Consider the following 72,089-nt stretch of genomic DNA (forward strand, 5'->3'; position numbering starts at 1 on the left):
TCTGTACATACTTTAACCACTTAGTTACTCAAGCCAGAAACACAGTAGTCTTTTCTTTTTTTGTACCAGGGATTAAACCCACGGGCATTTTACCACTGAGCCACATACCCACCCCTTTTTATTTTTTATTTTGAGACAGGTCTTATTAAATTGCTGAGTCTGGCTTCAAACTTGCAATCTTCCTGCCTCAGCCTCCCGAGTTGCTGAGATTGCGGGCATGTGCACTGCACCCGGCCTCAGGAGTCATCCTTTTATTCTTTTTTTTTTGGTATTGGGGATTGAACACAGGTGGGGGTGGTTAACCACTGAGGCACACTCCAGCCCTCTCTTTAATGTATTTTATTTAGATACAGGGACTTGCTGAGTTGCTAGGTAGGAGTCATTTTTAATGGCTCACTATTCTTCATCACCACCCCAAACCCACATCTAGTCTGTCACTTAGTTCTTTCAATTCTACCATGAGCACTTTTCTTTATTTTGCCTTCCTGTCCATCTCTACTGTCACAAGCTGATGCAAAGCAAGTGGTCATTCTCTTGACTGGACAAATGCAATAGCCTCCTGACTAGTCACCACCTTCCATTCTCACCCTTTGCAGTGCATTCTCTGCCAGCAGATGCATGAGCAGAGCCTGCCCCATGTCACTGTACCTTGGATGATTTTCTCCTGTGCACAGGAGAAAACACAAGATTTCCCCCAGGACCTCTAAGACAGGAAGGATCTATCCCTTGTTCCTTGTCCAACCTCATCTCTCTCTGCACTCTCCTTTGCTCATCCTTACTTTTCAGCCACTTTGGTCTTCTTTGATTTCTTCATACTCTTAATTTTTTCCCTTCCCCCAACCTCCCTATCTGCTGTACCCTTTTCCTGGAATCCCTTCCCCTCCTTTCTTGGCCTGGCAAACTTCCACTGTAGCTTTGATGTCATCTCAAATGTGACATCATTAGAGAAGATAGATCTTTTTCTTAAGGTTTAAGTTCTTGGAAGACAGACATATGTTAAGTTTGCTATGAAATACACGGTTCCTGTCACATAGTAGTCCCTCTTTCATATTTCTGTTGGCTAATGAATGAATAAATAAGTAGTTTCCAGTCACCTCCATTCATTTATATATTTAACATATATTTTCTTGAGTAACTACTGGGATCAGTCCCCATCCAGCTTCCAGGGATACACTGGTATACATCGACAGGCATGTCCGACTTTGTGGTGCTTACAGCTGAGTGAAAAAACACCTCTTGATCGAATAATTACCATCCTTAGTTTATAATAGCAAAGGGAAATACATGCTCTGAAAACAGAAATAAATTCTATGGCAATCTAGACTGAGGGGGCCACTCTGGACTGAGAGGACATGAAGAGCTTCCTAAGGAAGCAACTCTAAAAGCTGAAGGATGATCAGAAATGGACAGGCGTGGAGACTTGGGAAGTGAGCATGCAGTCCAAGGAGGGGGAGGGAGAAGGTGCTTTGGAAGGAACCAGGTGAAGTCCAGTGTGAAGGGACACAGAATTAAAGGAGAGAAGCATGGGAGCTGGGAGCAGGGAGCATGCCCCTTATTCTATTTTTTCTTTTCTTTTTTGCTATTCTTGGGCTTGAACCTAGGACCTCACACATGCCAGATATGTGTTTCACCACTGAGCTGTATTCCCAGTTCCTGGATGCACCACATTCTAAAAGCACTGGAAAGCATTTTGAAGGGTATAAACCTGGAAGGTGATGGGTATTTGACAAGGTCATATTACATTTGACAATATTACTCCATCTACTATGTGGAAGATACATGGGGAGGTCAAGAAGGGATGGAGGAGATTCCTGTTGACCTCCTAGATAGAGGATGGGTGCTGTGAGTTGGGGGAACAGCAGAGAAGAGGGAGAGGTATGGGCAGAGATGAGAAGGAGGATGATGAGGAACACAAAGGATTCTTTTGGAGGTACATGACTGCCACCACCACTATCCCAACACACACACACACACACACACACACACACACACACAAGCCCACATACTGCCTCTGCATGTCTTACTTGGAACTGTAAATTCCACTTATCAAGGCCAAAAGATTTCTTGGAGATCCTTTTCTTTACTAACAAGTCGATTCTTCACAGAGGCAGAAACTGAGTTGATTTGATTAAGTTCCTGCTAATTTAGAAACAGTGAGGAACAAAGATAAAGAGGAGCTGAAATAAACATAATAAAAATATACACTGGGTTGTCTACAGCATTTAATCTTTATTCTTTTTCCTGGACAGGAATCTATACTTCCAGACTGTCTGGTTCAATACTGTGCACTTTTCATCCAGATTCCTGGGCCTTCTTCCTTCCTCAGGAAACCCAGGCTGCTGCCACGGGCTCCAGCTCCTGGACCTCTCCCCTCTTCAACCCAAAGAGCTCGTGATTCAAGCCCTGGAGCTTCTCTCTCCACCAGGGAACCCAGCCTTCTCTCACCTCACAGACTCTTACTCCTTTCCCTCTTGTTGACTCTGATGCCTGCTACCTGATCCCACCCTGATCCCACCCCAGCCAACCTGCAGCCTCTTCTTGGCCAGGCAGAGTCCTCCTCAAACTCTCCATGGATTCCAAACCTCGCCCTTGACTTGATGCTTCACTCTGCCACTTTATTTTCTTTGTCATGGGTCAAACTCCTCAAGGCCCTTCTGGCTAGATTCCCTGGGCTGGAGTCTGTGAGTACAGGGAGAGGAACGGGACAGACTCTCAAGACCCTCTCCTTTCTCCCACTTCTTCCTTAATCTTGAGCCCTCTCCAAAGAAGCAAGATCCATAGTGCCGCCCAGAACAGGGAAAGGGACTGTGATTAGTGGTAGGTTCTACCCTGGCACTACAGTCTTTGGAGCTTGTTGGTCTGTATAGCAGAACAGAAATGGAGGCTTGGTCCACAGAGAGAAAGCTCTGAGTACTGAGTCTCCTGTCAAGGGAGCACTGGTTCTTCTAGGCAAAGCCACCTTCTAATTCACAGGAAGTTTCCTAGTTGGTCACCTTTATTCTTGGTGAGCCCTGGAGGACACTATGCACTATTCACTTTGTTCAGAAACTGAGATGTTCAAGCAGGAACAAGGCCAGGCTCAGTGGATATTCTGAAATATGAGATAAAATGTGAAGAATTTCCTTTATAAAGATAAGAGGTTCTTAGCTTTTGAGAGATCATAAAACCTTAGGACGGGCTAAGGGTCCTTTCGCCAGAAAAATTTATGTGTGGAAAAGTGCACAAAGCTCTGCATATATCAGCAGAACTCTATCAGGCAAAGGGCCGGGGCTCTGGCTCCAATAGGCAGGCAGGTGAGTACACAGTTCCCCCATCTCCATGCTCGGTGGAGAGAGAATCCTAGTCTCCTCTTGGGTCCAGTCCCCAGGTCCTGGTTGCAGAGAAATAGCCAGTGAATGAGTATTATTAGGAGGCAATCCCCCAAATCAGGGGCCCTTCCTCTCTCCTGTCATTTAAATTGGGGCTCCAGAGCAAGAATTTCTCTTCAAGTCCAGAGGTGAGTAAAGTGCTAAGTATGATGTTTCATAAGGGAAAAGTCTACATGCTGCACCCCATGTCCTGGACTAAATATGCTGTCAACTCACTGATGAGCCAGAACTGGGGCCTTCTGGGTCACTAGAGAAGAGAGGAACACAGACTCTACTTGTTTGGAGTCCGTCCTTTACTGGGGTATCAACTTGGACAAAATAAACAAAGTCTCCATAATTAAAACAAAAAGAAAATAAACAACAACAACAAAATGGCCTCTAAGTCAATAAGAGCAAAGTCTGCAGGAGCCCCAGTTAGGCCAAGAATTTTTTTTCTGCCCTTTTAAATTTTTTACAATGAGCCAGGTGTGGTGGTGCATTTCTGTAATCCCAGCAACTAAGAAGGCTGAGGTAGGAGGATCACAAGATCAAGGCTGGCCTTGCAACTTAATTAGACTCATCTCAAATTAAAAAATAAAAAGGACTGGGGATGTAACTCAGTGGTAAAGCACTCCTGGATTTATTCCCCTGTACCCAAACAACACATTTGATGAACTCACCCTTCCCTTTCCTGAGCATAAGAAAATTGTTTTCAATGTGAGTTTGGGTATTTCTCCAAATTTTCCCCTCAAGGTAAAAAGAGAAAATAAATTTTTACATGTTTGGCATTATAATTCAATTGGTAAACATTTACTGTAGGTCTATTATGCACCACAATGTGGCAGACACCACGGTAAAGAACTCGATGCTCCGTATGCCTACCCTACATTACAGAAATAGTTCAGGTGCAATGCGTCTTCCCACAGATGCTCCAGGGTGTCATGTCATCTAGGAGTCATGGGAGGAAGTGATATTTTACACCTCCTTTAACGGTGAAAATAGCATGTGGGGGCTCAGTCCCTGGGGCCTGTGTGTCCTCATTGTACCTTGTTCCTGTTTTCCTGCTCTGTCCATTATCAGGTGTGCAGATGGGGGGACCTTGATCACACTACACCACAGCAGGGGAGATGTGCAAAGCCTTGGGAGTGCCAACTGGGTAGGTGTGGGGTGGCAGAATGGTCCTGGGCTGGGCTTAAGTAGAAGTCACAGGTAAGATAGTGATGGTGCTCCTGAAATGTTGTAGGAGGGCTTGTCCTTAGAGAACTCCCATCTTCCCGTTTCTATCTGTCTCTTCTCTAATACCTCCAGCCTTCCTCTTCATCATGAAGGTAACTCCCCGGGGCCCAGAAGAACCTGGCAATCTAGTGGTGCACAGTTAGCATAGCTCTAAAACACAACCATGGCCTCCCAAGCCCTGGACTGTCCTGCCCACCTCTCCAGGCCTATCTCTCCTTGTTTTTTCCTCTGTCCAATACATTGGTCTTTCTTTAGTTTCTCATTGTCACCACCATGCTGCCCCATGTTGCTGGGGTCTTGATACACACCAGTCCGTCTGCCTAGAATGCTCTGCTCACCTTTAACCCCACCCAAACATCCCCCATCATTTAATTCACTCCTGTTCATCTTTCAGGTCTCCCCTAACACCCATTGATTAGAGCAGCCTGTCCTGCCCCTGGCTGTGTGCCCTTATGGCCTGTGCTCTTTTGATACAGTGTGATTATTTGATTATTTCCCATTTTCTGTGTGGACAGGGATGGGTCTGTTTTTCACTCATGGTGTCTGGCACCTGTCTTTACAGAGCCTACCACGTGGTAGGCTACCAGTAAGACTATGACAAGTGTGCAGGTGACTGATGAACCATGTGTGCCCAATGTGGGGAAATCTACGTAGACCAAGCAGATCCCTGGATCTCACTTTGTGTGCTGGCCTGGCAGCAGTGGAGTCCAGGAAGCCCATGGTGTCTGCCATGCCATGACTGCCTCATCAGGAAAGTGACCTGAGCCAATTCCTTCCTGTATCAGGGGCTTTGTCTTGTGCTGTGCAGTTGGAGTGGAAGCAGCTCTATAGCTCTGACCACAGCTGCCCAGGTAAGGACTGACATGTGCCCTGCCAAATTACAAACAACTAGGTATGATAGAAGCCAATACATTCCAAGGAGGCTTGGCATGAAATTTGCCAAATACTGGGACTTCGTCTGGGCAGTGGCAAACTCAGGAGTTTCTCGAAAGAGGTCAACTACTGTGAATTCTAGAAAAGGAAATAAAAGAGCAGGAGGTCTTCTCTAGGGCAGGCTCTAACCCCAACCTGCCCTAAGCTATTGTTCTAGAAGCCTGCTGGACAATCCACTCTCTGTAGCCCTGGTACCAAAGCAAATTTATGGACAAGGAAACCACATTCCTTGCAACCACACATTCCCTGACGTCCTTGTCATGTGCCTCCATGGTCACTGGGCGCTAGTGTTCATCCTCTCATCTCATGTGGCAGGAGTAAGAACAATGTGAAGTGTGAAGATGAGGAATGAAACTGGCTCTTCCTTAAGGCTGTTCATTTAGCTCTGGGACATTGACCTGCTGATGAAATCATTCATGACATCCTCGTGGGTCCAGCACAGTTGGGGTCCTTAAGGTGAAATATCACAGCTAGATGAAGACAGGATGTGTTTGTGAGTCGGCAGCACTCACCAAAACACCCAGATGCCAAGTCCTATGGAATTCAATGCAAGGGTGGATGTTGGTGTCCAGGTGCATCTAGTTACTCCAATTTATTTGTGGGTATGTCAGTGCTGCCCAATCATTAAGAAAGGCATCCTGGATCTATTTCCATGAGGTTGGATATAGACCTCAAAAATGAATATCAGACAGGTGATAAGGAGACAAGATGAACAAAGCAAAGAAAATAATTTTTCCATTGAAAAAGTTGAGCTCAGCTGATGATTATCAGAAGAATAAAGCAGGTGTCCAGGGATCATCCTAGGCAGCCTAGAGATGGGACAAGTCTCTCTGACTTGATTGCATTCCACGAGAGCAAGGCCTCTGCGTGTGTTTGTTCTCTAATCAGCCTCGGTGTTGAGCCTAGGGCCCGTAACAGGTACTCAGTAAATGTTTGTTCAGCCATAAATGAATCAGAAAGTAAGTTGCAATCATGATACCAGAGATCAGAACTGAGAAATGACTGAAGGATGTGATGGGACAGAAGATTCAAAGAGAGAGAGATGGGTGTTCTTTTTCACTTATCTTTATCTCTGAATGTCCTTATTTTTCATGAATGAACAGAGGAATGTATGAAATAATTCCTTACCATTATAGTTCCTGGCATATATAGAATCTCATCCAGCAATCATAAGTAAGTAAAATAAATTTTTTTATCTTAGATAAAAGATAAAATACTTTTCTGTTGTTCTAAAACCAGAAGCAGTCCCCAGATGGTTTTTGCTCTAATCTCAGAGACATTAAAACCACCACCACATTGGAGCTCCATTTCTGTCAGAATGACCCAGCAGGGGGCTCCTTCTACTCCATCAATATGCATCTGGGACAGAGGACTTTGTGGACTTGTTATCTGGTTTTTATACACTTGAATTTGGTTTTTAGTACACAGTGCAACAGTGCTTTACAAAAACAAGTTTTGTGGAAGCAACATAAAAGATCAACATCTCTGGACTGCTTAGCATGGCTCCTCTCAGGGATGGAAACAGTACACTGCATGACTTGGGAAGTCAGAGTGGACTTTGAAAAGCTTAACTGATTTGATTCATCAGTACAAATTACCTCTAATGTGGCACATTAGTGATGCCCCCATATTGTCAGTGACACATCCACAGGAGTATTAGTCACTATAAAAACAGAATGAATAGGTTTCACGACACTTCAAGATAAACCTGTAGGAACACTAACTTCATTCACTTTGGGCTCTTTTAACTTGCTCAGGGCCTTCACCTGGCTGTTAGAACACTTGTAAAGTATTACGGTGTGCTTGCTCTATGTGATTTTGCCATCACTGAAAGATGCAGATTCAGGTTAGAAATTGCAATTGTATACATCAACACATTTATTTATTATCTTACTTAATAACCCATTGTTTTCCCAATCCAGTTTGCACAATACTGTGGTTCATTGACATTTATCATAGGATTCATAAGAACCATTTTTGGGGGATGCAGTATTGTAGTACAGGTCTGTGTTTTGGTAAGAGTGCATCAAGACAGAAGATAGCTTTGTGTAGTGATTAGAGCAGGAGTTTGGGAGTTAAGCTCCACTCGATGTGAATTCAAGCTCCCTTACTATTTACACAAATTCCGGAATGGACTTGACCTTTCTGAGCCCCCCTTATCTCTCACCATCTCAACATTGCTCCTCTGTTCCTATTTATACACCTCTCAGAATGCCATGCATCAAGAGAAGATCCTTGAGGACCACCAGACAGGCCTCATGAAGGAGGAAGAGGAATATAAAGTGGCCTGAGAAGGAAAGACAGTGAAAGGGGACATTTCCCCCAGAGAGATTACTGTGAAAGAAAGGTGTGTTGATGGAAATGTGATGGTCAGTTGGGAGTTGGAAGCAGTGCAGGCAGCACAGAGACAAGTTTGATGACAGGTGAAAGAGAGCATAAAGGGAAATGGATAGGGAGGTGGTAAGGGAGTAGGTTGTGGGAAGCAGAGTATGCAAATTTTTACAGAGTATGCAAAGTGAGGAATAAGCCTCCTGAACAAACCATTTCAAAAGAATTCTGTTATATCCTCTAAAGATGAGCAAACACCAGTTTTTTAAAAAGATATACTCTAAGGCAGGGCCAGAAATACTTTTGGGTGTTGTAAACCCACATCTGCCATAGAAATATGTGCATCCACAATAGTTAGTCCTTTCATGGTTTGTATCTTATTTTTCTTCGTGTGTGTGGCAGGGGGTAATGATGATTTTAGTAATTGGAACCTCATGGTAATATTACGGTTGCTATTTATAAAATATATAAGCACATTTCTCAACAGTTTGCCTAAAGTAAGTGCTTGATCAATATCGGCTATTATTGTAAGTACATATGTATGCAAAGAGATCTGGCAAAGTGTTACAACAGCTTATTAATCATGGTCATTTCTAATTCATGGAATTTCAATTATTTTTTTACCATTCTTGACCTTTTCTCCATAATTTGAATTTTCCCAGTAAACATCGTGTCATTTTTATAAAAACCATAAAGGTTTATTTTTTAAAAATCCATACTTAGCAATAAAAAGTAGGAAATGTAGTCCAGTAAGATACAGTTGTACTTGTAACCACCTTTTGAATGACTATGCTGAATTGTTTAACCCCTTAGTGCTAAAATCTCCATCTTAGAGAAAGGTCCTTGTTTTGCATGTTCATGATTAAATGGTGTGTTATATCTAAGAGGTCTTTACAAACCAAGGAGCTCCTTAATGAGAAGTAGGTTCTCCTCCACTGTGAACCCTTGAGTTAACAGTTTTAAAATGACAGATTTTAATTTTTTTAGTTTCTAGATCTTACATCAAGTGTTCAAGGGTTTTAAAGACAGAAGACAAACAAATGTCCCCCAGGGCAGGGAATTACTGTTGTATTCTCACTGCTTGTCACAGTGACTGATACACTGTGGATATCATATGCATGTTTTTATATTGATTGAATAAATGAATGAATGAAAGCTGAATCCAAGGCCTGGGTTCTGCTTGGGAGGTAAGGAGAGTCACACCCATTGCATACTAAAATTGAATTAGGAAATTTAGAAAAAATAGATGTAAACAATTTGATTTTAACTTATGAAATGTGAAGAACAGAAAAAAGGCCCATGTGAGCAAGACACATGCAAAAATATTGGTGACAGCAGGAACCATATCACTCAGAGGAGGGCCATGGGTGGGGTTCCAGGTTTTATCTCAAATGCAATGGGATTGTAGAACTTTTATTCAAGGGTGGCCATAATCTTATTTTCATTTCAGAGGCGGGTATTGGGAATCAAACCCAGAGCTTCCTGCATGCTAGGCAAACACTCTACCACTGAGTTATTTCCCCAGCTCAACTCATTTGCTTTTTCAACATATGATAGATTCTGGGCGAGAAAGGGGCAGAGAAAGGCTGTATGATGGTCCCGGGAGATGTAGTTGTGAGGTGGTGCTGACTATTTATGGACAGAGGCCATGGAAAGAAGTGGGTAGATTTGAGATATGGTTTGAGGTAGAGCTGGTAAGACTTGACGCTAACCAAAAATGGAAGGGCAACCTTATTTAACCCTGACTACTGCATCAAGACAGCAGCGTTGCTGCTCTTCATGCCAGCAGTATCTCCCCCAAACTCTACTCATGGCTTTATTTTCCTGCAGGTACTTATTACCATGGGACATACTAAATGTTACTTGTTTTCCTATTTTTTTAAAAAAAGATGTATTTATTATTACTTGGATTTTTGTCTGTTTTGTTTCATAGTATATATCTGATGATGCTTGATATATACTAGGTGTTCAATAAAAATTTATCATCTTATTGAACTAAGGAGTAAGTAAAGAAATAAATGAGGATAAGAGACAGGGATATGTATAGATTTTTTTTTAAGTTGGCTATTGCTACTTAACAAACAAGCCCAGAATCTTTGTAGTACATAACAACAAACATTGATTTTTTTCTCACTCATGAGTCTGTGAAACAGCTTGGGTAGCAGTGCTTCACGCTGCAGGTCTGTTGAGCTGGCTTCTTACTAGGGTGTGGGGTGACTCTGTCCCTGAACATTTTCATTATCCTTAGACCATTAGTTACTGGGGTCTTATATTTTAAAGATGGAAACAGAACAAAAGACAAAGTCATACGATCCAGCATATTTAAAGGTTATGTTCATGTCATATCTACTGGCCAAAGTCATCATGGCCAAATTCAACTTCAAGAGAGTATATTCTACCTTCTCCAGTGGAGGATACTGCAAAGCCACATAGCAAAGGAGTGTGTTATATCACAGCAGGGAAGGAGTGAAGATTTAGGAACAATAACCTAATCTATCAATATGACTGCCACATCTGGCTTCAGCAACTAAGGGGTGAAATTGCCACTTATCGATATAGGGAAGACCAGAGCAGGACCAGGTACGGGAGGGCATATGACAAATGCCAGGAGTTCAAATTTGGACCTGAAAAATCCAGTGAGACTGTCAATAGCATATGTTGCAAGAAGTAGAAGTATAACTAGCTTAAACAATAGCAGATTGTACTGGATAATGTAATTAAAAAGTCTAAGGAGGATCTGTAGAGCTTCAGGTATAGCTGAATCCAGGGTCTCAAAATATCTCACAAGGAATTTGTTTAGCTTCAGTTTCTCTGTTGTCTCTCTTTTGGCTTCATTGCGATATTCCAAGGTAACGGGGCTGGGGATGTGGCTCAAGCGGTAGCGCGCTTGCCTGGCATGCATGCGGACCAGGTTTGATCCTCAGCACCACATACAAATAAAAGATGTTGTGTCTGCGATAACTAAAAAATAATAAATATTAAAATTCTCTCTCTCTCTCTCTAAAAAAAAAAAGATATTCCAAGGTAACAGGATGGACCCTGGCATCCTCAGAATCACCCTTAGTTTAGTGATTTTAGTGATGACAGAAAGAAGGAGAACTTTTCTCTTTCAGTGTCCATACATCATCTAAGGAGTGATGCATGTTGTTTCACTGAGGTCATATGTCCATTGATGAGCCATTTATGATGGTCTGTGTGGCTGGGATATCATGATAACCCTTCTGGATCATCTCTGGGGTTGGGTGTCAAGGTTGTGGTAACTGTAAGAGGGGAATGGTAACAAAACAGAAGCAAGAGAGAGGATTATAAAATATGAGGGCAGGCAAAATATTTAACTAATATAATCAGTTTGGGAAGTTCAGAGGGTAGTTGCTTTAGTTTGGACCTGGAATGTCTCCCAAAGGCCTATGGCTTGGCTGTCATCCCATGGCACCCTTAGGAGGTGGTGAAACTTTTAGGAGAAAGGACTGGGTGGAAAGAAGTTAGGTCATTGGGAGCATGCCTTTGAAGGGCTATTGAAACCTTGGCCCCTCCTCTTTCTTTCTCTTTTTGCTGTCCAGCTGCCATGAGGTGAAAAGTTCTCCTCCCCTATGTGCTCCCACCATGATGTGCTGCTTTCCCACATGTCCAAAAGCAACAGGTCACCTGATCATGAGGTGAAACTTCTGAAACCATGAACCCAAATAAACCTTTCTCAGGTATTTGTTACAGTGGTAGAAAGTAGACTAACACAGTAGTTGAATTTAAGCATCTGAATTTCATTAGCCAAGTCCAATGGAAGACAAATTTAGGTATGGTCTATAACACATGGTACCAAGAGGCCTGGAAAGAATGATATTACCTATTGGAGTGAGAAGGGAAGAGAGCCCATTGTCCTGTAAAATGAATGCATATTTTATGTAACAAATCAATTTGATTACAATATTGTAGACATTTCTGGTATATCATGAGGAAATGTGTGTTTTTAAAACAAACACCTGTGGTGCACTTACTATATGCCAACACTGTTCTAAGTGTCTTACAATCCTCACAAACATTTTGTAAAATTGATATTACTGTCATCTCCATTTTACAGATGAGGAGACTGAGGCACAGATTGGGTACAAAACTTGTCTGAAGTACACAGGTAGTATGTCAACAGTCAGTTTTCAAACTAAGAAGTCAGCTCTGGAGTTCTTAGGAATAAAATTTCACGCAGTTAAATGTCTTTCTAGAAAATGTGAAATTTTGTCTGTCCCCTCATCCCCAATTCCGTAGCACTCCCAGATTTTCACCTGATGCTCTGGATTTGTTGTGGGGTACACATGTGGTTTGGCTCCTCTGAGACCCACGTCTCTGAGGATGAAAACTGAGAATGTTGAACCATGGAGGTTAGTGGAGTTAACTCAGGGGGTAGGGTGGCGGGGTGGCCAGCAGGAGAAACAGATGCTGCTTCAGTCTGGAAGAAACAAGTGTTTGCTCCAAGCCCTGCTTTAGAAAACCTCTTTGTTTTATGACTCTGGGTGCAAGCAACCCTTTTAATTTTGTGTTTTGGATTCCAGCCATAGGAGGCCTTCTTTAATGTAGCAGATGGCTGGAGACAGGCGAGCCAGGTTCTTCCACTCTAAAACAAGCTGCCTTCCCCAGAGAGGAGTCTCCTAATTATGTTGTTCTGAAAAAGAAAGAGATAAGTTAAAATGGGCACTTTAAACGTACACCATCAGTAATGCAACCACTGTTTTGAGCATCTGCAAACGTGGAGATCAGGAGAGCCTTTGAGAATATGATGAAAGCTATGGGCTTTGTCTGCAGAAAATTCGTACCTAGGTATAAATGAAAAATGTGCACAAGGGGCTCATGGATTCTCTGACATTTTCTCTGAAGCTTCGAGATCCCTGTACTTCAAATGGAGGCAGCTTCCATTCTTTTACTTTTCTCTTCCCAGTACATTACGATTTCAACTTCTCAGTTGTGAAAATAAAGGGATTTGTCTGTGAACTCTTACGGAAGCATTTCATGCCAGATCACCAAAGATTCACTGGAAAAAAAGCCTTTCAAATATTCTATAAAATCACTTTAGTGTAATCTCTGGTTGACATGGAATTTGGGTTCATTCTTTTAAAGATGAACATGAAAGTTCTTTTGGCCAATTTTAACACAGTGATTTTTTTCTCTCTCTCTGAACTGTGGAGTATGTCTTTGTGCATCACTTCTTGGGAACTCGCCCTTCTTGGAACTCTTTTCTGTTTAGCTCTGGCTCTAGCACTGTTTTCAATATTAAGGATGGGGGAAGGGGTTGCTCTGCCAATAGAAGGACATACAAGGATTTCTCAGAGTTGGGGATGGAAGTTTTATTGTTTCTAAGGATCCTGTCTGGAGGAGCCATACAAGCTGATGTCTACTTTTTATGGCTGTCTGTAGATGTGAGGTGTCTTTGACTTATCTACCCAGAGCCCTTTGAGGATCCTTGTGATGTCAATTGCTGATACATCTATGCTGTGTAATGTCCCCCAAATGCCATTGCATTCTTCAAGCTCTACTGGGGCCTGAGAGTTATTTAGGCAGAATCTTCTGAGCTATTACAGCAATTTGTGGAATTGAGATATTTTTTACGAATATTCAAAACCAAACCAAATTGGCTCAAATGACTTGACATATAAAAATAAAACTTAAAAATAATATGAAGTAGGTTAATTCCAATTTTTCATGTTCCATGCATTGTCCCATTTCCTGAAAATTGCCTCCTTCTTAGATCTAGAAAATTCAAGATGGGAACTAAACATTGAGGCTAATTCTCTATGTGAAATGAATAAACCTTTTGAAAATTTTGAAAGAAAAGGTCCATTTCCTTTTTTAACACCCAATTAAAGAAAAACTATCTGGGGTTTAAATCAAGGTTTCTTAACCTCTGCACTATTGACATTTTGGGCTGGATAATTGTTGACAGAAGATGGCTGCTCTGGCATTACAGGATGTTTAGCAGCATCCTTGGCCTCTGCCCACTAGGTGCCAGTAGCACTGCCCTCCTCCTTGTGGCAACCAAGAAAGGGTTCAAACTGCCAAATGTTTTTCCTGGGTGCGGTCACCCTTGGTTGAAAAGCACTGGCCTAAATTATCCAGAAATAACTTTCTCTACTAGTACGACAAAATTGAATATTGAAGCTGCTGATCCTCTTGATCAGGTAGGTGGCTAAACTGAAAAAGCAGTTTGTCTATTTTGTTGTCTATTGGATTGTATCTACATGTTCAGAGCATCCTGTTCTATATTTGTTCTTAGATCAAAAACAGGGTCTTCCTTATTCCATTCCTAAGGCTCTGGCAAGCCTGATCATTTGATAATCTTCTTGACATTATATAGATAGCGAAAGTTGGACTTCCTATACCTTTGAAGTCTGGGTAATTTCTCAATCCTTTTGGAAGGCTCATGCTGGCTGCTGGAGTCTCCATTCCTCCCTTCTATATAAATATCTCTTCCAACTAAAGACCTAGGCTGACATAGTAACTCAGAGAGATTGGAGTCTCTGGTTGATTTTATCAATATATGAACTCATAGTTCAGGAAGCAAAACTGTTGGCTTTAGGATTACATATGTAACTATTGAAAAGGAATCCTGTAATCACAAATTGTTCTTACATATGTGCAAACAATTTGTTTGGGTAGGGATTTTACTGGCTGTTTGAAGTGAGGAGTGGCTCTAGCATACGAAATATTTAAACCAAATTGTTATGTCCTGTAATGTTCAACAAAGCACTCGGTAAACACCAGTTCTGAATAAAAGGTATCCTCTAAGGCAGGGTCAAGGCACTTCTGGGAGCTGTAAATCCATACAGGCTCCAGAAATATTTGCCTTCCAAGAGTTGGAAATTTCTGAATTAACAACAAATAAGCAGTGAGTGTGACAAAGAGTTAAAGCACACAGACTTTACTTTCACAAAGTTTATGATGTAGTAAAGAAGTTTAACATGCAGACCTGATGTAGACCTGAGATTGCAAATTGATGGCCAGCAGGCTAAATTGGACCATGGATTTGTTTTGTTTGGCTTGTACAGGGTTGGCCTCCTGAATGTCTAAGAGAGGGAGAAGAAGGGGGAGGAGAGAGAGGGTGGGTGGTGGAGGGAGAGATTGCTAAAGAGATAAACTGATATTTGGTTTTTGCATAAAAAATACAAGTTTTCAGCTTCCTTTGAAAAATAAGATTTGCCAACATTGGGCCCTTATCCCTACATTTCCCCCTGGTAACAGTTGGCTAGAGTAGAACAGCAGCTGTTCTCTTTGGTGGGAGCAGACACTTTCTGGTTCCCGACTCTGGCTCACTTTCTCCCTCACCAGGCCTGTCACCATTTGAGGTGGCCACTTCAATGCTGAGACTTTTGCAACCTTTCTTTGGTCTTTTCTCCATGGAAACAACTTACTAGAGCCTGGAACAAAAAGAAAGACAAACAAACAAAATAGCTGCCTCATTTGTGTATCAGTGATATGACACTGGCTCTGGTAATGGAGATGGCAATAAAGGCAATAAGAAATTGTCAGATTTAGGTTGTATAGTATTTGAAGACAGATTTAGTAGAACTGATGAATTGTATTAGTCTGGGAATTGATTAAACAATGATTTCAATTTTTCTTTTTAAAATTTTTTTTAGTTGTTGATGGACTTTTATTTTCACTTATTTGTATGTGGTGCTGAGAATTGAACCCAGTGCCTCATGCATGCTAGGCAAGCATGCTACTGCTGAGCCACAACTCCAACCCTCTTTCCTTTTCTTTTTTTCTTTTCTTTCTTTCTTCTTTCCTTTTCCTCCCTCCCTCCCTCCCTTCCTTTCTTCCTTCCTTCCATCAAGGGTTGAACCCAGGGGCCCTTAACCACTGATCCACATCCCCAGCTTTCTTTTATATTTTATGTGGAGCCAGTTGCTGAGTTGCTTAGGGCTTTGCTAAATTGCTGAGACTGGCTTTGAACTTGAGATCCTCCTGTCTCTGTCTCCCAAACCGCTGGGATTACAAGCGTGCTCCGCAGCACCCGGGCCCCAGGTTTGATTTTTAATTGATTTTAAAGAGAAAACTTATAATGGAATAGTGGAAAACCAGTATTGACCTTTTAAAATTAAAACAAAAGTATTTAAAAATTTTCCTCACTAGTGCTTTCCAAATCAGGTGCCCTAGGTGGTTTCAGTATCATATTCTGGGAAATGCTAACACTTTGGGGAATTTGGAGGGTAAAGGGGAGAATCTCAAACACTGGGAACAGAGGGGTGACATTTATCAGCCTGTGAGTGTCCTCTCTGCACCCTTGGCCCACTTGTCCAGGCCTGCATATCCAGGAGGTGGGGGAGTGAGAATTCCAGGGCTTCAAGATTGCCCTTCTTCAATTATGGCTGCATCCAGGAGGAAGCTGTAAGTTGTTCAGAAACTTGCTTTGAAGCGACTTTTCCACAGTAAGAGGACTCTTTTCGGTTCAGATTTATATTATAAATAAATAAAATTAGCGAACTTATGTTTGAAAATACTTTTCTCGCAGGCCTGGCCATTGACGCGAAGAGCCTAGGAGTGATCGGAAGTTGGGGTTTGCAGGCTCAAAGCCAAGCGCCGAAGCTTCCATGGGCTGTCTGGATAAGGTGGCCCTCCCTTCCTCCCAGCAGCGGTCACTGGGCCCTGGCGCGCATGTGCCGACCCCAGCGGGCGTCCTCCCAGGCTTGCTCCTTCCCTCCCTCCCTCCCTCCCTCATCCGGGTCCTGGGCAAGCGGGCTCCTTGCCCGTGTCCTGCGGCCGAGCTGCTAATAAAGTTGCAGCGCAGGGAAGCGCAGCGACGGCGCCAGAAGAGCGCGCCCAGCCGGCCCGCTACTGAGTGAGGGGCCCCGGGGCGGGCGAACGGGGCCGGAGGCTGCTGGCTTGGTCCGGACGCGGCTTGTCTTCAGGCCCTAGCCGGGCTCTGGCTGAGGCGGGGGCGTTTGGTCGCAGGCGGGGCAATAAGGACCCAGGGCCTGTGGGGCGGGAAGTAGGCCTAGTCCAGCCTGTCAGAGTCCCGGCGGGCAGGGATGAGACTGTCCAGCTGGCTGCAGAGGCCTCGCCTGCGGTCCGGGACGTCCTGAGGCGGGACCGGTTCTGGCCCTTGTCCCACCTTCGCGGTTCGCGCCTGGAAGGTGGAGGCAAGCGTTCTGGGCGACCCCGAAGGGCTCCCCGGTCCCACTTATGTCCAGGGGAATCAGTTTGCTACCCTACCGCTTCTCAGCACCACCCTCCATACACACCCCTGATAGGATTGCCCTGTTCAGGGGAGCAGCTAGGTTTGCTGCACCGCAAAGGTGTCCAATGGTCTGATGAATCTGTGCCGCTGTTTCTTTGTGTTTCAAAGATAAGGATCCACGCTTATCGGTGGGAATTACACTCTGGGCATTGGTGACCTGCTGCTGCACTCAGCTGGTACTTAGATCTGGTTTCCACCACTTGCCATGTCAGCTTTCAGCATTGCAAAGATTTCTTGTACTTCATATAAACTTCCATAAGCTGCAAAGGAGAATGTCCAAGCAATGTTTCTTTCCCATCACCATGTTCACCCCTGCCAGGTCCTTAAATATTAGAACTAAATTCATTTTCCAGCCCCCCCCCCCACCTTCCCTTTTTCCTTCTTCCCTTTTCAACTGCTGTTATTACGTGGAGTTTGGAGCCTAAGCTTTGAAAACTCCCTTGTGGCGCCTGTCTTAAGTCCGAGCATGCTCAATAGCAAAAACAGATTGGGGTTGCAAAAAAGAACCCGGGTGAGGATAGTTGGGGTATTTGGAGATTTGCCCGTTTCCTGACCAAATGTTTCAATTCTGGTCTTGATGACTTTGGAGAATGGAGCATAGGCCAGCCTAGAGGTGAGGAATGCCTGAACACCCTAGGCCAGATTTTTATCTGAACTGTAAACACAATGTTTCCTGACCAGCTGGAGGTCTGGTGGGTGGGAGCAGGGAGCATTCCTGGCTGTTTTGCGTTTAAATGGGTGTGGTGCTAAGTATATCTTGTTTACCTTGTCTTTCTATTGGAAATAGTTTTGGAAGTCTGGTTGGGTTTGTCACATCATGCCTGTTGCCTAGCACTACCAAAAGTATTCTTATCTAGTAACAAAGACTGGATAGGTGGAGATTGAGGCTTGGTTTCACTGAAGTTGAGGGAAAAGGTCCAAGTGTTTTTTGTTTGTTTTTTTGGCACTGGGGATTGAACCCAGGGACACTTTACTACTGAGTTACATTCCTAGCCCTTTTTATCTTTTTTTTTTTTTTTTTTTTTTTTTTAAATTTAGAGATAGGGTTTTGCTAAATTGCTGAGGCTGGCCTTGAACTTGGCCATCATCCTGCCTAAACCTCCCGAGTCCCTGGAAATTTTACAGGCATGTGCCACTGTACCAGCAACAAGTGTTGTTTTAATTCTTTTAAAAACTAGAGTCCTTAAATTTCCTTAGAGAACTCAGAATGCTAAGTGGATTAGTTTTAATTTTAATTTAAAAGTTGAAAGCCTTAGTTGCAGTAGATTAGTAACATTCCAAATAGTTTAATATTTCTGCCAAATGCCAATGTGGTAGTGTCTGTTTGCAGAAGCAATACCTACACTCAGTATATCACATATGGATCTGATATCATTTTGAAATTAATGTGTTCCAAATTCTGTAAGAAGTTATTTGTGGATTTATTACATATTCTTTGTATATATTCTATATATGTTTTTTTTTAAATTTAACCCCTTTGGTTAACTTTTTTTGAAGGAGATGTCTAAGATAAACCCTCAAATTATAAAAATATAAAACAACTAAGAAAGAGACAGTTTAACAAATTATAACCTTCATAGTAGTTATATATGTGCTCAGGTTTTAAAATTTTGGATTATACATATTATGTCTAGATTTTTAAAATTTTATTTTTGTTTATCATTGTGTGATCATCAATATGCATCCTCTTTTCCTTCCCTCTATATGCTGCTCCTGCAGTCAGTCCTTGTTATCTAATTGCTGTTAGCACATAAACTGTTGTTTATCATAAATGCCCATTCATCATTTTGTGTCTCTATTACTTTCAAATCATAGCTGAAATAGGAAGTAAAGGTGGACTGACTTTCCTTTTAAATTTTAAATGTGTCCATATGATATGGTTTAGTTAAAAAAATGAAGAGAACTGGAAAAAATGAAATTTTTGTAGGTTCTATACACATCTAGTAGTATTATCTTTTTGTCTGGTTCACTGTGGTAGGCACCACAGAAATGGGTAGATTGATATGCTCATTTCTTTTCCCTCTGGCAAAGTGAGCTATTAATTTCAGTGGGAGACTGTGGCAGAATGTTGTTACTAATGAGGTTTGAATCAGATTGTTGTTTACTGTTGGTTATGTAACATGTTGCTGGGAGTATTATTAAACATTGCATTCTGTAGCAAGGTAGAAAGGCAAGTTCATTCTGCTTACCCTCTTCACTGGATTTTAATTCTTAGCTGAACCTGAAGGCACATTAAGAGTGCAACCATAATTATACCTGGACAACCTGTTTCCTGTTTTCATCATGAACTCAAACATTATGATTTGCAGTGATGATCTTTTTTGCCTTTGGGTTAAATAGAGTCAATGTGTTTTTCCTGTCTGCCGAAAATAGATTTGTAACTTGGTCAAATCAAATTATTTAGTGTTTTGAAGACTGGGCAGTAAAAAACCAGTTTCTCATTTCTTAGGAACTTATTTTTAAAAACTTCATTTCTTAATATATTCTTTGATTATGTTTTATGTAAATTTTAATATTACTAGTAGCTTGAAGAATATTTGAATTAAAACAAACCTTTTTTGTTTATGACTTATCAATGTTTATTGTTACCAGATGTATTTGTTGGTTTAGGCAGTGAGCTCCACATCTGGGTGAATTTCAGAGCTGATATGAATACACTGAAGGATATAGGTACCTTTTTCTCCCTGGGTTATCAGACTTCCATATTTTCTTTATTTCTAGAGAGCCTATGTTCCTTGTCTCCTTTTTGTGCTTACAAAAAAGAAGCCAACATTTGTATTTCTTTAGATACTATAGGCACCTTATATTGTATGGTTGGGCCTTCTGTCTACTCAGTCTGTTAGACATTGGAGAACATTTCATTTTGTAAAGAACAGAAGTAGAACAGAGGAATTATTTGTATCTCTACCAATCTAGATATTGGAGAAAAGAGTATCTGAGTAGGTAGGACTCAAGATAGCTGGACTCAAGATACAGAAGCTTTTTTGCAAAAGGATGTTGAAGGATCCCTGGAAGCTGACCTGTGTCTTATACCTTGTTTTTTTTTTTTTTTTTTTTAATTTCTGAAGTTAGAATAATAGTAATTGTAAGTGTCAGTGCTGGGTGTTTTAGCTCATTACCACTGTCATATGCCTTTTACCTCTACTCAAAACTCTGAACCTGAAAGAGTTTTTTTTTTTTTTTTAATTTTAAGTAGAAGGTCAAGATTTATAACTCTTTTGAAAGAATTATAAAAAGCTGGAGTATTATTAGGACCAGCTGAATTCCATCTCATAGCTTATATATTCTAATAGTTTTTTGTTTTAGAGCTTAGAAAGATAGAGTCATTACAGAGTTCTTAGGGTTTTTTAAATAAATATTCAGCTAAATCTGGGCTCTTTGTGAGGTATATATATATGCACACACATATTATTTGTGTGTATATACATATATGTACACACACATTTTTCAGTATGCATATATCTATTCTGTGGTGAACTGGGAAGGTAGGGAAGGTATTGGTTTAGTATTTTCAGTGACTTTCCCTCCTGCTTTTATTGTATCTTAACTTAGTTGGGATAATATTTTGGAAGACAGAGGTACATTTTATAAATAGGTTTGGCTCTTCAATCCTTTGGGGGGCCCACTTCTGTCTATAAAATGTCTGTAATTTGTAGATTGGTACTCTATGGAAATATGAAAATGCTTTTATCTGTTGTAGTGAGATTTTAACTGAATGTAACAGGAAAAAAAACAGTGTCCCCTTCCCAGCTTTCTCAGAGCATAGCAACTGGTGTGCTGAGAGGAGGTTTATACTTTTCAAATTTAACCATGATCTCAAAATATGGCTTGTATTTTCAAGGCAAGTTTTGTTTTGTTCAGTTTTGTTTTCATGCTGTGTTCACCTCATCTACCATCCTATCTGGTAGGCTGTATAACTTGGGATCTAGTTATTCTGGTTTGTGTATTCCCAGAAAGAGGGGGTACTACAGAAATAATTCAAAGTCATTATTCTGTTTTTTTCTCCTTTATTCATATCTTTTGGCCCACTTAAATATATAGTTGATTTATTGATCATTTCCCACTCTTTGGAGTTGAATATAAATGAAATGAATGATGACTAGAACTGAAAAGTTACCCTGAGCCTTATTTACTCATTTTTCTACTAAGTGAGGGACTTGAACTCTGGGATGTATGAAATAACTGGAGAACGTCTTTTGAATTGGAATATATGTTGTGGGCCCAGGTTAGCTTTTTATTCTTCAGATACACATCTAACAGTAATAATTTGATATCTGCATTTGTGGATTATATAATTTTAAAAAAAAAGCACTCTGAAGATTGACCAGCTCTGTGTCTGATCCTGTTCCTGCAAGCCTGTAGAGGCACACTCAAAATCTTCTGGTAGCAATGTAGGAAATCTTGCAGGCTCTGTGGAGATGAGTGATACATCTAGATCAGACTCTGCTTAATTAGAGGATTTAAAAGGAGCAGGTGAAGGTTAAAGAGTGATTAAAAACTGGGAAATAAAAGTCTGGTGTGGGAGATAGAAAAGTAGAGACTTGTGTGGGCACAAAGAATAGGCAAGAAAATTATATTGTGAAAAGTGTTAGGGATCATGAGTTCAGCTCTTGAAGAGCTTTCAATCTGCTTTGAGAACTTTTAATGTCTTCGGAAATTGGAGGGTACAATTGGAAAAAATGGTGATTTAAGTATTTCTATAGGAAAATAATTTTGGGTGCCCATATGATAGTATTCTGTCTTCCTTATAGATATTCTCAAAAAGAAAATAATTTCTGAAACAAGAAGAACTATGGGCTTTTGGTTTTTCTCTTTTCTGCCTGCAATCATGAATGTAACTTATAAGTTCTATAGTTATCTTATAAATCCAATGTAGTAATTGGATTTAGGTTGCTTTGATAGTTGTCATAAGTCTCTATTCTTGGAGATTCTTGATGACTGCTGTTGACATTAGAACCACAAGGGTGCCAGGTGTGGTGGTACATACCTGTAATCCCATATGCTTGGGAGGTTGAGGCAGGAGGATTGCAAGTTCAATGCCTGCCTCAGCAACTCAGTGGGACTGTGTCTCTAAATAAAATATAAAAAAGAGAGGGCTGGGGATGAGGCTCAGTGGTTAAGTGTTCCTGGGTTCAGTTCCTGTATCAAAACAAAACAAAAGAAATACCCATGAGGGTAAGACAATTTTAAAGCTTTACCCCACAAATCCCCTAGTAAGTTTTCCTTGGATGTATATGTGCATGAGGCTTTCTTCTTTTTCTCATGATCCTGAGCTTCTCGATTCTTAAACCTATTGCATAACACATGACTCTTTTTTGTGGGTGTCTGGTGCTGGGGATTAAACCCAGGGCATTGTGCACATGATGCAAGCACTCTACCAACTGAGCAATGTTCCCATCTCAACATGTGATTCTTACTAAAAATATGGGAGGTAGGGCCCTACTTTCTTTTAAGCTTAATGAATGAATTTTTAGAGATGGTTTGAGTGATTTTTAAGTGCTCACTTGTGAATCTTTTTTTTTTTCCATTCTCTCTTTGGCTCAAGTGATCCTAGGCAACTAGGACTACAGGTGTGTGCTACTGTACTCAGTCTTACCTGTAATTCTTTCCTACAGGTTTGGCATAGATGATGGTGGGTTGTAGTCCATATGGACATTCATCTAAATAGGATGATGTGCTCAGGATGTTTTGTTAATTGGGAGCATTGGTTCATTTGCCTTTTATTTTGTATTGAAACAATCAGATGCTGAAGTAGAAAGTAAAGGAGCTGTGTATGTGAATTTAGAAGTCTGAGTATGAGCCCACAGTATGTGTCTGTTACTGAGGGAGGGTGTTTAGAGTGTTTGTGTGTGTGTGTGTGTGTGTGTGTGTGTTCATGGGGTTTGTGGTATGTCTGACTTCAGTGGTTTGAGGGAAAATCAGGACCTTTGGGTTGTTATGCTTTCATTTAAGATGGAAGCCTCGTGAAGCTGAGCAACATTTTATTCATACATTAAAGTGCATACAATTTAACTCCTCATTATTCTTTAACCTCCTTATTGCCTTTACCAAGTCAGTTGATGACAAACACTGTTCTTCTAGTTGCTCAGGCTGACATCTAGGAATCATTATTGGCTCTCCTGTTCTCACATGCCCATATCTCTTCCATCAGGAAGCCTATTGTCTCTCACATTTGCTTCTTTCCAGGTCAGTGCTATCACTCTTGTCTAAACCATCATCATCTCTGTTAGATTACTTCAACTCTGATCTGAGCTCCTTGCTTTACTCTTGCTTTCCACACTCCCCCATGCCTCATTCCCCTTTATCTTAGCACACCAGCTAGAGAAGTTCCATAGTAATATAAACCAGCAAATGTTGCATCTTCATCCAGAGCTCTTTGGCACCATATTTACTTCAAAGAATAAGACCTAAAACCCTTATCACAGCCATTCTAGCCAGTCTGGCTCTCCCCCGGTTTGACACAATTTCTTACCTTCTCCTTCTAGCTCAGTTTATTCTCAGATTACAATGGTCTTCTAGTTCCTTGAATGTACGAGGTCTGCTCCTGTCTTGGGATCTTTGTATTGCCTGTTCACTGTCTTTTTTTACATAATATTTTGATTCATTTGGCACTTCCCAGAAGGCCTAGCCTAGTCATCTTTTTTGAAATGACACCTCTCTGATAGCACATCTATTCTCGTGCTTTAATTTTTTTCTGTAACAGTTTTTAACAAACCTATCGCTGTATTTTGTCTACCTTTCTCCACTGGAATGTAAGCTACATGAGGACAAGGTTTTGTTCCCTTTTATATTACCAGCTCCTGAAATGCTACCTTAATTTTTTGTGCACTAACCCTAATATTTCTACAGTAAGTGACCCAGTTTAACATCAATGAATGTAGATTCATAAGGGACATGATATGTATTTTGAAGTAAATTTTCATTGAAAATTGTTAAATTCCTATTTCTTCCGAAATGATACATCCTATCATCCAATATTCACAAATTGATATGCATATGATTCACTTACATTCACTCCCTGTATCAGAACCCATGTATTTCTCCATGTTGCTTTACTTGCTTTTTCATGAGAATTCTTTTATACCACATTACTTTTGAATTCCATCATCATTTTCGAAGCAAAACTCACAGTTTGGTATAATTAGTAACCCTAATAGTACCACTAGATGTATAACTACTTGGATTGGATGTTTGTATGTGAATACCAGATTTCACGTACTTTTAAAAATATCCATTCAATCCATTATTTAAAATAGTAACCTGTTATATTTTTTATTCACCGTATGGTCTATTCATGCATCATCTGTATACACGTAGACCAAGGGTACACCTATTTTTATCCCCAAACTCTAAATGACAGGGTTTCAAAACATGCTCCCAGAAATGGTGGAAGAAATACACATGTCACCTGCTCCATGGATTCCTTTCGTCACATCATCTTCTGGACACAAAATGCAAAACTCACACTTATCTTATGATTCTTCCAAAGCCTAATTTTAATGAGAGCATGGATTACTAAAACCATCTACGTCTGGGTTGCCTATTGTTTTCAAATTTCGATCCTATGGTGAGTGTACACTTGCTTCTTCCTAGGATAGTGTGTTCAATCACCCACTCTTTTGATAATATCCCTGAGCTTATCACTCATTTTGTAATTTGCCCGATCTCATAACATCCCTATTGATATCTATTTCCGCAAGTGCCTTGTTGTGACTGACTCTTCATGTGTGCTGACATTCCCATTTACACTCATAGAATTTCATTCAATTGCAAAAAGGGCCTTTTGCCTAAATCCTAAACTCACTCTTCTTCCAAACCCAACACTGGAATCCTGCCTACTATCTCAATTTCACTGGAAGTTCTCTTTCCTTCAGTAGTCCCAGGTACACGATCTCATGCCCTTGTATATGGATTTAGAGGATTCACCTCTGATAGGGTATTGTTAAGTCAGAATGAACAAAGGACTCTTTCATCTGCAATATCAGGTCTTTTAGTTTTATTGATATTCTAATCTGGAGTTGGAAAATCTCAAATCTGCCTACTGGCTTTGCACCTTGATGTCATTATCTGGGATGCTAAACATTAAGGAGTACTTCTTCTCATTTAAATTTTTTTTCTTAGTATTCTTATTGGTTCAACAATTGTTTTTTTTTTTTTAACAAGCGAATTATTTATTTATTTATTTATTTATTTTTATTGGTTGTTGACAACATTACAAAGCTCTTGACATATCATATTTCATACATTAGATTGAAGTGGGTTATGAACTCCCAATTTTTACCGCAAATGCAGATTGCAGAATCACATCGGTTACACATCCACATTTTTACATAATGCCCTATTAGTAACTGTTGTATTCCGCTATCTTTCCTATCCCCTACTATCCCCCCTCCCCTTCCCTCCCAGCTTCTCTCTCTACCCAATCTACTGTAATTCATTTCTCTCCTTGTTTATATTCCCATTCCCCTCACAACCTCTTATATGTAATTTTGTATAGCAGTGAGGGTCTCCCTCCATTTACATGCAGTTTCCCTTTTCTCTCCCTTTCCCTCCCATCTCATGTCTCTGCTTAAAGTTAATCTTTTTTTCCTGCTCTTCCTCCCTACTCTGTTCATAGTTGCTCTCATTATATCAAAGAAGACATTTGGTATTTGTTTTTTTAGGGATTGGCTAGCTTCACTAAGCATAATCTGCTCTAGTGCCATCCATTTCCCTGCAAATTCCATGATTTTGTCATTTTTTAGTGCTGCGTAATATTCCATAGTGTATAAATGCCACATTTTTTTATCCATTCATCTATTGAAGGGCATCTGGGTTGGTTCCACAGTCTAGCTATTGTGAATTGTGCTGCTATGAACATCGATGTGACAGTATCCCTGTAGCATGCTCTTTTAAGGTCTTCAGGGATTAGTCCAAGAAGGGCAATAGCTGGGTCAAATGGTGGTTCCATTCCCACCTTTCCCAGGAATCTCCAAACTGCTTTCCAAATTGGCCACACCAATTTGCAGTCCCACCAGGAATGCACGAGTGTACCCTTTTCTCCACATCCTCGCCAGCACTTGTTGTTTTACTTCATAGTAGCTGCCAATCTTACTGGAGTGAGATGGTATCTTAGGGTGGTTTTGATTTGCATTTCTCTGACTGCTAGAAATGGTGAGCATTTTTTCATGTACTTGTTGATTGATTGTATGTCCTCCTCTGAGAAGTATCTGTTCAGGTCCTTGGCCCATTTGTTGATTGGGTTATTTGTTATCTTATTGTCTAATTTTTTGAGTTCTTTGTATACTCTGGATATTAGGGCTCTATCTGAAGTGTGAGGAGTAAAAATTTGTTCCCAGGATGTAGGCTCCCTATTTACCTCTCTTATTGTTTCTCTTGCTGAGAAAAAACTTTTTAGTTTAAGTAAGTCCCATTTGTTGATTCTTGTTATTAACTCTTGTGCTATGGGTGTCCTATTAAGGAATTTGGAGCCCGACCCCACTATGTAGATCGGAGCCAACTTTTTTTCTATCAGACGCAGAGTCTCTGATTTGATATCAAGCTCCTTGATCCATTTTGAGTTAACTTTTGTGCATGGTGAGAGAAAGGGATTCAGTTTCATTTTGTTGCATATGGATTTCCAGTTTTCCCAACACCATTTGTTGAAGATGCTGTCCTTCCTCCATTGCATGCTTTTAGCCCCTTTATCAAATATAAGATAGTTGTAACTTTGTGGATTAGTCTCTGTGTTCTCTATTCTATACCATTGGTCCACCTGCCTGTTTTGGTACCAGTACTATGCTGTTTTTGTTACTATTGCTCTGTAATATAGTTTGAAGTCTGGTATCGCTATACCGCCTGATTCACACTTCCTGCTTAGAATTGCTTTTGCTATTCTGGGTATTTTATTTTTCCATATAAATTTCATGATTGCTTTATCTATTTCTACAAGAAATGCCATTGGGATTTTGATTGGCATTGCATTCTCATTTAAAATTTTGCCAACAAGGTGGCAATTCTATTGGGTATGGGGGTACATGCTTCTTATCACAGTGATTCAGGAAACTAAGACAGGAGAATCGATAGTTTGAGGCCAGCCTCTGCAATTTAGCAAGACCCTGTCTCAATGTAAAACAACAATAACAACAACAACAAAGGTTGGAGATGTAGCTAAGTGGTAGAGCACTCCTTGATTCAATCCCCATTTCTGCAAAAAGAATAACATAAAAACAATTGGGAAGATCCTTGTTCATGTATATATCTTATTGTTTCTTGTCCACTTTTCTAATTTCATTTTGGCATTTTTAGTCACCCATCCTCCCTTTGTATCTATTTAAATTTCTTTTTTCTGTATCCTGTGTTTCTCTCCCTCTCTTTTCACTCATTCCTTTTTCCACATTCCCTTTAGTTGGCTATAATCAGTATTCCTATTTCTTTTTTACTTGTCAATACCTGTGAAGTGATGTGGAATACACTGCCCTTTTTCTCATGGCATTTACTTTGCCTTTTTCTCTTAATTTCTGCTTGTTGCATTCTTACCCTTCCCTTAAAGAACAGGTTAGGCTCCATCTTCTCCTTCAAACTTTGTGGCTTTGGTGGGATCTTCCTTGTGGCCATTTCTCTGGATGGAAAAGGATCCCCTAATTCTGTGGTAGGTAGGTAGTAGGGAACTCTTGAGATTTTGCACTTGAAGATGCACAATACTGGAGAACATTTAGGACAGTTGGAGAGAATCCCATACATTGGGAATGGGAAGCTGGAAGTGGTAGAAGGAAGAGTGCAAAGTTGACTCTACATAGAATTATTGAAGTCCCTGGAAGGAAAGCACTGCCCGGATGCTGCCTGTAATTTAAAACAGGATAGCAGAGTATGATGGAAAGTACCATGGGGGTGGAATTTAAACTTATAATTTAAAAATAACTAATTTTTTTATGCTTCAGGCACTATTTTAGTAAATTTTCTTATGGAAAATTTATATATATAAAATTTTATTATATATTTTATTATATATTTTATAATTTATAAAGTATATAATAAAAATATATAATATATATTTTTATTTTATATATATATATATATATATATATATATATATATATATATATATATATAAATTATCCATAAGGTTTTAACATAAAAGAGGCTTGGCAGATCACCAGCCTTCACACACTTTGCAAATGGCACCTTCTGTCCACTGGTTTTAAGGCACCAAGATCAGGATCATTGTGCATTGAGTCTCAAATCCTGCTCCTGCTCTGGGTATTGGGATTTAAATAAAGAACTCCAAAGGCCCGGCCTTGAGCAACTGGGGTCTTAGAAGACTGAGTTACTTTGTTTGGTCAGCACTTTGCTTAGTTGATGGTGTGAGCATTTGCTGGTGACACCAGAAGTGGGTGGGCTCTGGTCCCACACCTGCCCCAGGGCACCTGCCCTGGGCCACATATCCTGGGCCATGTCCTTCCTCCAAAGCCCTCTTATTGCTTGCACCTCTGCCCTGCAGGCCTGCCCCAGGCCCTGTGGTTTCCATCCCAATACTAATGTTGGCAACCTCTGGTCTCTCCAGGACCCAACTACTGTGTGTAAGCATATTCAAGGTGACCAAACCCAGCCTCAGGCTCTGACACTTGATAGAAATCACAACTTTGAGGATCTCTGTGGGTTCCTAGCACCCTCTTCCACATAATGCCCACTGTTGGGCTTTTTCAGCCCAGGGTGTGTGGAACAGGAGAATGTAGACATCTGCTGTATGGAGGCTAGGGGAGGTTGGGGCATCCCCCAGAGTGGACACGACCCCACTGAGGATACCAACAGGTGCAGGAGGTCACAACTGGAGGCAGGAGGTTGCAACCACACTGTGATTGTCTGGACAAGTGCAATGTTCTCCTCTCCTACTCTAATCACATCCTTTTTGCCTACCAGGTGATGGAATCCCCAGAGTCTTGACCACTGCCCTCGACGGGATAAGCCAGGTCCTCAGCAGTCTCCAGACAAGGATGCCTTTTTGGGACAAGAGGGACCAAGCAGTTCTGCATTGGTCGTCCCCTCCTCTACCTCAATTCTGGACCTAGCCTTTTCTGCTCAGTACCTCACTAGCATTTCCTACTAAACTTTGCCCTTGAACCTGGCGGGTTAGAGGAGGGCAGACCTGGTCCAGAGACTGGGGCCAGCTCCCTGCCAGGAGATGTCTTTCCCCTGACCACCCTCTTATGATTTCTTTCCTGGATCCTCATTTCCTGATCTGAATTCTTGAGGATGAATTCTTTTCTTGCCTTCTTTGTCTCTTCCTTTTCTTGGTTCCATCACATATTTTGCCATGTCCTTCCTGTTCTAAAATCACATTCCTGTGATCCCTCTCATGTCCCTGTGCCCATTCTTATGTGTTTTGGTGCCATGGCCAATGTGCTATTCTTGCAGGTTCTGACCAGGGGCGGTGTGGAATAGAAAATAAAATACTTACACATGCAGATTTTGAAGATTGATTGCTGGGATCAGTTGGAGTGCTTCTCTCTGATGGAGAAGCAGATTTAAAGAGTTACCCAGCAGTCTTTATTTATATATGTCTAATTTTCAGGTTAAAGACTACACAAGCCTTATTCTTTGTACTCAGACAGTAAATGGGCTAGAAACATTTATGTTGCTTTTCTACAGTTGCAATCCACAGTTGCAATGTGCAATGTTAAGGGCTTTGTGCAGTGCTCAAGAAACTCCATTGTTTAAAATGACAGTTAAACGGGCAACCTCAGAAATGGAATTTTGTGGTTGTCTAGCAGGAGAGTTCCTCTATGCCTAGGAGCTATGTGCCTGAGTTTAAGGTTGAGCCTGATAAGACTTTTGTACAGAGCCTCCTCATACAGGGCATTGCCACAGCAGCTAAGCATCCTGTGCCATTGCACAGGAACATTCTCAGGCACCAGGCATGCAATAGCCATGAGGTCATTAGAGACCCCAAACTCAGACACTGCTCTCCATTCAGTGTCACTGCTCTCCACATTTGGGTATCTCCAACATTTCTCTCTCTTTGTTGATCAGCAGTGGCAGTTATTTGTTCCTTATCCCTTAGTATTGGCCTCCAATTCCTCCCCAGAAATGTCTTGGGAAGTCCTGGCTGTCCTCTCTCAATGCTGAGGGATGGGATCATCCACACCCACTTTCCTCTGCTCTTGCAGCAGGGTCCCTAGAGCATCCTTCCAGGAACTGGGCTGCCAGCCCACAAGGCTCTAGCTTGGCCCCTGGGAAATATGATGGTTTAGCACATGCCTCTTCCAGCAGGTTTCTAAGGTTCTGCTTGCATCTCATACAGAAGCCATATTTTAGGTTTCTTGCTCTTAAGAAGCCCTCCCCAGCCCACCTGCTGGGGTCCAGGCTGACTGTGCAGGTAGCTGTGCCCAGGGCCAGGGTTGGGAGAAGGGACAGATTCTTCTTCTGGAATTCACCCAGTTGGGTTGGAGCTCTGGTGTTTTGTCAGGTCTTTTCTTTCTTCCTCTGTTTCTTTCCACTCTTTGTGATCAGAGTATTTCCAGAAGTTCCCAAGTTGGAGGAAGTAACACCACAAATTCAGTGAGCAGGTGACCCCTCCTTCACATCCTTTCATTTCATCTCCAGCCCAACAGGAATGAATTTTCCTTTAGATTGGGCTTTGAAAACAAATCCACATGATCAGAAATATTCTCAAGTTTCTCAATCTACTTTCTGCAGCTATCAACTGGAATTAGAACCCAGGCATGGCTCTGATCAATTAGTTTCCTCTCAAAAAAATAAATAAAATTAACAAACAACTCTAAAAAATTCAGCTGAGTCATCTGTATGTACAGCCCTGTTTCAGCGTCTGGAAATACTCCTGTGGTATGCTTTAGTACCACCAAAGTTAGCAGTGGATGGCACTGGCAAAGGCCGTGAGAAGGGCCAGTAATTCAAAATGGGAGTGGCATGCAAGCAGGAAAACAGGGTGAAGAAGTTGCAGTTAGGCTAAAGTCCTGTAAGAGCTTGCACTGGAGGTTTCTGAGATTCTGTTTTACGTGGTTTTTTTTTTTCTTTTTTGCCCCAACAAATAAGCAGCTCAGAGTCAGGCAAGAGTGGGATGATGCTCATTGCCACCAAAGCACATTTGAGCTGCCAGGAAGCAGAGACTTTGCTAGTGGTCTTTCATGACTCATTCTGGAGAGGTAATTTGGGGAAGAAAGCAGTGTTTGTGGGAAGGGAGGAGAAATGTTTTTGCAGTTAAAAATTTGGAGAAGATCCAACCTCCCTGACACTCTAGCCAAAGAAGGTCTTCTTCATAGGAATAGCAGTCCCAAAAGAATTAAATGACTCAAACTTCAGCAAACAAGAGAGGAGTTGGTCTAGACTTCAGGCAAATTCAGAGAAGAATGCAGTTGCCTGGTGTGGCCTCTCTTATTTGTACTGAGGAGCCCCAGAGCCAGTTAGTGAGCTACAGCCTTTGGCATGTGACTCAGGCCAGTCATGCTCCTGTGACCCCGATTAATTGGGAGGCTGAGGCAGGAGGATGACTTAAGCTGGAGAGTTTAAGACCAGCATGAGCAACGTAGTGAGACCCTTTCTCGAAAAACAAAATGAAATAAAATGCCTCCAGAAGTAGAAGTAACCTCACCAGAAGGAAAAATGCTGCATACTGATCAAAGAACAGATTTACCATGGACTTTTTCAAAAGCAAAAGAAACATTAAAAGCTATACGAAAATGGATAGATATTTCAAATTCCAAGGAAAATGAATTTCAAACTCAGAATTCTTTCATAATTTAAGTAAAATAGTACATTAGATACAACTTTAGATGTGAATTTTCTTTGCTTTCTTTCTTTCTTCCTTTGTGTGTGTGTGTGTGTGTGTGTGTGTGTGTGTGTGTGAGAGAGAGAGAGAGAGAGAGAGAGAGAGAGAGAGAGAGAGAGAGATTGATTGATTGATTCTGTGGATTGAATCAGGTTGTTTTACCTCTGAGCCACATCCCCCAGCCTTTTTTATTTTATTTTTGAGACAGGGTCTCACTCAATTGCCCAGGCTGACCTCCAACTTGCATTCCACCCATCTCAGCCTCCTGAGTTGCTGGATTACAAGTGTGCACCACTGTGCCCAGTTAGATGTGCATTTTCAAAAACTCCAACACTCTTTGCATCTCTTTGCAAGGAAGCCTCAGGGGGATGCTCTCTACTAACATCAGAGAGTAAATGAGGAAAGAAGTGGATGCAGTTTCTCTCATTCTCATTAGGTCCAGCTATTAAATGGCTTTCCATGCATAGTTCACCTATTAGTATGTTGAATGGTCTTGGGAGAAGGCAGAAACAATAACACTATAGTAGGCTGTATTTATAACTAGATACATGGACCCAGATACTTATAAAGCAAAGAGGTTTATTGAGTTCACAGTTTTAGAACTTGAAAATTCAAGATGGGACAGCCCCATCAGTTTAACCTCTGGTGAGGGACTAATGGCAGATGGCATCACAGAAGAAGTGCATGTGAGAGGGAGAGGGCACATCAGAAAGCTGCAGGCCACCATGATGGGGAGGCACTGCGCTCATATTTTGTGACAACTCACTCCAGGAGAACAGCATTCCCTTCAAGGCATCACCACCATGACTTAAGGGCCTCACACCAGGACTCACCTCCTTTTTGTTGGGGGTATTGGAGGTTGAACTCAGGAGCTCTCTAGCACTAAGCTAAATCTCTAGCCCTTTATATTTTGAGAGAGGGTCTCACTAAGTTGCCGAGGCTGGCCTCAAAATGTGACCCTCCTGCTTCTGCTTCCAGAGTAGCTGGAATTAGAGGCATGTGCCATTCCTCCCAGTTTAGGCCACACCACTTAATATCACCACAGAGTACCAGGATTTCAGCACATAAGTTTGGGATAGACTGTATCCATAGCAAATACCTCCCCACCATGCGTACTGCAAAATTTTGGCCTCTCTTATAGCCAGGACTTGTAGCCTGACCCAATTGATGAGATGTGTCTGTGTCACATTAAGACAGTGAACAGGGCTGAGGAGGGTGATCTATCCTTGGCTCTGGAGTGGCAGCATTGACACACTGCAAGGCTGAGATCCTGGCACAGAAGTGCCAGGGGTACAAACTGGAATCCAGAATCTGTATGAAATAGCAGCAGTTTTGCCTTGCACAGTGGTGTCCACTCAGTGCACCTCAGTCCTATGTCTTCTTGTTGCACTTTGTGTTTTTCCTGGACTTGGCAATTCTCCCAACTTTTTATTTACTTTGTATTCATTTTACTAATTATGATTTTTTCCTTATACTCTTTTATTTTGTGTGGGGGAGGGGGTCACTCAACCACATACCTACCACTTTTTGTATTTTATATAGAGACTGGACTCTCTGAGTTACTTGGCATCTCACCAAAGCTGAGGCTGGCTTTGAACTCACCATCTTCCTGCCAAAGCCTCCTGAGCCTCTAGGATTACAGGCTGGCACCACTTTGCCCAGGTCTTCCACATACTCTTCAACAGGATCATAATTTTTTTTTTTATAATGCAGCAGATATTTCATCATCTTTGAACTCCTTCCCTGTTTAATGAGTGAAAGTCCACTTTTGTTTTTATTCTTCCAGTGTTGGGGATTGAACTCAGGGACACTGTATCACTGAGCTCCATCTTAGCACTTATTACTTCTGTAATTTTGAGACAGGATCCCCCTGTATTGCTAAGGCTATATTCAAACTTGTGATCCTCCTTCCTTAGCTTCCCCAGTAGCTGAGATTTCAGGTGTCTACCATTGTGCCCAACTGTTACCACTTGATTCTTGGTTGCAAATAAAGCTGCTGACTTGGGCCTGGGAAGTAGCTCAGCCTCACATGCATGAGACCACAAAACACAAGGCCTTGTGTTTAAGAATAATAGTACATCTAGCCTAGATATATCTTTTAGGGGGGCCCTGGACTATTTCTTTCTCCTGACTTGTACTTCAGGTCAAGAAGTTGGTAAGGACAGCAGAAGTACAGCCTGCTGGGACATCTGCTCCTCTGCTTGTTGAAGTAGAGGATTCAGGTGTATTGGGCTTGTGGGGCAGAGTTCTTTCTTCCACTGGTTAATCTCTCCCCTGTCTGCTTTTGCTTGGGGTTTTGCTGTCTTCTCCTGCTTCCATCCTGAACCCCCTTTCTTCCACTTCTCTTACTGAAGCAAAAGCCATCTTCCTTGTAGAGGAAAAAACAGGCCAAGTCTGACCCCTGCCTAAAATCCTCTCATGGGATCCTGTTGCAGTTATAGCAAAGCCTGGAATCCTGGCTGTGGCACCAGGGCCCTGCAGGATCACACGCTTGCTGTCATCTCCCCGTTCCTAGTCACCTGTCTTGGGGCCTTTGCACTTCCATCCTGCTGCCTGGAACCCTATGGTTATTCCCATGCCTTGGGTCTTTGTTAGCTTGTCTCTCATCAGGGCCTCACCTATTCAGTGTAACCTCCCCTGATGACCGTCTCCTGCCCACCCTTTCTCTTTTCCACATTCTAGGCATTTTCTTCTTTGAAATCATCTTGTTTATTCATTTCCTTCCTTTTAAATTTTGTCTGTTTCTATTAGATTACAACTTCTCTAGGAGAAGGGGTGGTGCCTGTGCAGTGCCTAGTGGGAAACTAGAAGGTGCTCACAGAAATGCCTGCTGAAGAACTGGGCCAAGGAGGGGGCCTCCTCCATCCCGCTACTCCTAGGATCTCCAGGAGTCTGAGTGGTTGAAGGGTCTTCGTGCTTTTTCTGGTAGACAGAGCCAGATGGCAGTTTCTGGGACCTTCCTGGTGAGTGTCTAGGAGTTCTGCAGGGAACTGGGCCCCCAGGCACAGCACCTTCTGACCTGAAATGCCCACTCACTTGTCCACAGAGGTTGGACCATGGGAAAAGTGTCAATTTCAGTTAGGAAGGGCATCTTTATATTGAACCCAGGTCAAGGAGCCGAGCCAAGAAACTGCTGGCTCAGCATGGTGCAACAGGCTGGCCTCTGCGATCATTGGTCACATACCTCACAAGTACCTCTGCAGGGTTTTCTCTTTCTCCTTGGTTGAGGAGGCTGTTGGTCTTGTATCCGCCCAGCTTGGGTTTGGGGTAGACACTTGGACTGTGTGCGTTTCTGCCTTCTCGAGGTTTCTGTGACTGAGGCCCCTTTTCTCAGGTTAGTTGGGTTGTGAATTCTGGCTCTGGTATCCAGAAGGGAGATGATATCTTGTCATTGGGTTCAGACTCATAGGCATGGTTCCTGTGCTTGAGCAGCTCATGGATACTCCATAGGCGACGTGTAGGGAACATGGCACACATCGCCTAGGGTTCCCTCAGGGAGATGTTTGTCACACAAATGGGCAGGACACATCTTAACTTCTTTCTCTCAGTGCCTGTCCACTATGCCTGGAGTGACTCATGTTTCCCCTGGATCTCCATTGCCCAGGACGTGTAACAGAAGGTCCCAAAGCCTGTCTTTACATCAGCAGAAGCTGGGCAGCGCTCCCTGGTCAGTTAGTCACATTTGAAATGGCCAGAGAAAAGCAGTAGAGTCTACCAGACTGGGAAGATTCTGGCCCAGGGCCCTGGCAGAGGTGTAGGATAAAGAAAGGGAATCCTTCAGTTATCCTGGGCTCAGCCAGGCCACCAGCCAGTGGGGCAATCAGCCTAGAGGGGCAGTCAATGGTTGCAGCTTCAGCTGGAGGAAGGATCTTCAGTTGTGGGTTATGTCCCTACTTGCCCTCCCTCAGAAGGCACAGAAGCATTCCTGCTCCTGGCAGTGAGGCCCATGGGCCACAGTGTGTTCCTTAAGATGTTTGTGGAAATTACTTTGCTGCCTCTGCAGGGCCCAGATCAGACCCCCACATGTTCCTTAGCCTTGGGCTAGGAAAGAACAGCCAACAGGGACACTCCAGGACACTGGAAGGGATGACAGGGTTCCCTGAGATGGAGACCCACAGAATCTCTGCTGTCCTTCAGCTGCCTTTTTGGACCTAGTGGCCAAGAGGTGAGAGGAACTGAGTCTGTGCTGTGCTACTTCCCTGATGCTCTCTGAATGTCAGGCTTGGACAGAACAGTCAGCTTGGGAAGGCAGAGGCCTGGGAGGGAGGGATTGCTAAAGTTTCATCCTGGAATGATGCCACCCTTGCTCCTGGGGTGCCCCTGGCCTTCTTTGACCCTCTGTCTAGGCCATATCACCCACTCCCATGAGGCTCCATTTGTCACATGCTGGCCCCAGATTAAATCTCTGCAACCCCACAGATGGCTCCCATGGGTTCTGGAAAGGGTCACTGGGCCTCTGACAGGTGCACACCTTTCTTTACTGGTGTCAATCAGCAGTTCAGATTTCATCTGTCTGAGATGGACCACCTGTTGCCTCATCACCAGGGCTCTGTATCACACTCTGCTTCCTTGGGCATCCAATGACCACCAGCCCTGCAGACTCCCAGGCCCAAACCTGTGGCTATCCATGACTCCTCTCCACCTGAACCCTTTCCTCTTGGGAGCATGTTGGATTCTGCTTGATATTCAGTGCTAGGTCAAGAAAACTCACTGATGCTCACCCACTGCCTCCTTGAATTGATTCTCATCAGTCCCTCCATAGCACTGCCAGTGGCTTTGTCTTGGATGAAAGTCACATCCCATCATTGATTTTCCAAAAAACCCTCCTAGGTCACCCATCTCACTAAGAGCAGAAATCCAGGTGCTGCCCTGTTTTCCAGGATGCGTAGGATTCGGATCCTCATGACCTTGACCCCCATCTCCACCACGTCTCCCCTCCACTCTCTGGCCCTCACTCCAGGTCCTCTCCATGGGGGTCTTTCCTAGCCTACTACATGTGGTGCCCCTTCCCACCAGCTACTCTCCATAACAGCGTCATGTGGCACTGTCCTCCCCTACATTTGGGCCATGTGTTGGCACTCTGCTTCCCTGCCAATGTACTTGTGGACCAGTGACTCCCTGTGGAGTGTGAGCTCTGTCAGGGCCATCACCACCTTATTCCCAGCTCCTCCTGCAATGCCTAGTACTTAATCCAGCTTTATACTTACTAGTGGAATTAAGGAATATATCCAAGACTGAGTGATACATATAAAATAAAAAATCCAGTAATGCATGAATGCAAGTTATGAGATGAAACTTAAAGATAGCCATGAGTTCTTGAATTCACAAATCAGGCAATTGTTCCTGGACAGGCGTACAGAACGTGGCTTACTTTGAAAAATGCCAGGAGGGCTGGCAGCAAGCTCAGTGATGCGGTCAGCAAGAAAGTTTTCTGGAGACTAGGGAGGGGTTGTGGCACACTTTTAGACTCTGCAGGAGCTTGGTACCTGAAACATTCTTCTATGATTTGTCCCTACAGGCCTCTCTCCAGCCACACATTGCCACTACCTTTCCCTGTTCTCATTTTGAAACTGTTTCCAGACACTTTGGGCAAAGTTTGGAATTCTGAGCTAACCAGATGCTCTAGATGGGGTCTTCCATCAGTGACAGTGGTCAGGCGGACTGCCTGTTTGCCTCTAGATGGCAGTACAGAGGACACAGGTTGGCTCACAGAGACAGGGCACCTTCCAAGCAAAGGACTTTCTAGACACTAGAAACTTCCAAAAAGGAAACGTGGCTGCACTCATGGAAAGATACAGCAAGTGGCAGAAAACCCAACTGAAACTTCTCTGGAGAGAAGAGAGAGTGAGACAGGAAAGGAAAAGGACAAGCTACAGACATGGCCAGGTCCAGGGACTCAGTGACATCCTCGTGCCCATGCTTGTGTTCTCCATTTCCATTTGGAGTTCTGCTTTCCTATGTTGGTCTCTTCTCAGTTTCTGCCCTTAAGGGCAGTGGACAGTTCCTAGAAGCTTCATGTCAATAGTATATCTTTTTTGCTACTCCAGAAGGAAGTCTGGACATTGAAACCTAGTCAATTGGCTTGATATTCACATGCCCTTCCTGGGATTATTGGAGCCAGGGAGGCGACATCCAGGGATGGGTTGGGCCTGAGTTCCATTCCTGTGTGCCATCTGACCCACAGTTGAGTGGAAACTTTGACTTCTGTTTGGCTGGGCCTGTGTCTCATGCCAACTTAGTAGCTAGGATTGAAGTAAGCCCATCTGAACCATGTGGACCAAGGGTGTGAGGCACTTGTGAAAAGTCTCCAGATAGAAAACCAAAATGCTTTCAACACCCAGAAGCCCCTCAGGCCCTCAGGCTGGGGTAACTCTGCTGCCAAGATAGATGAGTGGTTCTCCCTTGTCATTCTCCATGTGGTTGAAATCGTGAGCACCTGGTTTTGGTTCCAGGATCCTTTTGTTCCCCCTTCTGTCAATGAGATTCATTTACATTGTGGCATTGTGTGTGCCTTTGCAGAATATTCATCCTCCCTGTGATATAACATTATACTTGGAAAGAATAACCGCAGTTTATTTCCCCACACTACTGCTGATGGATGTGAGTTTGTCAGCCTGTCCCAAGCAGTGATGTCACAGTCACTCTCACGTGTCTCTGGGCCCATCTGTTGAGGAGTGGATGTGTTAGTGCAGGATACAGGTGTGTTCACGTTTCATAGATTCTGCCAGAGTTTTCCAAGGTGGTTATATCAGTTTTCATTCTTGGACAGTTCTGAAGTCCCTGAATTTGCTGACATCTGTGAGAGAGAGAGTGATGGGTCTGGGTTTTGTCCAGAGCAGAGGGTTGAGCTTTTTGGCTGATGAACTCTGAGTCCTGGGAACAGAGAGAGGGAAGGAGATCTGGCTTTCTCCTGTCCTGTCTCCTGTTCACTCTCTATCCTGCACAAGCCTTCATGGGTCTTCCACTTTTTCACTTTCCGTGGAATTATTTCCCTGCCACCTAGCTGGGGAAGTATGGTTGAAGACTTCATTTACAGGGTGCTGAGGGCAGGGGAGCAGGAGTGCATTTTCTCAGAACCCAGGCCTTTTGTTCAGAGTTCCTGGTAGGTCTTCCCTTGTGTGCTCATCTTGGCCTTACCAGATTAGGTGACCCAGTGTATCCCACTGACTACCCACTTGGCCAAAGAACATATGGCATCATAGACAGATTCTCCAGGATTCCTGATAGTCCCCCAGGTTTTGAATAATAAAGGAATCTTTGGCTTGGCCATTCTAAGAAAGAGGAACCTCAAATAGGATGTGGTTTTACAATCCAAGGAATCATCTGCCAGCAGCAGTGCCCTGGGATGACAAGGTAATGTGTGAATCACACTGCTCCAAGCCACTTGCGCATCCCACCAGGGATGCCTGGCCCCAGCTGGCACTGCCACCAGAGAATATCACTCTTAAATTAAACATGTCTGTAGCTGGGTACCACTACACATGCTTGTCATCCCCACTACTCAGGAGGCTGAGGCAGGAGGATCACAAGATTGCATTCAACCTGGGCTACATAGTGAAGCACTCTCTCAAAACAAATGAAAACTGAATGTCCTTTCAACTACTTTCAAAAGTCACTTAAATACAGGAGCTGTGATGTTACAATAGGTAGGGAAGTTGCATGGGATTGCTTTCCTTTTTTTTTGTAGTGCTGGGGATGGAACCCAGAGTCTTGTGCATGCTAATTATGTCTCATACTGAGTGACCTCCTCCAAAAACATTGATATATTTTATTGCATTAATAATAAAAACTTTTATCTACCAAAAAGAGATCATATACCAAAAGAAAAGATGACTCAGAAGGAAGAAAACATTTCCACTTCATTTAATCCACAAGGAAATAGAATGTAGAATATATAGATTCTATAAAGTAATAAGAATAAGATAAATAACCCCATAGGACACATGCCAAGGTTACAAGTAGGATTTCTGCAAAAGCTAAACATTTTGTGAATTATCAGCGAAAAGCAATTTAAGCAAAGTAAACCAATTTCATACCCATCAGATTGGCAAAAATGAGTAAGGTTGACAATAGCAAATGCTGAGGGTAATTTGGAGATCAAGCATGAGCTCACGATGGGCAGCACCACATTGAGGAAAACATGGGGGTACTTGAGCAAGTGAATGATGGATTTATACCTATCATAGGTTTCACTACATGGAACTCTTGGTCACTTGAAATGTAGATAGTGCACAATTGAGGAATGAACTTCAAACCTTTCTGTTTGTTTGGGAGGCAGCTCAGTAGTAGAGCAATTGTTTCACATGCACAAGGCCCTGGGTGCCATCCTCAGAATTGCACCTCATCCCACGCCCAAAATAACCCACAGTTTATTTAATTTACATTAATTGAAATTTAGAAATTGATACCAGGTCTTTATCAGAAAAGCTTTATTTGTTTGGGACAACTTGGGTTGGTGAATATTTTTAACCTATAAATAGTGTGAAAATTGAGTAGACAAAATAATTCTTGTGGTATTTGTTTGGGTTGGGCTGGGGATAGAACCCAGGGCCTTGAACATGTTAGGTAAGTGCTCTGACACTGAGCTAAACCACCATCCAAGGCCAGTTATTTCTGATTAAAATCTGAAAGTGAAATGGCAGAAAACAAAAAGAAAAAGAAAAGCTGGCAATGAAATAAGCATAAACTATACGAAATATTTCAAAGGATCAATACTAAAAATAGTTGGAATATCTCTAGTATGTTTTCCCTGTGTTGATTTCATGCCAACATGATGATAATTTGGATACATTGGATTAAATAAAATGCATTCTGAACCTTAATTTTACCCGTCTTTTCCCTTTTAATGTGTATATTTTTCCTTGACACAAAACATGAGGTTCAGATACTGCTCTTGGACCAGCCTCCTCTCTGCTCCCAGGTGCAGGATATGAACCCAGTATAGGAATATACATTGTAGCATCTTTTGTAACAACTAAGGAAAATAGAAACAAACCTTCCCAGTTTATCACCATGCTCAGGGCAAATACAAGGTGCTTTCTTTATACAGTGAAACACCTTGCAGGAGTTAAAATGAATGTACTATTGCTACATGTATTCATCCATGTGGATGGATCTAAGGAACATAAATTGAGTAGCCAAAGCAGGTTGCAGAAGATTCACTAGTTTAGGAAGGTTTAAGGCATTCAAAAATATTAGGACTTCTTTGTGGATACAAATTAGTAGTAAAAACACTTATGGAGGCTATAGATAAACAGATTCCAGATGGTGGTGACCTGGAGGGGGAAGCTGGGAGTGAGGGAAGTAAGGGGCTGATCTGGTTCTGGAGTGTATGGAAGACAAAATTTCTCTGTAATGTTTTGTTATGTATGTGGTGGGGGCAGGTTTGGGGCTCAGTTCAATCAATATATCTCACCAAATCTTACACACACACACACACACACACACACACACACACACACACACTCTGGGGTGCACACCTGTTACTCCAATTGCTTGGGAAGCTGAGACAGGAGGATTTCAAGTTCAAAGAGAGCTTCAGAAACTTATCAAGGCCCTAAATACCTCATGGAGACCTTGTGTCTAAATAAAATACAAATATAGGCTGGGAATGGGGCTCGGTAGTTACATTACCTTGGGTTCTATCCCTGTGGAGGAAAAAATCAATAAAAAGGATGGGGGATATAGTTCAGTGTTAGAGTGTCCCTGGCTTAAATTCCCAGTGTCAAAAATAAAAAATACAAATTTTGTCCAGTCATAGCCTTTGGCCTTTCTCGAATCCTGAGTTGTACACCCAGCCACATTGCCATTTGTCCTTGCCAGGTGGTGGCCATGATAGTGTTTCCATGATGCATAATTTCCAGAGGAAAATTACTTGGTCTATGGCTCTGGGCCCACTGTGAGGGAGGCAGATGTTTCCACAATGGTGAGAGGCAGCCGAGTGCAGACAGTTATCTGGGGCAGTAGGAGCAGCAGCTACCTGGGCAGTGGGGGCCCTGTGGGAGGAGAACACCATGTGCCCACCTGGGAGCCCTCAGCCCTGAGCCTCACATTGCCTGAGGCCCCCATACACTACTCTCAAGGACTGTCTGCCTTTGCTTCCTTTACATGTCACGTGGCCACAGAGAAATAACAAAGCAGAATGCCCCTGGGGATTGACTGTCTCATGGAATTCTGGACCAAGGAGGAGAAGAATCAGAGTGTGGTGGTTGACTTCCTTCTACCCACAGGGATCTACCTGAGCTTCCCTGTGTCCTGCAATGCCAACCTCAGCACCATCAAGCAGGTACTGCCTGGTCTCCTGTCAGACCTGGGAGCTCAAAAAGACAGAGACGTTGTTCCTCACACTTGAGAACCTCAGATATAAATTTTGAAAAATATACAATATCAAGAACTTGTATAAAATGGGTGGTTAAACTCCACTTACTATCCAAATTCAGCTTACCCCATGGCAATGTGTTCCCATCCCTAGTTTCAGCTTACCCCATGGCAATGTGTTCCCCTCCCTAGTTACCAGAGGGCCAGCTACTAGCCTCAGTTGCCCTTAAGCCTCCAGTGCTGGAATGGAACTTTGAAAGTTTGACTCACATTATGCTGTCTGTCACTTTAGTGACCACAGTCTGCTCCCAGCCACATAAGGGCCTTGCAGGAATTTGTCTTTAAAACTGTTGCCAACATAGTGCCCATCATCCTTGGAAAGGGTCCTCAGGTTCATTGAATAAATTTCAGGATGAATTACTGAGTCAAAGCAATGAACATCTGCTTTGGTAGAAGCTGTCCTGTGACTTTCAATGGGGTTGTGCCACTTACAAACTCGGGTTTAATGGGTCATGCCTTGGACTGCCTGAGAGCAAGAATTTATTTCACAATTTTAAAAGCTATTATTGAGAACAAGAAAAAAATGATAGAAGCAATGGACCACACTTGAGGGATTTTTTTTTAATATCCTGGAAATTTTCTCTCTGCCTTCCTTCCATTCTTCCTTAAATTTTTCTACTTCAAAAGTAGCTGTGTGTATCCCCAAATGCTCTGGTGGCTGAGTCAGGAGGATTGTAAGTTCAAAGCCATCCTCAACAACGTAGTGAGATTCGAAGCAATTGAGAACATGTCACTAAATAAAATACAAAAAAGGGCTGAGGGTATGGCTCTGTAGTTCAGTGTCCCTGAGTTCAATAATAATATTGGCCCATAAAATTTTGGAAAATAAGAATGAGAAGGAAGTGACCTGCCTGTGATCCTGCCATAGAAGACAACCACAGGCACGACCTTAGCCATTTCCTGTTTTCTAACCACATTCTAACTAAATTCTGATTATGAACTTTCATGACTTGTTTTTCTGAGTGACCACAGTAACATCTTGTTCATATTCTAGTTCCTGTGAACATCATCATATGGTTCACTTGATGTGCTTACAGAACTTCAAACAGTGTGCCTAAAGTTGAAACACTACAGTAGCAGACTTGTCCCTGGGGTCCCATCTCTCACTTCATTGTGGTTTTGGTTTCTTCATATTTTTATTGATATGAAGCTTTGAGGGCTATGTGTTATGTGTCACAGTGGTTCAGCTCTGCCAGGGCTCAAGGCCACCATTGCCTTGGTGGGGTGAAAGCAGCCCTAGATAATGTGTCTAAGGCAGGCGTGGCTGCTCAGTCCCCAATCTCCACACATCAAGTCCTTCACAGAGCACAGAGGCAGGAAGCTTGCTGACTAGCTGGTTGGTCCCAAGGGCCAAAGGGTTCCTAGGAAGTAATGTTGGGGTCTCTCTTTGCCCTCTATGTGGCTCATCCAGAGTGGGATGCCCAGAGTAGAGGCCTCTGCCTGCCTTCCAGCAGCTGTCATGGCCAGCAAGGCTGACCATAACCATTCCTCCCAGATGCTATGGCACGAAGCCCAGAATGAGCCCCTCTTCCACATGCTCAGTGACCCCAAGGCCTACATGTTCACCTGTGTCAACCAGACCGCAGAGCAGCAGGAGCTAGAGGATGAGCAGCAGCGGCTGTGTGATGTCCGGCCCTTCCTGCCCATGCTGCGCCTGGTGACCCTCGAGGGTGACCGTATGGAGAAGCTCATCAACTCACAGATCAGCCTCCTCATCGGCAAAGGTAGGGTTCACAGATCAGCCCCCACCTTGGCAAGGTAGGGCACACCTGGGTGGCTGGTGCCACATGCACCTGCACTGAGCCTGCTCCTGCCCTACAGGCCTCCACGAGTTCGACTGCCTGCAAGACCCAGAAGTGAATGACTTCTGCACTAAGATGCGCCAGTTCAGCGAAGAGGCGGCTGCCCACCGGCAGCAGCTGGGCTGGGAGGCCTGGCTGCAATACAGTTTTCCCCTTCAGCTGGAGCCCTCAACCAGGAGCTGGGGGGACAGCAACACCTCTCAAATCTCCAACCCAGACCTGCTGGTCAATGTCAAATTTGAGGGCAGCAGGGTGAGCCCATAGCCCATGTCCTAGGGAGACTGTCCCAGCTGTGGCACATGGGCTGCTGTGCCCATGGGGACCTTCCACTGATAAGACACTCCAGTGTCCCAGGCCCCCAAATTTCCCTTCACTCACTGGCATCACATGGCATTTTCCAGGTATGCAGGCATCCCACCAGGTAAGCTCACCAAGGCTGAATTGGTCCCTTATTCACTGGACAAGTATTTCCTGGGTGTCTGCTGTTACTTTACCAGTGAATGACCCAGGCCCTGCCCTTGTAGGGCTCACACTTGGGGATACCCAATAAAGGCAGGCATGTGGCCTTGCCCCTTTTCCCCAGAAGCCTATGGGCCTGAGAGCAGCATGCCAACCCTCCCTCCTCCCCACAGGAGAGCTTCACCATCCAGGTGTCCACCAAGGATGTGCCCCTAGTGCTGATGGCCTGTGCCCTCCAGAAGAAGGCCAAGATGTACCAGAACCTCACAATGGAGCAGCCTTTGGACTATGTGCTGCAGGTGAATGGGCGGCATGAGTACCTCTATGGCAGCTACCTGCTCTGTCAGTTCAAGGTGAGGCCTGCAAAGAGCCCTCTGCACTCTGGGATCCCTACCACTCTAGAAGGGGCCAGTATAGGAGTGAGAGAGCAAGACTGTGGGTCTCTCTTGGTTCCAGGGAATGGATATACCACCCATTGACAGTTCAATCTTACACTCTCATCTCAGTACATATGCAGCTGCCTGCACAGTGGACAGGCCCCCCACCTGACCATGGTGCACTCCTCTTCCATCCTTGCCATGAGGGATGAGCAGAGCAAACTGACCCCTCAGGTCCAGAAACCACACACCAAAACGCCCCCCATTCCCATGAAGAAGGTGAGATGATGTCCTCCCTTTTCTTACCATCTTTCTCTTCCTACCTCCTTTTGGCCAATCCTAGAGCCTCTTGGGCAGCACCAGGGCTAGGTGTTGATCCAGGGGACTTTGGATGGTGCAGTCCTTTTGGAGAGTCAGGGCCTTGAGCTGACACCCAGGGTAGGGTCCTGTCTGAGCTACTGCGATCCCAGATTGCCTACTTCTCTGCAGATCTCAGGGGGGCTGGAGCCCCTGGGCCCCTGTGTGGCAGATTGGTAAAGGATGGTGTTGGTGACAGGTTTCTGAACCTTGCCATAAATTTGGGACCCTCTCCCCCTCTCCCCAGCCTTTCAGTAGCCAGGGGAATGAGCTGGGATTTAAGCCCCTCTCCTCTCCTCTCTAGCCTTCCTCTGTGTCCCTGTGGTCACTGGGGCAGCCTTTCTGCATTGAGCTCATCCAGGGCAGCAGAATCAATGCTGATGAGCAGATGAAGGTAGGGGCTCGGGTACCAGGTGAGTGGACAGGTGTTTTTTGTGTGTGTTTGTTTTTTTCACAAACAGGGTGTGCTGTAGCCTGGAGAGGCAGCAGAGAAAGAAGAGTGGGAGGGTGTCACACAAAAGTCACCTGGGCACATTACTCATTATCTCTGCCTGGATTGGCTGTGAACCACATCCAAACAATAAGAGGGGAGGGGAGCAGGCCAGCAGGCCAGGGAGGCCAATTAATGGAAACCTGGGCCAAGCAACTTGTGGGTATTTGACTTTGGTGGAGCTTGTGGAATCAGACACAGCCCATTGAAGTAGGAGGCCCAGTCAGAGATGGGTAAGGCACCATAGAAGCTGGCTGCAGCTGGGCTGAGGTGCTTCCAGGGGTTACCAACCCAGGGGTGCCCAGAGTCTGGGGGACACTGCACATGGTTCCCCCTGGAAGCTGAGCCCCGATGGGCTTGGGGAACAGTGCCCTGTTGTCTCTTCAAAAAGCACTTTCATGGCTCCTCTGCACTTAGAACCACCTGCAGAGGTGGATTTATTGTCCCACTTCTGGGAGGTGATACCTGTCTGGGTCCACAGAGCGTAGCATGTCTTGTCTGGGTCTCTTTTTTTTTTGGCATTACTTTACAATCTGGGAAGGGGGTTGTGTCTGCAGGAGTCATGGAGGATTGGGTGGGAGCTGCTCTGGGGATGGGCTGGCGGGTTGGAACTGCAACAGATGCACTGGAGACTGGAGGCACATGGGGCTCAGAAGATGCTAGGCATGAAGGTAGCCAGAGCTGTTAGAAGCAGAAGGGACCCTGGAACTTCTGAACCCTGATGAGGAAACTGAGGTTCTGAGTTGACCCACAGAGTCAAGTGGACTGAGACTGGCTTGCCCCAGCGCATCCTGGGGTACCAATGCCGCAAGACACCTGTACCACTGAGCTCTCAGCCTACACTCTGCTGGACCACTCTCAATGCAAGAAGTAGATTTGGACCCCTGTGTAAATGGGGACCTTCAAGGAGAGGATTGGAACTTTAGATGGGGTGGGGCCTTCACTCCCTCATCCATGCCCTGTACCCCTTCCCCAGCTGGTGGTGCAGGCCGGGCTCTTCCATGGCAATGAGATGCTGTGCAAGACAATGTCCAGCTTGGAGGTGAGAGTGTGCTCAGAGCCCATGTGGAAGCAGCATCTGGAGTTTGACATCCACATCTGTGACCTGCTGCGCATGGCCCGGCTCTGCTTTGCACTCTATGCAGTGATGGAGAAGGCCAAGAAGGTGCACTCTAGCAAGAAAAAAACCAAGAAGGAGGTGGGTTGGGCTGACTGGGAGAGGCCCAGGCCTCAGACACCCAGTGAAACCCCTTACTGGGGCCTCTTGCCATCCTGCTCCCACAGGCAGGCACCCTGAGAACAGGTTCCTGGGAGAGCCTGGGGACCCCAGTCTCTCTGCCTGCCCTAGTCTGGCTCCTTCGTCTGGCTTCCTGTGCTGCCTGAGTAACAGCTCATGAGTTGCCTGACTTGAAATATCAAGCCCAGACCTGTGGTCCTTAGGGGTCCTGGAGGCAGCTCCCTTGGTGGAAGGACAGTGTTCTCAGGGGGACAGAAATGATGAGTGAGTGGCTACCTGGGGAGAGTGTGGCTGGGCCCCAAGTCAGTAGACCCAGGATGTGACTTGCCCCTTGTCCTGGGCCAGCTATGGGACTGGTGAGCTTATTTAAGTGTCTCTGGATGCTGGGTGTGAAGATGCAGGCAGCCAGGAATAGATCTTTCTGGCTTAATTATTGAAACTCTGATAGGAAAGAGATAGCAGGTCCTTCTCCTCCTCCTGGGTCTACCTTGGAGACCTTCCATGCAGTCTGGATCTTCTCTCCTGGTTGGCCTGGAGACTGGTTCCATTCTGCATATGAACAAGAAGAGGCTCACTCTGATCTGTAGTATCCTTCTCCAGGACTGCCCAATCGCCTGGGCCAACCTCATGCTGTTTGACTACAAGGACCAGCTCAAGACTGGGGAGCTCTGCCTCTATATGTGGCCCTCTGTCCCAGGTGGACCCAGGCCCAGCAGGGAGAGGCTCTTGGAGGGTAAGGCATCCAGAACTGGTTCCCCTACAACTACATCTCTCCCTGCCTTCAGATGAGAAAGGAGACCTGCTGAACCCCATGGGTACCGTGCATAGCAATCCCAACACAGAGAGTGCTGTCACCCTGGTCATCTACCTGCCCGAGGTGGCCCCTCACTCTGTGTACTACCCTGCCCTGGAGAAGGTCAGTGAGGTCCTTCTTGGAAGCTGAGCACTAACCAGGAGCTTTCCTGGAGCTCCTCAGACAGGGTCCCTGGCCACCCCAGGCTTTGCCCATTGCTGGGGGCTGGGTCATCATGCTGATTTGAGGCCTTCCAGTAGCTATGTGGCCTACCAGGGGATGTTGGTGATGTCTGATGACATTTTGCTGTCACAGCCGATGGGAGAGGTACTACTGGCCTGAGGCAGGCTGAGCCTGGAGATGCTACTGAATGCCCAGCAGTATGCAGGAGGGCTCCCACCAGCAAGAGTGGTTGGCAGTAGTGCTGAGGTGCAGATGCCCTGCCTAGAGCCCTGCCAGTGCTGGACCAGGCCTGGGGAGCTCACAGCAGGTACACTTGTTGCAGATTCTAGAGCTGGGATGTCACGAGGAGCATGGGCCTACCACCAAGGAGGAGGTGAGCTGGGGTGCTGGTGGGGCATGGAGCCAGGTGCTGGGCTGGAGGCCTCAGTCTGCCTGTGCCCCTTAGAAGCTGCAGCTGCAGGGAATCCTGGAGCAGCGGGGGTCGGGAGAGCTGTATGAGCATGAGAAGGACCTGGTGTGGAAGATGCGGCATGAAGTGCAGGAGCACTTCCCAGAGGCTCTGGCCCACCTGCTGCTCGTGACCAAGTGGAACAAGCACGAGGATGTGGCCCAGGTGGGTGGAGAGGGGCACCAGGGGCACAGCTGGAGTAGAGAGATAGCAGTGGACCCTCCACCACCTGACTGCAAAGCGTCCTCCAGATGCTCTACCTGCTGTGCTCCTGGCCCGAGCTTCCTGTCCTGAATGCCCTGGAGCTGCTGGACTTCAGCTTCCCCAACTGCCACATGGGCTCCTTTGCCATCAGGTCCCTGCAGAAACTGACGTGAGTCCCAGCTGGGCACTGAGGCCCACAGGCTGCCAGCTCCTCACTAAGACAGCTTGCCCTGGCAACCTGGAAGTGGGTGCTGGGTGGAGATGAGCTTAGGCTGGCCTCACCCTCTTTCCAGTCACCTGCCAGCTGGAGACCTCTGTCCTGAGTTTCAGAACCCCAGACTCAACCAGCCTTCCTCCCCTACAGAGACGATGAGCTTCTCCAGTGCTTGCTGCAGCTGGTGCAGGTCCTCAAGTACAAGTCCTACCTGGACTGCGAACTGACCCAATTCTTGTTGGACCGGGCTCTGGCCAACCGAAAGATTGGCCACTTCCTATTCTGGCATCTTCGGTAGCTGGATGCACCCCTGCTGATTCCTTGGGAACCTAGAAAAGCCATGGGGGATGAGGGTCTCCTGGCCTGCTGACCTCATGTTTACTGGGCTGGGGAGGGTCTATGTGCCACTCCTGGCCATTCTCAGCCCCATCTTCTCCCTCCAGCTCTGAGATGCATGTGCTGTCCGTGGCCTTGCGTTTTGGCCTCATCATGGAGGCCTACTTCAGGGGCAGCACCCACCACATGAAGGTGCTGATGAAGCAGGTGAGGCTCAGAGTGCCTGTGCCTGAGGCAGGCTCCCCTTCCAGTCCCCTTCACAGTCATACTCCTGGTTCTGGCTCAGGCTCATGTGCACTGCTGCTACTCCATTCTGCCCACCAGGCAGAAGCACTGAGCAAGCTGAAGGCCCTGAGCAACTTTGTGAAGGTGAGCTCCCAGAAGACCACCAAGCCCCAAACTAAGGAGCTGATGCACTTGTACATGCGCCAGGATACTTATCTAGAAGCCCTTTCACACTTGCAGTCCCCATTGGACCCCAGCACGATGCTGGCAGAAGTCTGGTGAGCCCCAGGCCTAGCCCCACCTGCAGCCAGGCCCTAAGCCCCCTCCCCCGCCCTAAGCCCCCAACCGCCCAGGCCAACACTGCCCTCTGCCTGCAGTGTGGAAAGGTGCACCTTCATGGTCTCCAAGATGAAACCCCTGTGGATCATGTACAGCAGTGAGGAGGCAGGCAGTGGTGACAGCGTTGGCATCATCTTTAAGAACGGGGATGGTGAGCCAGGCTGGGCAGGGGACATGCTGAGGCCTTGGCCTTCTCACCTAGGCCCATACTGTTCTGTGGTAGGGCCCCAGGGGGTTCCCTGAGAAGACAGAGCTCAGGGAACCCCCTGAGCCTTGCATGGGTTTATAGCCCACTAGAAACTCCTGCCCTTCCAGACCTCCGCCAGGACATGCTGACTCTGCAGATGATCCAGCTCATGGACGCCCTGTGGAAGCAGGAGGGCCTGGACCTAAGGTGGGGCCTCTATCCATCACCTGTTTTTTGGGTCTGTAACAGGCCTCAGAACCTGCTCCTGGAGGAGTTCCTGGTCTAAACTGACACCTCCATGTTGGCTGTGAGAGCGGCTGTTCTCACAAGAGGGGTACGGCAGCTGGAGGGGTTTGGGTAAGGCCATTCCTGGTGCTCAGCTCCTATTTCCTGGCTTCCTACCCCTTGGGGAACAGTGCCACCTTCTTCCAAGCCCACTGACTCATTCTCTTCAGAGCAAACATGAGCCCAGCCAAGGTGTGCTCTGCAACTTGGGTGCCAGTTCTGTGTCTCTGAGGCACCTTCCTCAGAGCCCCACACCCCGACTGGCATCCTTAAGAATTAGAGCAGCGTTCCCTGTGGTTTTGTTTGGTGCCTCAATTTCCTGGGGGTTCCAGTAGCTCCAGAGAATGTCCTTAACCATAGTGTCTGCCTGTGCCTCTTCTCATGTGCTAGGATGACCCCCTATGGCTGCCTTCCCACTGGTGATTGCATGGGCCTCATTGAGGCGGTGCAGCATTCGGACACCATTGCCAACATCCAGCTGAACCAGAGCAACCTGGCTGCCATGGCTGCCTTCAACAAGGATGCCCTGCTCAACTGGCTCAAGTCCAAGAACCCTGGGTAGGCTTTCTTATTCCTGGGAGAGGCTCGATAGAGTGAAAGGTGAGGAAAGGCCTGCGACAGTTTCCATGGCTGCTTGGCTCAGCTGAGTACTGGCCCACATCTGATTTGGGGCAGGACAGAGAAGGTCACTTTTCCCAGGTGTCCATTTTTCATGGCTGTGTTATGCTACTCAACTCGTTGGGCATTAAAACCACCACTGTGTTTAGTCACAAATATGTAGCTTGAGTGGGTTTTGCTGTGGTTTGAAATAGCTGGTGCTATGGCTAGCATCTGTGATATTGCCTGAGCCCAGAGCATCTACCAAGGGCCCAGTCACACACCTAGGCACTTGGCTGTCAGTTGTGCCTCTTTATGCAGCCTCTCTTCATCTAACACATAGTCCTTGTCTTCTCTGAATGGTATTGTGTGGAAGAAGGGGGCAATTTCAAGCTGGGCATGGTGACCTATGCTCCAGAATAATGCCCTCCTTGTTGATTAACATAAGGCCAGATTCACGAGGAGGGAAAATATAAGGAGCTCTGGTTTTCAATCTTCCCCACCCAGAGAAGCCCTCGATCGAGCCATTGAGGAGTTCACCCTCTCTTGTGCTGGCTGCTGTGTGGCCACATATGTGCTGGGCATCGGTGACCGGCACAGTGACAACATCATGATCCGTGAGAATGGGCAGGTAAGAGGCACTGTATTCAGCTGCCCAGTGAGCTTGTCCTACATGCCTGGCCCAGGGGCCTCTCTGCCCTGCCCACAGCTACCAGAAGAGTGCCCCAAGTCCTGCTGACTTCCTCTAAACAGAACCTCTCTTTGTGATGCCTGTTCAGTAGCTGCCCTTCATTCCACTCAGCTATTTCATATTGACTTTGGCCACTTTCTGGGGAATTTCAAGACCAAGTTTGGAATCAACCGTGAGCGAGTCCCATTCATCCTCACCCATGACTTTGTCCACGTGATTCAGCAGGGAAAGACTAGTAATAATGAGAAGTTTGAAAGGTGAGGGTGCCCAGGGCCCCAGTGAGGGGACAGTGTCCAGCCAGGGGCAGGGATGGGGACATAGCCCTCAGGCTAACTCCTGCCTCCATCCTGGGGGTGCTGCCTTCTCTGCAGGTGTACCCCAATCCCAGAGTACCCTGTTGGGCAGTGCAAACAGGAGGTCCATGGGAGTTGTAGGAGGCAGGTCCAGGCAGGGGCATTGGTTAGAGGATCTGGGTACACCCATAATACGACCAGGGGCAGACACTCAGGGGCAGGTGCTGGCTGGATGCAGAACCCCTGCTTGTTTGGGGCTGGGGGTGGCAGGGAGGACCCAGGGCTTTATGTATTTCCTCCACCTCTGCAGGTTTCGAGGCTACTGTGAACAGGCCTACAGCATTCTGCGGCACCATGGGCTCCTCTTCCTCCAACTCTTTGCTCTGATGCAGGCAGCAGGCCTGCCTGAGCTCAGCTCCTCCAAAGACATCCAGTATTTGAAGGTATGCCAGCACAGGGCCACACCAGACTAGAGGCCAGGGTCCACCACAAACTTCCCAAAGCCTGCCTGAACCTCTACAGCTGCGGAGGAGCCAGCCTGCCATATGTATAGTATAATAAATGAGCTTGGCTGAGCTCATCCTGGTCAGAGTGCATCTTGCCTGAACAGCTCGGGGACCTAGGAGATTCACCTCACAGATGGGGGCCCTCATGCCATCCCAGGCCCAGCATTGCAGTATGATGAGAAGTGGCCAGAATGTTGCACTCCCTGGGCCTACTCCCGCCCAATTGAAGGTGAACTGTGATCTTGTTTGGCCATCCCATGTGTCCTCAGTGTCTTTCATGAATGAGATAAAGTCTCTTGTAGGTGTGCAAGACACTTTCCATTCCTGTCTTTTCAGTTGGTGAGAGGCCGAGTAGGAGGGGTATATTCCCTAAAGCTTCTCCTGCCCTTCTCTCAGCTAAGATGAGGCCGCCTGACCTTCTGCTTGCAGTTCTTTTTTTTTTTAAGAGAGAGTGAGAGAGGAGAGAGAGAGGAGAGAGAGAGAGAGAGGAGAGAGAGAGAGAGAGAGAGAGATAATTTTTTTTAATATTTATTTTTTAGTTCTCTGTGGACACAACATCTTTGTTGGTATGTGGTGCTGAGGATCGAACCCTGGCCGCATGCATGCCAGGCGAGCGTGCTACCGCTTGAGCCACATCCCCAGCCCCTGCTTGCAGTTCTTTTAGGAAGGAATTTCAACAACCCGAGGGGGCAGGAGTACAGGGAAGCAGAAGGGATTGCAGATGAAGCAGGGTCAGGACCCCTGAATGTTGATGCAGTTGTGATGATTATCTCCCAGGACACCCTGGCGCTGGGGAAGACGGAGGAGGGGCTGAAGCACTTCCGGGTGAAGTTCAATGAAGCCCTGAGGGAGAGCTGGAAGACCAAAGTGAACTGGCTGGCACACAACCTGACCAAAGACAACTGGCAATAGTGGACACCTCTGAGCCGCCACAGGCTGACAAACCTGTTCTGAGGACAGCTACCCTGGGTTGTCCTAGATGGGGCCTCACACCTGACCTGCACCTCATGGGAAAGAACAACACAATTGCCTTTTGTTTACACTAGTTATTTAGAGAGACAGGAAATATTTCAATATGATGGGGGAATGTGATGGACATTATTATCCAAAGTAGATGTACAAAGACACAAATTGGTGTAAATATACTTTGTATACAACAAGAGATATGAAAAATTGTGTTTTATTTGTGTAATAAGAATTGTAATATATTCTGCTGTCATATAAAAAAAAAAACTAGTATAAAAACCAAACTACCAGGGCTGGTGTTGTAAGCTCAGTAGTAGAGTGCTTGCCTTGCACGTGTGAGGCGCGGTTTCAATCTTCAGCACCACATAAAAATAAATTAAAAATAAAGGTATTTGTCCAATTACAAGTGAAAAATAACAAAAAGAACAAAACACCATAAATGCAAACGCACCCAAGTGCAGAGGAGGGGTTCTGCACTGTGTCCACGCACTGTGAGTTGGGCACCTTGAGGTTGTACCTTGCTCTTGTCTTAGGATGGGCATTCCAGGTCTTCCAGCTGATGGATCTTGCCCAGCAAAGACTGACCTCCTCTTGGGGAAGCCTTGTTCCAAGGCTCCCCACCTAGCAGTTACTTGGCCTCCTGTCCACTTAGGACACCTCAATCCCCAGATCAACTTCTGCCACCTGTGTGGCCCGCCCTGCATGTTCTCCATTGACCAAGTCCTGGGCAGCTCCCAAAGAAGCCAGAGTACCCTCCAGACACAGGGATGCTTACTCTTCACTACTAAAGTGACTCTCAGGTAGAGGATGCCCTCAACTCTTTCACCTTCAGGTAAGAAAATAATAACACTCTATTTACTGAACTTCTGCAGCTGCAGAGGAGCCTGCCTCCCCTATGTGTAGTATAAAAAATGAGCTTGGCAGAGCTCCTCCTGGTCAGGGTGAAAGGTCAGAGAGGGTCTGTGTGGTGATGTGTGAACAGGCTCCCTGCTCTGGAAGGTTTAAGGGAGGGATGGGGCTTGATGTCCCCCAGGGCTCACCTTTGAGGAACCATCTGGGAATAATCTTGGGCCACGTGAGGTGGGGTCTTTCTCTCTGAGGGCACTTACTCTGAGATAGTCCAAGTTTGGCCTCAGTAATCCCAAAGGGCTGCACAAGAGAAACTGTCCCCACTGCAGGTTCCTGTGCCTCTTTCAGCTTTCTGAAGCCCGCTGTAGTGAAGCATCCAGGACTTGGGCTTTTAGAAACCCACAGTGGGATAGGGCCAGAGCCCAGTCATAGAGCATGTGCTGAGTATGCATGAGGACCTGGGTTTGATCTCTAGCAGTGTAAACAAAAAAATATGAAGAAGCTCCTGATAATCCTGATGCACATTTAGCTCACTCAGGACCTTCTGGGCTCACTGATGATCTCTCAGGTGTCTCCCAATACTTGGCAGAGCCAGCAGACTCTGGCCCTTAGCAGCAGAGGTGCACAGCTTAAAAGGAATTCCAGATGCCAGCTCTCTGCATTTTCAATAGCTGTTGGGCCACCAGAGCACCTGTCTCATCTGCAGTAGCCAGAGATGACACTTTTGTTCCCAAATAAATGCTAAATTTAATCAGGCCACCTGCCTCCTTTACAGTATGAAAAACCACACACATGTCTATGTATTATGCTTCAAGGCATGGGCTACAGACCTTGCACAACCTCAGCGATTTCTGGGTGTATCATCTGTTGCCCAGTGAGAACAGCTTCTATTTGTTTTCAATTATTTCATGTTGCAAGTTAAATATCACTGATGTGGGTTGAGTCTGCAGTCTTTTGTCACAAGTCAGAAAGGCAAGTGGAAAGAAATTAAAGCCTTTCTATGGTCTTATGTTCTTGGCTCAAAAGGAAAACAAAGTTTAAACAAGGCAGTAAACAGGCATCACTCCAGCTGGAGTTAGAAACAGAACTTTACTGTAGTGTACACACTTTCCCACCTAGCATCAACGCATGCATTTGGGCAGGAACATCAAGGCACTACAGAACATATGAGGACATTCCCCTCTGTTAGCTTTTACCACTGTCTAGACAGCATCTACACAGACTGCATGTGGATGGGCAGCCACACAACAGCACAGCCATCCTTAAGACTGGCAGTAAGGACACAGGGGCAGTGTGCTGGATGATCCCCAGGTTTACATGAAGAGCAAAGTTCTTTGTGGCTCTATCCCCAACTTCTTTCTCTCCTTGCCCTTCCCATGGATCAGAGCAGCAGAACTCCTGGCTACTGGAGTGAGGATCTGACCCCAATGCACGGGCATTCTGCAGAAGCAACCCACAGGGGCTGGGGTGGGGTAGATGCAGACTGTTTTGGAACATTGTAGCACTCTGACTTCCTCCATTATGAGTGAAGATCCCTCAAGAAACCACTGCTATCTCCAAAACCATGTGGTCAAGTGATCTGCATCACAGCTTTCAATTTCAATGAAGTGTAGAGAACTTCACCAGCAGAAAAATGTACATCTATGAAGCCTCAGTACAGGAACACAAAGCCTGGGTGACAGAAAAGGAAGCTTCTGTTCCTGAAAGGAGTGCATGGGAAGCCAGGGACCCCACAACTCCCATCCCCAACATAATGCTAGAAGTCTGCAGAACCCCAAAGATGAAGACACATTTCTAGACTTCAAACACAAACCACTACTCTGGTCCCAAACAGCACATCAAATCCTACATAGCCTTATGCCTAGACCAGAGTGAGTAGGCCTCCCCTCCTAGTTTCCCGAGGGAGAGGGAACAGAAGCAGAGTCACTGCACTTGGCATCCTAGTCCTGAGTACACTAGCACAAAGGACACAGAGAATCACAATGTATTTACAAAGCATTAAAAAGTCAGTTGATCATCTACATATTAACCCCATTCTACCATTGTAAAAGCACTAGTTTGGAAAAAATAAATAAAGACCTTCAAAAAGAAAAAGAAAAAAATGATTACCAATTTTTACTCTCTGTCAGCTCAGCTTGTCTAGTCACTGAAACTTTTCTGGAGGTGCAAGAGGTGGGCAACTCACTGGATGGCAGAATCCTGGACTGCTGCAGCCCCTGAGCTGGCAGGACATGGCAGGGAGGAAGAGTCAGCTCCTGGCTTTTGGGAAAAAGTGATCCAGCAGGGCTGGGCAGATGGTGGGAGCCTACAGTTCCACACACTTGGCATGGGAGGATAATTAGCAATGGGGGTTTTCAGACCTGCTGGCTGAAGAGATTTTTTACATGGAGGACATGCTGACTGGGAGACGGGTAGCATTCTGAGGTGGGGATGCAAGAGTCCAGGTTGCATTCAGTAGCTGAGTGTGGAGCTTTCCCACGTCAGCTGCTGATGCTGGTTGGAGTTCTGGCTCTCCCCAGGGCCACCCTCCTTCTCCTCACAGCTCTCCCACTGGTTGATAGTGATGTCTTCCTCCTCCTCCTCTCCGGCCTCACATTGCTCTTCCTCTTTCTCCTCCTCCTCCTCACCACTGTGCTGGTCCCGGTAGGTCTGCAAAGAGAAGGATGTGTGAGTCCAGCTCATGGCCAAGTCATCCAGTGTCCACCTTCCAGGAGCAGCAGCAGAAGGGAGATGTCCCCCAGTGAGGGAGACTCTCCAGAGACAGGAGCCTAGGCCTCGCTGGAAGTGGCCTCTCCATGGAGTCCAGGCATGCAGAGAGCTCCAGGATGGGGATGCTCAGTTCCCTCCTTGGAGCACTGTCTCTGCATAAAGTGGGAGGAGCACCAGCCTGAAGCCAGCTCATCTCTGCACTTACACTTACTAGGTTGTATGAACTTCAGTAAGGCCTCACTGAGCCTCAGATTACCCCCCTGGATTTGAGGATCCTAGCTCACCAAGTTGTGTGGTTATAAGGTGGAGGCACATGGACATGGAGGAGCCTGGCCTATAGTACTCTGCAGCCTGGGGACTTGTCTGCTCCTACCTCCTTTTGGAGTTCATGGTGATGGTCAAGGCAGAGTCATTGCCATCCACCTCATTCTCCTTCCCTATGTCCTGGTCCCATGAGGTTCACTGATGTGCAACCCAGATATGAAACACCCTCAGGATGATCATAAAGACCATGAAGTAGATGCAAACGACAATCACCATGGTGGCAGGATTCAGGATGACTGTCAAGGGAGAATAAAGGACAAACAGGGCTGCAGAAAGGTCACCCAGATTGAGGCTTCCCACCTGTCATTGGCTATCCTAGGTTGGCACACTCCACCTGACCTCAGAGATTAGAAAGCACCAGGAAGAGCTTTGCGTGGTCACAAATTGCTTGGTCCCTGTGGCTGTGGGCAGGCAATCATTTCCTTGTGTGTGATGAGGAGTGGGAACGGTGCTGCCATGCTCCCAGCCAGGTGGGACAGGGATATCTGCCTAAGCTCTGTGTGATGCTTAGTGTTTGCACCTAGGTGCCTCCCAAGTTCTTCCTGTAAATGATTGAGGACTGAGTAGGTTGTGGCCTGACAGGTAAACAAAATGCATTTCTTAGGGAGAACAAACTGTGGTTTAGCAGCCATGTGGCTGGCATGTTCCACAGGATTGGCAACATGGATCATGTACACCTGCAGTGGACAGGAAGAAAGGGTCACTAGGGATGAGCATCCTGACTGTTTCCAAGAGGAGAAATGGGGCAGCAGCAGCTGTGAACAATGCTAGTCTGAGTAGCCCCTGGACCCTGCTGTAAGAAAATGGTGCATGTGTCAGTGACCCGAAAAAAACAAACAAAAACAAATCAAAACAAACAAACAAAAAAAATTTGTAAGAAGTAAGAAACCACTGTAAATCTGATGTTGTTCCATGTCCAAGAAACAGCACTTATTTATTTTTTTTTATTTTTGAGAGAGAGAGAGAGAGTGAGAGAGAGAGAGAATTTTTTAAATATTTATTTATTTTTATTTTTTATTTATTTTTATTTTTTTTTAATATTTATTTTTTAGTTATTGGCGGACACAACATCTTTGTTTGTATGTGGTGCTGAGAATCGAACCTGGGCCTCACGCATGCCAGGCAAGCGCGCTACCGCTTGAGCCACATCCCCAGCCCCATTAATATTTATTTTTTAGTTTTCGGTGGACACAACATCTTTGTTTGTATGTGGTGATGAGGATCGAACCCAGGCCGCACGCATGCCAGGTGAGCACGCTACTGCTTGAGCCACATCCCCATCCCAGCACTTTTCTAATAACAACAAACAAACAAAAACAAAACAAAACAAAACAAAAACCACTTGTAAGCACTTAGAATCCACTGTAAATCTGATGTTGTTCCATGTCCAAGAAACAGCACTTTTCTAATAATTCATTTATAGTTAACTTTATCAAATAATCCATTCATGAGAGCAGAGTGGCAAAGCAACTTCAGGTCCTAGTCACTTGGGAAGTGGATGGTTTAGACATTTCTCCTGCCTTACCCCAAAACCTAGAAACTGGAAAGATGACACAATTCAAAATCTTTTATTTTCTTTCATGGTAAAGAAGGTCAGTTGCTAATAACAACCCTGGATCCAATTCCCCAGACCACAGAGCCCTTGAGCAAGGACAAAGCCACAGAAGATGCTGATGAAGGCTTCAGAGCAGGGTGGTCCTCTCCCTGCTATGGTGTGACAGTGACCACTGCCAGCTAGGGCACTGTTAGCCCTGTGTGTGGTGGGTCCCTGCATCAGTCCAAGGACCCTACTTCACTGCCAACAGATCCAGTGACCTGACACCACTACAAGGATCCTTTAGTTAACCAGCTCCTGTTCTTTATAGAAGAGCATCCTTGTGTCTCATGTGTGAAAACTTCAGCAACAACTTTGTCGCTTCCTGTGGTATTCCCTGACACTTGCTCTCTATCACCTCCCTCCAGGGTTCCTCAGGCTCTCACTCAGAATGCAGCAGATGGTGGAATGGAGCAGCAGCCCAACCTGTCAGCACAGACTGCACAGGTCTATCCACATCAGGCCAGGCTGAAGAAGGCCACCACTCCTGGGGGGAAGCCTCATTTGCCATGATGAGTGTGCTAAAGTGTGTCTACAAACATCAGGGCCAAGAGACAGGGCCCTCTGTCACCACCACAGCTGGCTCTTCTGGGTAGGAGCCCTATGCACACCTCCTCCTTAAGTTCATTGCTGAGGTAGCAGCCATTTACCTCAGAGCAGATGAGAATGAACTACCAGGTCAGTTGAACTACCAGTTGGTCAATGAACTACCAGGTATGCCAGTTCCAGAAGCACAAGAGTTACAAAACCTTTTGGTAGCTGTCCATGGTGCCACACCTGCAGGGTAAAGAAGATACTAGGTGGCTCAAGTTAGGAAGCTGGGTGGGGCCAGAGCCAAGGCCCCAGTGGCTAAAGGTAGGCACCTGGGTTGCTAAGCCAGCAGGCCAAATGCATGTGGTTTTCCAATTGAGGAAACAAACAGCATGCTTGGCATTTTAGGGGCATATGCTAGTCCTTTGTAAGTTAGTGCCACATGTCCACTTCTTGTTCAGAAGGGGGACACTGTGTAACAATGCTGGCTCTCCACAAGTTTGCAGATGTTGGGAGCCACGTCGCCTCCAGCTGGCTCTGGCCTCTCACCTGTGAAAACCATGCCCAGGTCAGAGGGGTTCACTTCAATGCCCTTCTGCTACAGGTGAGCTTTGTCTACCTCCAGGCTCTCCTGGTTCCTCTCACTCCTCCATATGCAACCGCCTCAGATAGCAGGGACTCTTCAACTGCAGAAATGGCCCAACTAAATGTCACTGAGCCTGAGGGGCCCACCAAAGCTGGACATACCTAATGGACACCCAATTCAGGCTCAAGCTCACAAACCCATTTTCAGGAAAGCAAGAGAGTTAAGGGAGAGTCAAATTCAAGAATTGGGGGCTACTTAGGGTGTGGCTCAGTGGTAGAGCATGTCCTTAGCGCACACACACAGCCGTGGGTTTGATCCCACTGTGAAATAAACAAAGCAAACAAAAAAATGAGAGCACTACACAAATCCTGGGCAACAACAGCAGGAACACTGTCCTCCTATGGAATGAGCGGAAAGACATAGCTCAGAGCCACAGATCAGTCAGGGAAAGGTGGAAAGACCCTGAATTGGTTTCCAAATAGCATGATGACACCAGGCAAGTAAGAAGCCCTCTCAGGAACAGGATCTCCCAAAACCTCAGAGGGAAAGAAGGTGGGTACATCAGCCGCAGTAAGGAGTGTCCAGGAAGGTAAGGAGGCCTCCCCAAGCAGAGTGGCTGTTACCCTGGGGTCTTCAGATTCATCCCCCAGGAGCTACACTTCTCATGTGATTGTGCTGATGATTCCAAGCTCAGGGCACAGGAAAACCCCTAAGAGCTCTGAAATTTAGAAGCAGTTCAGGCAAAGCAGCGGACTCCACTCTGGTTGATCCTGGGCTTTTCCAGCTACAAAATCATGATGTAGCTTTGGACTGGGGGGGACTGCAATGCAGAGCACCTTATTAATACATCTGCCACCAAGAATGAGGCTGTTAGGGCTCTGAAAACCACCTGGGAACCCACAGGTGCAAATGATGGTGGAGGGGGACCACACCGGTTCTCACTACCTTGGGACAGAAGACTGTGGCCCCTCCACGAAACACAGCCATCAGCACAGCTCCCACCCCCACCATGTGGAGTGTGGTGCTGGCCAACTTGGAAGAATATCATAATTATCATGCGAAGTTACAGAAGTTACACACAATGTCTGCATGCTGTAGGCTTTCATTTAGGTAAAGCACTAGAAAATACAAAATAATGTATGACAACTGAGAAGAGACCAGTGGTTGCTTTGGGGTGGGTGGCTGGGGAATGGGGACTTAGCCAGGCATTAGGAAAGGGCTAGAGAAATGTTTGGAATAATAAGAGAGGGGTTCACTATGATTGTGGCAAAATAACTCATGGGTTTATACATATATCAAATTTACCAAACTGCGTACTCCTAAATATGTGAAGTCTATTATATGTCAATGATATTTCAACAAACACATCTTTAGAACATACAGGGGGAAGAAAAGTTTCCTGCCCTCTGGAACCTGTGTCTGTCCAACAGAGTGATTTCCACACATCCATGGACTCCCCAGCCCACATAGGGCCAAAAGCCTCACCTGTAGAGGTCCCCTCAGGGGCCACTGCCAACCATGGGGAGGAGCTCGAAATCTGCCCCAGAGTCTGCCTCAGGAGTTCAGAAGAAGGCTGAGGAGGGGGCCTCCCTCTCAGCTTTGGGCCAGTCCCACCTGCCCAGCCTGAGTGCCCTGACTCCTGCTACCAAGCATGAAGGGTGCCACTTCCCAGCAAGGAGCCTCAGCCTGAAGCTCTGCCTGCAGGAGGAATAAGGGAAAGCCAGGTGGGCCTCGCAGGCTCCAACCAGCAGCAACCCAACACCTTCCGTCCCTCCCGTGGGAGCTGAGGAACATGGGCCAGGAAGGCTCCCAGCACCCTGCAGCCTCTTTTGTACTGTGGCTACTATGCCTCCCCTGACACTTGCTGCTGCCACCCCCAGCCTGCCATCCTCAGGCCCAGGGACAGCACAGTAACTGAGAGGACGGCCCATCTTGGTTGACTGCCTTCCAGGCCCTAATTCCTCTGCAGTGCCCTGGGACCTGGGAGTCTGGGTGAAGGGGGAAGCTCCCCCCGCACACAGGGGAGAGGGCACTCTCCCCTCTGGGGGAGGCCCCTCGGACCTTGGTCTTGGGGTGGGGGGGAGCTCCACCACCCCCGCACCCAGGGGAGAGGGTACTCCCCCCTCCGGAGGGAGGCCCCTTGGACCTGGGTGTTGGGGTGCGGGGGAGCTCCACCACCCCCGCACCCAAGGGAGAGGGCACTCCCGCTTTCGGGGGAGAGGCCCCTGGGACCTGGGTGTCGGAGTGAGGAGCGGGAAGCTACCCCCTGCACCCAGGGAAGAAGGCACTACCACCTCCTGGGGGGAGGCCCCTCAGACCTGGGTGTGGGGATGGGTGGGGAGCTCCATCCCCCACCCCATACCCAAGGGAGAGGGCACTCCCTCTTCCACGGGGAGGCCCCTGGGACCTGGATTTCGGGGAGGGGGGAGCACACTCCTCATCCTCCCCACACCCAGCGGAGAGGGCAATCCCCCCTACAGGGGGGAGGCCCCTCTAACCTGGGTGTCAGGGGGGTGGAAGCTCTCCCCTCCACACCCAGAGGAGAGGGCACTACCCCCTCCACGGGGGAGGCCCCTCTTAACTGGGTTTATGGAGGGAGCTCACACCTGCACCCAGGGGAGAGGGCACTCTTGACTCCAAGGTGGAGGCCCCTCTAACCTGGGTGTGTGTGTGGGGGGAATTCCCCCCATGCACCCAGAGGAGAGGGTACTCCCCCTTTCAGGGCGGGAGGCCCCTCTAACCTGGGTGACAGGGGGGAAGAGCTCCCTGGCTCTGAACCCAGGGGAGAGGGTACTCCCCCTTCCAGGGGGGGACCCTCCTAACCTGGGTGTGGTGGGGGAGCTTGCCCTCTCCACACCCATGGGAGAGGGCACTCCGAGGTCCAGGCGGGAGGCCCCTCTAACCTGGCTGCCAGGGGTAGCTCCACAGCGCACCCAGGGCAGAGGGGCACTCCCTTCTCCAGGGGGGAGGCCCCTCTAAGCTGGGGGTCCAGGGGAGCTTCCCAGTGTACACAGGGCAGAGGGGCACTCCCCCCTCTAACCCTAACCCTAACCCTCCTGGGGGCGGCCCCTGGAAACTGGATGTTAGAGTGGGGAGGTGAGCTCCCCCTCACCATGCACCCAGGGCAGAGCGCACTCACCCCTCTACAGGGAGGCCCCACCAACCTGGATGCCAGGGTGGGGGAGGGGAGATACCGCCCTCCCACCCTGCACCTAGGGGAGAGGGCACTCCCCCTCTAGGGGGGAGGACCCTCCGACCTGGGTGAGTGGGGGGGTGGGAGCTCCACCTCCGCCTCCAGGGGAGAGGGCATTCCCCCCTCAGGGGGATGCCCCACTAACCTGGGGTGTGTGGGGGGAGCTCCCCCTCCACACCCTGGCAAGAGGGCTCTCTGGACTCCAGGGGGGAGGCCCCTCTAACCTGGGTGTGTGGGGGGAAGCTCCCCCCTCTGCACCCAGGGGAGAGGGCACTCCCCCCTCAAGAGGTGAGGCCCCTCTAACCTGGGTGTGGGGGAGGGAGATCCACCCCTCCACACCCAAAGGAGAGGGCACTCCCCTCTGGGGTGGGGGAGGGAGGCCCCCTCCATCCTGGGTGTTGGGGTGGGGGGCGGAGCTCACGCTCCTCACCCCTCACCTAGGGGAGAGGGCACTCCCTAGTCTGGGGAGGAGGGCACTCAGACCTGAGTGTTGCCGGGGTGGAAGCTCCACCTCCATATGCAGGATGCCCCACTAACCTGGGGTGTGTGGGGGGGAGCTACCCTCCACATCCAGGGAATTCCCCCCTCTGGACTCAAGGGGGGAGGCCCCTCTAACCTGGGTGTGTGGGGGTGAGTTTCCCCCTCTGCACCCAGGGGAGAGGGCTCTCCCCCCTCCAGGGGGAAGGCCACTCTAACCTTGGTGTGTGTGGGGGCGGATCTCATCCCTCCGCACCCTCTGGGAAGGATGCACGACTAACCTAGGTGTGTGGGGGGGAGCTCCCCCTCCGCACCCAGGGGAGAGGGCTCTCCCAAATCCAGGGGAAGGCCCCACTTACCTGGGTGTTGGGGGGATGCTCCCCCCACTCCACACCCAGGGGAGAGGGCACTCCCCACTCCAGGGGCTAGGCCCCTCTAACCTGGGTATCCAGGGGATCTCCCCAGCACACCCAGCATAGAGAGCACCGCTCCCTCCTGGGATGTGGCCTCTCTAACCTGGGTGTCAGGAAGAGCGCTCCAGCATACCCAGGTTGAGAGGCACACCCACCTCCAGTGGAGAGGCCCCTCTAACCTGGGTACCGGGGGGAGTTCCCCAGCGCACTCAGGGCACAGGGGCACTCCCCCATCCAGGGGGGAGGCGCCTCTAACCTGGGTGTCAAGGGGAGCTCCCTTGTGCACCCAGGGCAGAGGGGCACTCTGCACTCTAACCCTAACTTTTACCCTCTAGGAAGAGGACCCTGGAAGCTGGGTGTGAGAGTTGGGGAGGTGAGCTCCCCACACCACCCCGCACCCAGGGGAGAGGGCTCTGCCCCCTCCAGAGGGGAGGCCCCTCCAACCTGGCTGTCCAGTGGGCGGAAGCTCCCCCTCCACCCCTCACCCAGGGCAGAGGGCACTCCCCCCTCTGTGGGGGAGGCTTCACCAACCTGGGTGTCTGGGTGGGACAGTGGGACGGAGCTCCCGCCCCCAGTCTACAGCTAGGGGAGAGAGCACTCCCCCCTGGGGGAGGAGGCCCTTCCAACCTTGGTGTGAGTGGGGTGGTAGCTCCACCTCAGCACCCAGGAGAGATGGCATTCCCTCCTGGGGGGGAGGCCCCTCTACCCTAGGTTTTCGGGGGGAGGTCCGCCCACACCCAAGGGAGAGGGTACTCCCCCCCCCCCCCCCGATTCCCCACTAACCTGGGTGTGTGTGGGGGGGAGCTACCCTCCACATCCAGGGAATTCCCCCCTCTGGACTCAAGGGGGGAGGCCCCTCTAACCTGGGTGTGTGGGGGTGAGTTTCCCCCTCTGCACCCAGGGGAGAGGGCTCTCCCCCCTCCAGGGGGAAGGCCACTCTAACCTTGGTGTGTGTGGGGGCGGATCTCATCCCTCCGCACCCAGGTGAGAGGGCACTCCCCCCTCCAGGGTCAAGGGCCCTCTAACCTGAATGTGTGTGGGAGGGAGATCCCCTCTCTGCACCCAGGATATATGGCACTGCCCCCTCCAGGGCGGCGGCCTCTCTAACCTGGGTGTCAGGGGGAGCTCCCTAGAGCACCCAGGGCATTTCCAAACTCATGAGAGTAGCATTACCTTGATATTAAAGAGGCAATAGCAAAATGGAAATTATAGAGCTCTCTCTCCTTATCAAATGAGACTTGTTCCAGATACACAACATGGCTTAATATTTGGAAATCATTCAATGTAATATAATTCAATGTTTTATATATTTATATATATTTTAGTTTCAAATAAAAGAGAAAATATTTTTTTTGGTTTTTTTTTAATTTTTTTTATTATTAGTTGTTCAAAACATTACAAAGCTCTTGACATATCATATTTCATACATTTGATTCGAGCATCAACAAATTTCTACAAACCATGATTTCGACAAACGTAACTGAATCAGGTGGACATATACAATTAAAATATATCAATTTTTAAGAATTTTTTTTGTATGTGGACACAGTGCCTTTATTTTATTTATTTACTTATGTGATGCTAAGCATCAAACCCAGTGCCTCACACAGGCAGGTGAGCACTGTACCACTGAGCCACAACCTCAGCCCTTAAATAGATCAATTTTAGGCAAGGAAATAGAAGATGCCATCAAAAGCCTATCAACCAAAAAAGCCCCAAAGCAGATAGATTCTCAGCTGAGTTCCACCAGACAATGCAAGAAGAACTAATACCAATATTCCTCAAATTATTCTATGAAATAGAAAAGGAGGGAACCCTTCTGAACTCATTCTATGAGGCTGTTATCACTCTGACACCAATTGCAGACAAACACACATCAAGGAAAAAACTTAAGACCAATACCCCTGATTATCATAGACACAAAAATTCTCAATAAATTCCTGACAAATTGTACACAAAAAACACACTAAAATATAGTGCACCATGACCACGTGTGGTTCATCCCAGGGATGAAAGTTTGGTTCAACATATGGAAATCAATAAATCTAATACATCACATCAATAGACTTAAAGACAAGAATCATACAATTTTCTCTATAGATGCTGAAAAATATAGAATCATTTCATGTTCAAAACAATAGAAGAACTAGGAATAGTAGGATCATACTTCAACATTGTAAAAGCTATCTACACTAAGCCCAATGCCAGCATCACTATAAATGGAGAAAAATTGGAAGCATTCCTCTAAAAACTGGAACTAGTCAGGAATGCCCTCTTTCACCACTTCTATTCAACATAATCATTGAAATTGTAGCCAGAGAAATCAGATAAGCAAAAGAAATTAAATGGACACACATAGGAAAAGAAGAATTCAAACTATCACTATTTGCTGATGACATTTATAAGACCCAAAAAAATTTCATCAGAAAACTTCTATAACTAATAAATTAATTCAGCAAAGTATCAAGATACAAAATCAACACCCATAAATCAAATGCATTCCTATATATCAGCAATGAATCCACTGAAAAAGAAATTATGTAAACGATTCCATTCACAATAGCCTCAAAAATTAAATATCTGGAAAAAATCTATCAAAAAAGGTAAAAAGCTCTACAATAAAAAGTAGAGAACCTAAATAAATATATTGAGGAAAACCTCTGAAGATGGAAAGATGTTCCTCAATAGGCAGAAATAATATTGTTTAAATGGCTATACTACCAAAAACATCATACAGAAATAATGCAATTTCTATTAAAATCCTTAGGAAAGTCTGCACAGAAATAGAAAAGGCAATTATGATATATTTTTTGGTAAAATAAGGGACCCAGAATAGTGAAAGCAATCTTTAGTGAGAAAACTGAAACAGGAGGCATCATAATACCAGAACTTAAACTATATTACAGAGCTATAGTAACAAAAACGGCATGGTATTGGCACCAAAATAGACATGTAGATCAATGGTATAAAATAGAGGACACAGAGACAAACCCACATAATTTAAATATGGTTATCTCATACTAGACAAAACATTCACTGGAAAAAATAAGATAGCCTATTATTTCAACAGATGGTGCTGGCAAAACTGGAAATCCACATGTAGCCAAATGAAATTAAACCTCCATCTCTCACCCTGCACAAAAATCAAATCAAAGAGGATCAAAGTTTTAGGCACTAGAACAGAGACCCTGCACCTAATAGAAAAAAAATAAGCCCAAATCTTCACCACTTCAGCCTAGGATCTGACTTCCTTAACAAGAGTCATAAAGTGCAAGAAGTAAAATCAAGAATAAATAAATGGGATGGGTTCCAATTAAAAAGCTTCTTCTCAGCAAAGGAACCAGTAAAGTGAGGAGAGCACCTGCAGACTGGGAGAAAATCTTTACCACATGCACCTCTGATAAAGCCCTCATTTCTAAGATATATTAAGAACTCAATAAACTTAGGACCATAAAAGCAAATAAACCAACGAATAAATGGGCTAAGGAACTGAACAGATACTTTATGGAAAAAGAAAGACAATTGATCAACAAATACATGAAAAAGTGTTCCAACACCTCTAGCAATTAGAGAAATACAAATGAAAACTACTCTAAGATTTCCTCTCACTCCTGTCAGAATTGCAATCATCAAGAATACAGGCAACAATTAATGTTTGTGAGGATGTGGAGAAAACGCCACACTCATACATTGCTGGTGAAACTGAAAATTGGTGCAACCACTATGTAAAGCAGTATGGAGAGTCCTTGGAAAACTGGGAATGGAACAAGCATTTGACCCAGCCATCCCACTCCTTGGTTTATATCCAAAGAACTTAAAATCAGCATACTATAGTTCCTGAATAGATGAATGGATAAATAAAATTATATATATATATATGTGTGTGTGTGTGTGTGTGTGTGTGTGTGTGTGTTTCAATGGAATATTACTTAGCTTTAAAGAAGAGTGAGATTATGGCATTTAGTAGTAATGACTGGAGTTGGAGATTATCATGCTAAGTGAAATAAGACAAACCCACATAACAAAAGGCTGAATGTTTTCTCTAATATGTGGATGTTATTTCATAATAAAGTGGTGGCACTAGGGAAGAATTATATTACCTTAGATTAGATAGAGAAAAGTGATGGGAGGGGAGGGAAGGGGAGGGCATGTGAGGCTAGGAAAGACAGTAGAATGAAACAGACATTATTACTGTAGGTATATATGTGATTACATGACCAATATAACTCTGCAACATGTACACTCAGAAAAATGAGAAATTATATCACATCTCTGTATGACATAGCAAAGTACATAACTACATTCTAATGTCATTTATAATTAAAATAATTAAAAAACTCATTAAAATTGAAATAGATAAATGTAAGTCAAATAGTAAAAAAACTCAACTGAAAAATGATGATGTATCAAAAAACACATGAATGGACTCATAAGAGTTTACAGTAACAGAAGACAGAATAGCTTGAATGATAAAATGTATATAAATAGCGAATTATAATTCACAGAATGGAAAAAAATGAGTATAAACTGATAAGTAAACTGCTATAGGAGAGTTCTTCCTTACAGAATTCACATTAATGAATGAAATAATGCAATTCGTTAAAAAAATCACCATTACAATACCATAATAATTGTTGCAGGAAATGACCACAATGGGTGCTAAAAATAGTGGACAAAAGATTAAGGAAAATCAATATATTTGCATGGACTAAAATGAACATCAACCAAGACAATTGTTAATTAAAAAAGAAAATTATTAACTTTAAAGTGGAGAATAAACCAGGCAAGGTGGTGCACACTTATAACTTGAGAGTTTGAAGCAGGAGGATCACAAGTATGAGACTGGCTTCGGTAAATTAATGAGAATCTCAGCAAGTAAGCAAGACCCAGCCTCGAATAATTAACATGACTGAGGATGTAGCTCAGTGGTAAAGTGCTCCTGATTTCAATCTCAGTACCCAAAAGAAGTCATAAGTATATGACTTATCAACATTATATATCCTCTGATGTAATTCATTGAGAAGGACACCATAATCACTATTATGTTATTTTCAGCAGAAACAAATATACTCAAAGTAGTCACAAAAATACCATAGAAATAAAAAATGAGTGACACAGTCCAAAATATCTGAGCAGGACTTTTTAACATAGCAAGGTCATAAAAGAAAAGGAAAGGAGCCGTGGTTGTGGCTCAGTTGTAGAATGCTTGACTAGTATGCATGAGGCACTGGGTTTGATCCCTGGCACCACATAAAAATATAAACAAACAAAATAAGAATACTGTGTCCATCTACAACTAAAAAATCTTTAAAAAAGGAAAGAATTTTAGTCTTTCAACTAAAAGACTTTCATTGTTTCAAATTTTCACAGATTGGAGGAGGTTACGGACACATGACTGTTAAATGTAATGTGGAATTTTGAAACATATATTGGACATTAGATAAAAAAACAAGTGCAATAAAACAAATGATTAAGTTAAAATGATTGTAACAATATTAATTTCTTGATTTTTACAATTATTTGTTAATATTAGGGCAAGCTCAGTGCAGGATATATGAGAAACTTCTCCTTGTTTTACAGTTTTGCTGTAAATCTAAAATTCACTCAAAATGAAAAATAAATTAAAGATATTAGTGATACATTAGAATTCCTTTTGACATGATTACAAATGCATGGGGTGCGATTTGCTCCAGTTCTGTACTAAAGTCTTACCCTCATCCTCTTCTCCTGCTCCTTTTCCTTTAATGATTTTTCTGCTAGTTATTTACATTTATTTTTCTTAATTACTTTCTTGTGGATACACATATGGAGATATATATATATATATATATATATATATATATATATATATAGATGTATATAGTTAGATGCTTTAAAAACAAATGACAACTTAAAATTAGTCAAACATTTTCAAATTCATTTTCTCAATGAAAATCAGAGTAGATTCAATTTGTGATAAATGTCTAATTACATCTACTTTCTATCTAATTTTTAAGCCTATAAAATAATCTCAAGTAATGTAGCATTAAGTAAATCACAGGGAAAATAGAACTGATAAAAAAGTATAAAGAATTTTTGTTTAAGGATTTTTTACACCATAACTTTAATTAATTAATTTATTTATATATGGCACTGAGTATTGAACCCAGGGCCTCATGTATACTAGGCAAACATTCTATCACTGAGCCATAACCCGAACCCATATTAGGAATTTTCTGATATGGAAAAGCACTCAAAAATTATTAATCATAACACATACTAAAATCAAAAGAAATAATTCAAATCCTCTTACCAATTTCAGCAGGTCTGATTTTGTTCCCTTAAAGGCTAAGTTTTCTGAGTCTTGACAGGTTTCTTATGTCCTTTTCTATATTAGTTATATGATTAAAGTGAAGGTAGAGAGTGGTGAGAGAATCTAACCTATACACCACTGAAGGAATTTCTCTCAGTTTATTATGCTGTAAATCAAGCAACAGCAGTTTCTTCATGTTATCAAGAGAGTCAGGCAGACTGGTAAGTTAATTTTTACTTAGAGACAGTATCATGAGATTTACTAGACAGCCCACTGCTGCTGGAAGGGACTGCAGTTTGTTACTGTATATGTAAAGTTCTGTTAATTGAGTCAAGTGTTTGATTGATGCTGGCAATATGTGCATAGACCTCTTGGATAAGTCCAAACACACTGAATTCTCTTCCAGGCATATATTGCTCTTTAGTCACTTCTGCATTACTGGATTTTTTTCCTAGTCCCATGTGCAGGACTTGGCCACTTGATCGTATTGTCAAGTGAAAAAGCCATCCCTAGTTGGGCAACACTGGAGACTTTTTGTCTGTCTTTGTCATCTTTCCCTTTGGTTTTAGATTCATTTTCATGACTTTCTGTCCCCAAATCTCCAAAAGCCTTTGCCACTTTTTTTCTTTCCTTGACTGATGGTACTTTGGGCTCTTTCTTTTTAGAGTGTTTTATTTCCCTAGACTACTAACTCATGGTGACTTAAACTTGGAAAAAACCCACAAAATTTTATATTATTTGCTAGCAATCAAATTCAAAGATGAACAAACACCTTACACAACACCTGTCTGTCACATGTTGGATCTAAAAGCGCTATTACCATTTCTGACAACCCATTCCAACGGGTAAAATGGTGCTGGTCAATCAATGATTTATTAGAATTTCTGAAATATAATAGAGAATATTAAATTACCTTCTGTTAAAATTTACATTAAATAAATAGCCTAAGAAAAACAATCTTAAAGTGAAGGTTGCTGTAGAGAGCAGTGACAGAGAATAGGAGAGCTGTGTCTGAGATTGGGGTCTCTGATGACCTCATGGCTGTGGCATACCTGTTACCTAGGAATGTTTCTGTGCAAAGGTGCCAGAGTCCCAGCCTCAATCTTGATCTCAGACACACAGCTACTGGGAACAGAGGAACTCTCTTGCTAAAAAACCACAATTGTTCACCAGTCTGCTGCACCTGAACCTGTGCACCTAACAGTAACTTCAGACAATGGACTTTCTTGAGAACCACACAAAGCTCCTAACATTGCACACTGAAATTGTGGAATGCAACTGTGAATAGTTGCATGATGTTGCTAGCCATATAAAGATATGAGTACAAAGAAAGATGCTGAATAGGCATATATAAATAAAGATTGCTGGAAGATTTCTTTAGACCTGCTTCTCCATCAGAGAGCAGCATTCCACCTGACCCCAGCTTTATCTTAAAAAACATTTGTCTGTGTGTGAGTTTTTATTTTTCTTATCCTCCTTTGCCCCTTGCCAAAACCTGCTACTTTGGACACAATGGTCACGGAATTTTGCCACCATCCTATTACTTGATACGCTATATACCAGAACCCTTTATTATGTAAAATCCATTAAAAATTAATAAATCAGGCCCTCCCTTCAAGAAATTTGTAATCTAATAGAGGATTTGTAAATTAATATTCATATTAATTTTATATGGATATATATATATATATAAAAACAGCACTATGAGATATATATATACATACACACACATACACACACATTTTATATATATATATATATATATATATATATATATATATATATAAAACATTACTATGACAATGAAGCATAGAAGTATTTTTAGGTAACTAGTTTTTTTATCTTGTAAAAGAAAAAAAACATTTAAAAAATTTTAAAATGAACAGCATATATCCACAGCCTATATTCCTAACCAGCACCCTAAAAT

The 72,089-nt window shown here is 45.0% G+C and overlaps 1 protein-coding gene across 1 annotated transcript; it reads left to right on the plus strand.

Annotated features, from left to right (window-relative positions):
* Positions 1-31,813: 31,813 nt before the first annotated feature.
* On the plus strand, positions 31,814-53,498 carry LOC144256266 (phosphatidylinositol 4,5-bisphosphate 3-kinase catalytic subunit delta isoform-like). Its single transcript, XM_077801374.1, has 23 exons — positions 31,814-39,181; positions 41,953-42,113; positions 43,701-43,929; positions 44,027-44,259; positions 44,640-44,819; positions 44,973-45,122; positions 45,505-45,594; positions 46,667-46,888; positions 47,528-47,624; positions 47,713-47,843; positions 48,226-48,276; positions 48,349-48,516; positions 48,603-48,724; positions 48,920-49,063; positions 49,213-49,312; positions 49,430-49,608; positions 49,708-49,820; positions 49,985-50,063; positions 50,532-50,699; positions 51,246-51,369; positions 51,541-51,686; positions 52,033-52,165; positions 53,006-53,498. Exons 2-23 carry the CDS (start codon positions 41,970-41,972, stop codon positions 53,138-53,140), a joined length of 3,138 nt encoding a protein of 1,045 aa, XP_077657500.1. The 5' UTR covers positions 31,814-39,181; positions 41,953-41,969; the 3' UTR covers positions 53,141-53,498.
* The last annotated feature ends 18,591 nt before the right edge of the window (positions 53,499-72,089 follow it).

The sequence above is a fragment of the Urocitellus parryii genome, chromosome 7 (assembly GCF_045843805.1).
Source record: "Urocitellus parryii isolate mUroPar1 chromosome 7, mUroPar1.hap1, whole genome shotgun sequence".
NCBI classification, from domain to species: Eukaryota; Metazoa; Chordata; class Mammalia; order Rodentia; family Sciuridae; genus Urocitellus; species Urocitellus parryii.

Bases quoted from the DNA above. Each gene is read 5' to 3' on its own strand.
- LOC144256266 (XM_077801374.1), top strand. From the start codon at position 41,970: ATGCCCCTGGGGATTGACTGTCTCATGGAATTCTGGACCAAGGAGGAG. The intron at 51,370-51,540 runs GTAAGAGGCACT...CATTCCACTCAG, and splicing joins TGATCCGTGAGAATGGGCAG to CTATTTCATATTGACTTTGG. The intron at 52,166-53,005 runs GTATGCCAGCAC...ATTATCTCCCAG, and splicing joins AAGACATCCAGTATTTGAAG to GACACCCTGGCGCTGGGGAA.